The 72089-nt window shown below is 37.5% G+C and overlaps 2 protein-coding genes across 3 annotated transcripts; one reads left to right on the top strand and one right to left on the bottom strand.

Moving 5' to 3' along the window:
• The first annotated feature begins 8999 nt into the window (after positions 1-8999).
• Positions 9000-19677, top strand: pcgf1 (polycomb group ring finger 1). Of its 2 annotated transcripts, none has more exons than XM_041991221.1 (9): positions 9000-9106; positions 11948-12053; positions 12165-12317; positions 12434-12505; positions 13426-13528; positions 13710-13752; positions 17461-17547; positions 19176-19256; positions 19495-19677. In XM_041991221.1, exons 1-9 carry the CDS (start codon positions 9020-9022, stop codon positions 19543-19545), a joined length of 783 nt encoding a protein of 260 aa, XP_041847155.1. In that variant the 5' UTR covers positions 9000-9019; the 3' UTR covers positions 19546-19677. The 2 variants fall into 2 exon arrangements, with proteins under 2 accessions (XP_041847155.1, XP_041847157.1); XM_041991223.1 differs by having other exon boundaries at positions 17464-17547.
• A 4682-nt stretch (positions 19678-24359) lies between these two features.
• Positions 24360-26779, bottom strand: lbx2 (ladybird homeobox 2). The gene is made up of 2 exons (XM_041990613.1): positions 26309-26779; positions 24360-25551 (listed from the first exon to the last, which is right to left on the bottom strand). The coding sequence occupies exons 1-2, from the start codon at positions 26631-26633 to the stop codon at positions 25088-25090; spliced, it is 789 nt and encodes a 262-aa protein (XP_041846547.1). The 5' UTR covers positions 26634-26779; the 3' UTR covers positions 24360-25087.
• Positions 26780-72089: the final 45310 nt, after the last annotated feature.

Consider the following 72089-nt stretch of genomic DNA (forward strand, 5'->3'; position numbering starts at 1 on the left):
AAAATTTGTTGTCATGGGATGAGCGACTCCCGACTCCGCCATCTTTAAGCCTCAAAGTGACGACTGTGGATAACAACATTTACAGCAGCGGCAGCAGAGATGACGTTTCAAAAACAATTACCATGGACCAGCACAGAAGTGAATACCTTTTTGTGCTCATTGTCCATAAATCAAGAGCTCAACATCCTCATTGTTGTTCATTGTGTGTCACAAATAAGTGACTCCATAATACTTAGTAGCCTCCTTGCTAAGACAACCCCGCCCACACTGAACGTGGACCCAATTCCCCTCTATTGTAATAGGAACAATCAAAACGGGTGGTGTGGTGTCGGCTGAGTTAAAGTGGGGCTAAAAATGTACTAGTGGGAAAAGGCCATAATAATTCATTTTGTAGGGTTATAAGTGTTTGAATGTTTATGTTAATTTCTATGAATAAAGTGGTTCAATGTCAGTCTTCAACTCTGTGAGCTACAAAATAGTTACAATGCCATCCATCCATCCATCCATCCATCCATCCATCCATCCATCCATCCATCCGTCCATGTTGTATACTGCTTAAATCTCACTGTATACATAAAAAACACTTATTCAGTCCACTTCCAGTCTGATGAAGAAGATACATTTTGATCCAGTGTCTTTCGGTTTAGCGTTTGTCCCTTTGTAAAGCAATAACGCAATATATATATATATATATAAACTCACACAAAAAAAGGAAAAATAAACCTTTGTCTATATGCAGAACTGCTGTGAGTTTCCAGCTTCCTGCTTTGCATGTCATGCACCAAGCTTCTAATAAATCATCACCAAGACAACGTTTTGGATGAAAAAGTTGTATAGTGTGGTTTCTTAGCCTTGGATTGCTACTGGGCAATGACGGTTCCAGAACTGCGTATGATAGATGTCACTGTGCCATCAATCGTTTCCGGGACATAGAGCTTTAAGGTCAGAAGGTTATGTAATACATCTTTAATATAATCAAATAACTATATTTATGAATAAACATTTAAAATGTCCTTCTACATGTGGTCAGCAACAAACTGAACAATTATCAGCTTTATGACTATATTTTGAATTTTTAGCAACTTGCAAAAAGATAATTTTATTAGCAAAGTTAGCTTATTGCTAACCGTGCTGTCTTGGCTAAGTCAACTTTTCCATGTAAACAATGCTTAGATTGGTGTATATTTTAAGTTCAATCATAAGATAGTGTTGCATGACATGGCAATGTTAGTGTTGGAATATGTGTGTTATAAAAGTATGGTGTTAACACAGCACTCATGACCACATCCTGTGTGTGTCAGTGAGAGTGAACACTGAGCGTCATTAAGACGGCTTTTACAGATAAAGTGCTTCCTCCAGCAGTAAGAGGTGGTGGCCCACCGGGTTGACGATCTCAGTAGTCGCATGCTACGGAAGAAGATAGCTAAGATAGATGAAAGACCGCCTGCATGACTGGAAGAGAAGATGATGAGAGGAGGCTAAAGTTCCCAAAACAATTCCTTTATTGACACAGAGAGTGCAGGCAATAAGGGTCTTCTCTTCTTGGTCCTCATCAAAGTTCTTTACAGGAGCTCAAAAAAGAAATAATTCGTCAGAAAGCTTGAATGAAATCACTTTTGGGAATCAAAGGATTGCCATTATCTCGCATAAATACACATGCATGCACACATACATTCTCGTTGGAATCTCGGTATAGTATAATGCTTTGATGTGTATTTATCTGAATGCCACAACCTGCTGCTACAGGGCCGCCGTCCTTTAAAGTCAACCAAATGACAGATGTTACTAATACTGATATTTCCCTTGGTTTTAATTTCTCCCAATAACATAAAAGTGTAAATAAATATTTTGTGTGCTCCTGATGTTCTTAAACCTGTGGCTGCCCCTGTTAGTATTGGTCAAGTAACTGCAACATCCCTAATTTGACTTCACCTGTTATTTAATTCACCTTCACCTGAATCCCTTGTTTGATGTCATCCACCACTTCTTCTCTGTCACATCCTGCCAGCTTTCTTAAAACTACTAATTGCAAAAATGTTCAAAGAAATATTCAGAAACAAATAGGTATTAAGTCTGAACACCAAAGTAAAAACAGAAAAACCAAGACTGCATAAATTTGGTGATGCTCCATTTTTGCTAATTTTTGCTTTCCTTTCTGGCCAATTGATGAGCCCGTTTTCCATCCTTTTGCTTTTTTTCTTCTTGGTCAGTGGCTGTTTTGGGAAAATATCATCCCAAACAAGCAGTTGTAGCAACTCCATGACATTATCTAGCACTCCTGGCCAGTCCTGGCACCAGGTTAGAGCATCAGGGCAAGCAATTAATCGCTGTAGGCGGGCTCCATATATCAAATGAATTTTGACTTTAAAAGAGGACAAATTTCAAGTTTAATAATTCAATATTTGACCCATGTCTAAGACGATTAGCTATAGAATACAAAAAAAGAAAAAAAACATATAAACTTTTGCCGGCACATAAAATCAGATCCAGCAGATATCAGATAAACAGGACAGATTGAACAGAAAATAGAACATTTAATCTATAAATGTTACATAGCATAAATAAACATCTCAACCAATATTTCCCAATATTTCAAAACCAAATTTTGATAATTTAAGGAACGCATTATGTTCTTTATGTTATCGCAGGATTTGTTGATTACACACACACTTAGATTAAATATATATACACACACACACACAACTTGTAAATATCTCGAGATAAGTTTTCTCAATGCAAAAAATCACTTGTGGGAATTGATTCTACTTTTGATAATTTAGTACCACTATAAAAATAACTGTTAAATAATTCTACATGCAAATGTTATGGAAAAGTATATAAATTTAAATGAAAAGTCTGAATGGCAGGGCCTGAGTTGTGAATGGGTGGGCCTTGCCCACTGGGGCCCACCAGTATAACACCAGATCTGACTTGAGCAAAGTGCAATGTGACAGTAAACCAATTTAGATGAAGGTGCAACATTTCTCACCCCAACAGAAAGGAGTCACCCAGACTATCATGATGTAAATGTGTCTCAAATTTTATTTCTAAATAGAAACTACTTTTATGTTTATTACAGTGATGTGTGCAACCAATCCCGTCACCTTTTAACCATGCCATGCAGCCTTGTTTAAGCATATTAAAATGAAAGCATTTTTGATGCTTTTTAATTAATTAACTTTTAAAAATGTCAAATCAAATCAGCTGTGTTGTGTAATTTGTACAAACACAGTCATTTTTATGTTACCTTTTCTTTTTTTGCCATTAAATATTTGCGGCTATCAGGTTTTACACCAAGTGGGTTTAAAATTGTGGTTCTTGATACTTAAATCTGCTTATTATGTCTTATTCTGCTTTATATATCTACAGTACATTGCTGTAACTTTGCCATAAACAGTAAAGAGAACATGTGTGTGAATATATACACTATTTTAGAACAAAATAAATTCATATCAAAACCTTTTACCATATCCTCAAACATATATACACTATGCTGTATATCATATTTACTGTAAATATATAACAAATAAATCCAATATATCATTCTAAAACTGGGTAATAGTGACACTACCAAACCTGCATCCTTCTTTAGGATTTAGATGATGCTTCCTCTCTGCTGAGTTTGTTATCCCTTCACCCTTATTCTCTTAAATGCCCATGAAGATAAGATGGCTGTGTGATAAGTAAGCCTGCACCTCCCTGCACAAAGCAGATACAGTGGACGGCAAGAATCACAAGTGTGCCTAAGAGTTTTGTGGGTCTTAAATTTCAAAGAAAGATCAACATGGGCAGTGATAGTTGGGAATCTTGCATGAATGGACTCAGCTATCACTGTAACATTTTAATCATGCCACGTGAGAGATGAACGATCACAAAAATCAGAAGTCTTTACAAAAGCTACTGACATGCTTTGTTACGCAACATGCCCCCATCCATAAATAACACAATTTTCTTGTTATTATGAGTGTGTGGATTTTGAATACAGGCAGGAAATCACCTTATCTTACCATGACCATGTGGTGTGTGTGCAGATTTGTGTAAGAGTGTGTCAGAGAGAGGAAGAGAGAGTTCATTTTATTTTATACTTTAATGGGGCCATGAATCATCAAACCAAGGACAAATTAGTACAAGGTTTTAATCACTCTTCTTCACTGAATCTGTGAAATCTTTTGTTGGTTGCAAAATATTACATTATCAACATTTTTAAATATAGTTTTATATCACTTTTTTGTACTTTTTAAAAAATAAAGAGCTTCCTTTGGTGAAAAAAATAAAGTCTAATTCTGAAATAACCAAGGTGCTTTAAAGTCATCATGGCTCACTACAGTTTGTGTGTGCATCTGGGTGTGCCTGACACACACATGCCATACAAACCTAAGTGCACATACACAGTCCACAAAGCAGCAGACATGCACACACACACATACACACACAAGTAATGAAAATTCAACAGATGACAGACAAAGCTCTATTGTGCACATTAATAAGATTTATTACGGGGCTTTCTTTTCCTCTGACACTGGCAGGCTAACTTGTTCTTATTGGCAAACTAATCTTATGTCAGCATCTTCCAATCATGGCATTCATTAATTTGCCTCTGCAAAATGTCTTGACATTAACAAAAAGAAGGCCCTGTTTGTTTACTTTAGCGTAACAGAAGCATGAAACAACAGCTGATTATGAAATCTTGATAGCGATCATAGTATCACTGAAGTGCAGATTGCTTTTAAAGGCTGGGCTGCTAGATAAAACTGAAAAATACTCCTTATACCAATTTATTGCTATACCATGAACATCTAAATTAATTTAGCTCAGGCAAATCTACAGGGATGTTTTGTAGTGCCAAAAGAGGATTAAAAAATAACATTTGTATCTCCTCTGCAGACATTTAGCAGTTTTAACCGTGCTTCACTCACTTTAGTGCATTTCTGAGAAGTAATTGTTTGGTTTTTAAAGGAGTTACTGTTTGCAGGAGTTTTCCTTTATGGTCTGTATTACTTGCACGATTTTATATCTGATATATGTTCTCAGTTATTATTTATCTTCTTACAGCTTACTTGTAAAGGTAGATGAAATCTCCCTTAGTGAGTTTGAATAACAAATGTGAATCTTTTTAATACGTAGACTACCTTTTAAGCTTCATCTGTTACATTTAAATATTCACTCTTTATATGTGGACATTGCCTTATACTATGTAAACTGTTAACTAAAATAAAAATGAGTGAGAACATTTATGTAGTTTGTGATTTCGTTTAGCGTATTTACTAATCAAATGCAAAAAGTCCCTGCATAGAACGTTTGGATGCATCACAGCAGTTTTTTGTTACATTGGGTTTGTCAATGCATACTAAGCAGTCCTGCAATGTCTGTTAGCACATGTTGGCAATGCATTTTGCAGCATTTGAAGTAATTCAGAGTCCAATATTGGGGATTCTGTGCCAGGGGGAGGCCTAAAGGCTTGCCCTACATCATTCATTATGCCTGCCCATCAAGCAACACAAGCTGCACTGCTCTGGAGCCATTCCAAGAGGGCTCTCGTCATTAGCTTGCCACTTGGTGGCCAATTGCTGGAGACAAAAGCTGCAGCCCACCCTTGCATGCTCTGATTGCTCTGAGAGAGAGAGAAAGAGAAAGAGCGAGAGAGAGACAGGGAGAGGAAGGTTGGGGGCCTCCTTTTTGGCATGGCAGAATGTAGATTCCTATTGCAGGATAGTTTTTGCTTGAGGTATCCAGGACAGAGAGAAATGGGGTCTCTGTCAGTTTTGCGTGTTTTCTGTTGATCTATGGGTTGATGTAACTTTCTTTAGTGTGATGTTATTAGTTAGGGTAACAGTTAACATCTAACCCAGACACCAAGAATCTGTTTAAAATAAATTTCTAATATTTTTATATTTATTTTGTGTAATCCATTTTCTGATTGTCACATTCTTCGTGGTATTGTTGCATTTTATTCATGGCAGGTGTTCAGTCCCTCAGATAAAGTAATCATTTCAAATACTAGTGAAGGATGGGAGAAATAACTGTCAGCCCTGTAGACATTCCAATAAAATAGGGGATCCATTGTCCACAATTTTGACATGATGTAATGACAGTCATTGAAAGGCTTGGACTCGTCTTGATCGTTGCTTTGGCACTTTTCTCTCTCATTCATTCTCACTGTCTTTACTGGTGGATTTTGCCATGCTGTGATCCTCCTGCACCTCCAGGCCCTCCGGTTATTTGGATATTGCATAGAGTCAAAGCTCCAAAGCTCTGTCAATCAGATAAGCAGTGACCTCGTAGACCCAGCAGATAAGACGTTACATGGCAAGAGGAAATGGCAGACAGCAGGGGACACAAGGCCTGACTATGAAGGCTCAGTGAAGCGAGACTGATCACAATACCTCATACTCAAAAAAGGCTGCCAAGAATGAGAATATATTGCTTCTGCCTTTTCTATCTTCCAGTTTATATTGCTTAAGTGTGTGTTTGGACTTTGTTGATAAGTCTTTTAATCTAAAGAATAAAAATGTTATTGTGCAAGGTGTTACAATGATAAATATCTACAAGTTTTAAGAAGGTCTTTTTCAACAGAAAAGTCAGCTTCTGCAAATCCTCATTATGGGACACATAAAGTTTTTAATTTATTTTAGATGGTATTTCTCAGAAATGTTAATATTCAAAGAAAACATTGGTTGTGAGTCTCAATTATCACTGAGAAACACCCATGTACAAAGCATTCATGCCAGATTTAACAGTCTCAATAAATGTTTTGCACGTAGGCTGCTACAGAGTCGCTGTGATGGTAGGAATAAGACAAACTTGCCAGTCATTCCATTACACTGGGAAATTACAAAAGGATGAATGAGGGGGAGAGTCCTTGTTTAGGACGGCAGCTTTTGGGTGGTCCACAGGTTGGAAGCCCTCTGGGAGGGATCAAGGAGACCTCCACATGTAATACCAATAAGAAGACTTGTTGAAACAGGGTAGACACTAATTCAAATGAAACTCTGCCACAACCAAGAATACGGTTTCTTTACCATTTGAAAACATGTTTTTCCCGCAAAGCTCTGACTTTTCATTCTCCCTGTAAGTAAATGATTGTAAGTGATTTTTTTTTTTTTTTGGAAAAATAAACTGTTTCTAGCCATGTCTGAGTAATATAAACTTCAGTTATAATACACGTCTTACCACTTTTAAAGCCTATAAATCTAAAATATGCAGCAATACACAATATAAACTGTTGATTTTGAAAAATGTGTCCCAAATGCATAAACCACAGACTATGTAGGGAAATGTTTATTTTCACATCAACGCTCTGCTTTATATTCACACATATTTAGGTCTGGGAGCTGCCCAGGACGACCACAGTTTTCTACTGCTGGCCAGTGAGCTGATGGTTCAGTTCTTTTCACAAGAGATCCTTGGTGGTCATTGTTCAATGAGGGGAGAGAGGCACTCACTCAACCCCCCCTCCACCCTCCCAACACTTCAGTCACAAGTGCTGCTCTAAATGAAAGGGTTACCACTAGAGAGATCAGCCATGTAAAGCCCATTAAACTCAGTTCAGCTGTTGTTTTAATTCATGACAAAAAGTTGTCCATACTAATTGAACTCCAGTGTGGTTTATGTATGTCTCTACTATTTTGTATTTACAGATTCTATTTTGCTTTATTATGCATAGTAAATAACTTTTTTTTGTTAGTTTTGTTGCTGTTTACTGCAAGTGATATAACATAGTGCTGGAGTTTCTTGTTTGAGCATCTTTTGATTAAATCCTTTGCCCTTTCACTGCTTTTAAGATACTATTAATATATGTTTCAGTTATTTCACATAAATTACAAAATCTAATGGAATCGTGTGCAGTGACAGGATCAATCTGCCCTTGATGAAGCCTGAGTAATGACTTAGGTATCCTCTGACTACCTTATTAAACCTATCATGTTCTGTATGGTGTTGAGTATTGTAGTGTTTTCTCCACACTCCTCAACTTTTCTACAAAAACACTTTATATATTATATAATAAAGTCTTGGAACTCTTTACCTTGTATCAGTCTAGAGTAGTCATAACACATGTATGTACAATATAACAATTTTCTAATGTACCAGTTATTAGTAATACATTATAAAATACAAGGAATGGTGCAGTTAGATGTGAGTTACAGAATTAATACTTGGGGACTTTCTAGGTTCAGATTGAATAAAGACTATTCAACATCTCAATTTACAAAACATCAAGATATTAAAGAATTCACTCAATTTAATATCATATTCTCTTCAACGACTGCATTAAACCTTGAGAATAAGGATGGCACTTCTGAAAGGGATGTTAAGTAAATATCAACCTCAACGTGCCAACGAATTGTGTGCTTGCAGCGCCCTCTATTGTACAGAAAACAGGCTGACAGGGAGATTGATAATGAATTATTGAATTATTGGGAATTGCTGTATTATTTTTTTATTATTATTACCGCTTTTCTTATATATTCACTTTTGTTTGTTCTTGTTTTAGTGCTTCAACACATTTCCCATCTGCTTTGTTGATGCATGCCCCATTTTTCTTTCCACAGCAAAGCTATTTGACTAAATTTATAGAATGTGCTTTTGAGTAGGCATAATTTAATGGAACTGTTGTGAATCATATTATTAGTAGTAAGATTTAAACACCAGGTAAGTGACAAAAAAGTATAGTAAAATTTTTTTAAAAAAAACTTCAGTTGCTATAAACACACACACACACACACACACACACACACACACACACACACACACATATGGGTAAATAAATACTTTAGTCTTTCTATACTTTTTATAGTTTTGTTTTCGTCTTCTTGCATCACAAGATGCAAGCTCAGCTCATTGTTGCTGCTTTTATTAACTTTATCTGACCAATTTGGAATGCTCAAAATGCAAACTGCCGAAGTAACTCCAATTTAGGTTTCATGTTATTGATCTGTCACTCTTATTTTCTGTTTTACCCGCCTTGATTTGCTGAAAATGCCACTTCCGGTTTACCCGGAACTTAGCATAATTCCCAAAGATGGCGGAGCAAGGTCCGATGGCCATAGCGATGCGACTACGAAATCAGCTACAGTCCGTTTACAAACTAGACCCACTGAGAAACGAGGTGAGTGGCTGTGTTACTCAAGCTTGTCCGCATTGGAGAAAAACGTACCGAGAGTGAAAGTGATAAAGAGCCGAGTTTATTTCAAGTACCAACGAGAGATCGTTGTCGTCTCCGCGGAGCTGATGGTGAGGGACAGAGAGCGATGCTGAAGCGCTGCGAGGAGAGACGTGCTTGAGCATGCGTAGATGACAAGGTCCAGCCGTGTTGTTCCGCGGAGCAACGTGCATAAAACCCCTCAACCAACAGTTATTTCGCCTATTTCTGGCCATACGTCCACATCCTCTTCAATAAAACTGAGAGTTTACTTGTAATTCAAGCGTCATTAGAATAAAGTGGGGCGGTAGCGGCGGCGGCGGCTCTCCGCTGGTTCTCACTCGGCGTGTAAAATGAAGTAACGGCGGTCCGTTTGGAACTCCCGCTGTTTTGCGTTTAGTTTGATCATTTTGGGAGGTTAGAATTCGTAAAGTATTGAAAATTTTGCTGGTACAGAAACCTGATTGTAAGAACTACTCACAATAGTACAAAAATTTAATTAACCTCCACCTGCTCCTTGTTGAAAATGTCAATAACCTTTAACATTTAGCTTACTTTTTATATGCGAATGGACGTAATTTTGGGTTGTGTTAACTATATTTATTAAAGTTTATGTTGACTTCCCACTGGAGGTCAGAAGTCAGGGTCATCTCCCAGCAGCACCTTCTTAAGTGTCTGGTGCAAAGCCTGGTCTAAAGTAGTCTTTTCCTGGGGAATTTTATAGATGTGTTAATTTAACACTGTGACATGGAGGGACTTGTGATATTATGCAAAACTTTAGAGATATTTCTAGAATTTATTTATATAAATCAGAACCATTAAAGAAAGACAAACTTCCTGTGTAGCCTAATGCGATCAAGCACAACTTCACCCGCCTCAGTTATGTTTTGTATAATTATACATTTTTGTACGCTGTGAAGGGCTGTGACTTAAAAAACTCTATTATTTAACTGTACGTACTGTTGACATACACAGATTAGATATCTTGTCAGGATGTACAATATATGTTTTACATGCCTACTTTTTGCTTTTTTTAACATTTCAAATGTAAATGTGGTGTTCCTTGGTGGCACTGTGATGGCTCAACCTGTGGATGTGTGATCATACCGACATTGGAGGATTTTATACATCTGACTGATGCTTATGGCTTTCTGCTGCCCTTTGAACCAATCTTTGACAGAGTTTGTGTGTGTGGGTGGCAGAATGCTGCTTTCTGCTGGGTTAAGCCACTGCTTTCAAGAAGTGTCATTGTCATGAAGGAGTTTCTCTTTTCTCATGTTTATGTTGGTTTTGTTTGTTTAAAACAGGGATCTCCAACTCCGGTCCTCGTGAGCTACTGTCCTGCAGGTTTTGGATTCTACCCTGATGCAACACACCTGACTCAAATCACTGGGTCATTAACAGGTTTGTGCAAAGGTGTGTTGTAGTAGGATACACCTAAAACCTGCAGGAGAGTAGCTCACGAGGACTGGAGTTTGAGACCCCTAGTTTAAAAGTAGTATCCACATGAAGTACTATTGTGATAATAAATGCAATTGCCTTCTTCTTTCACTGGTTTTAATCTTCAAATGCACTGATACTGGTATCAGGTATCGGCGCGATACTATGTGCGTGCAGCTGTACTGATACTACAGAACCAGTACCTATGTGAAAAAAAGATAGGGCTGTCAAACTTAACACGTTGCAAAGAGAATAATCTCTGGAATTACCACGTTATTTGTTTTTAATGCATTAACGCATAAACAAAGTCATTACTCATGCCATCTTAAAAATCAGAATTTTGACATTATTTCAGTGAGAGATCCTTGATTTGGGCATGTAGGTGCTTTGTCACAGCAGTGAACCTAAATCCACCAAAACTTTATCCCCTGTATTTATTCATTTTCTGATAGTTTTTGAGTCTTACATTTACATTTTTATTATTGGGTGTTCAGAAACAAAGTTATTGCGGGTCCTATTTTAAACATTTCGAATTTGGCACTGTCTGTAGGAGAGAAGCTGATTTATAGGCTAGGTGTGTTACAACATAATCCACTTTTACCTCCATATTTTTGAAGATTCTGTCATTTTTTTAAAGTCTTATATTTAGACAGTGGTTGCAAGAGGGCCCATCTGATATACCACAAAATTAACCACTCATTCGCAGCATCTGGCTTTCTGGTCCACACTCCTGGAATGTGGTATTGGTGCATCCCTATTTTGATCTTGTTGCTAATGATTGTTTGTGTAATTAGAAATATGTTGTTGGTAAAGCAGATCATTAAAATAGACAGGGTAAAGATTAAATTAATTTCTGAGCTTGTTTCAAGTGTAAGTGCAGAACAAGTGTGGTAAAAGGTCCATACTTTTTAACTTTATCTAGGTTTTACAAAGCTCTTTAAAAGAGGTGTTGAATTTAATAATTTCTACAATGCATTGCGATACGGACATGGACGATTGACTCTGTTGATGCAGTAACAGAACATAATTGACTATAATGTATATGTTCTGCTGCTGCTAGCGTGTGTGGTGTGATCTAGCTGCTGGAACAGCATGGCAGATCAAAAGTTGAAACCTTCACTTAGTGATCAAGAACATTGAGGATGCAACATGTAGTGATGCAACGCTGAATCGATCGTTGACAGGATAATTGTAATCGAACTGTGAGACCAGTGAAGATGCACAGCCCTACTCTTTACAACATATCTGAAAAACTGCACAAAATTCACAATACATACTCAAGTGTTTACTTGAAGTTTACAAGAATGTCATTCTGTAAAATTTGCATGATTTTCTCTCTCTTATGATTATTATTTTTTTCTTTAACAGGAGGAAGTGAAGTTAAAGATCAAGGACCTGAATGAACACATTGTGTGCTACCTCTGCGCCGGCTACTTCATAGATGCCACAACAATTACAGAGTGTTTACACACCTGTAAGTCTGTGGATCTTATGCTTTGATCTCTTCACAAAAAAATAATTTGGCAACATACCTGACATGGTAGTAAAATCATATCTAACTTGAAAATTTCTTTATCCTCAACAGTCTGTAAAAGTTGTATTGTAAAATACCTGCAAACCAGCAAATATTGTCCAATGTGCAACATCAAAATCCATGAAACGCAGCCCTTACTCAACCTCAAACTGGACCGTGTAATGCAAGACATTGTCTACAAACTGGTGCCTGGACTACAAGAAAGTAAGTTCTCTTCTTGTTGATATGCTTAGTTGAATTTATTGTTACAAAAGTACATGATTGGGTTGTGTATTTTCAGACTTCTCATGTTTGTACTTTTTGTGGTCGTATTTGCTCAGGTGAAGACAAAAGAATAAAGGAATTTTATCAGTCACGAGGGTTGGAGCGAGTCATTCAGCCGGTAGGAGACGGTAAGCCTTCATCGCCTAATAAGATGTCTGAGTTTATTTTAAAATTGAGTTGAGTTTTGACCACTAGTAGTTAGACCTGAATGTTTTAGAAAAAAAAACTTTTTTTTTTTTTTGTCTTACAAATATTGTGATTGAGTTTGTGATTTAGTCTTTTCAATTTAGACATTCGCTCAGCATTCATGGAGAAATATTTTTATAACACATATTACCACATGAAATGACATCAAAGTATGAATACTTTCATTCAAGGAGCAAGGTTTGAGATATGAACGGCTTCACTTTTTACAGGACGCAACCAGTGGCAAGAATACTAAAGCCTAAAGCTTATATTTCCTCTAGAAAAGGTTTATACTTTGTCCTTGTATTAAAAACTTAACAGTCTGGTGTAATTTCTTATTTACTCTATAGCAGGGGTGCCCAGCTCCGGTCCTCAAGGGCCACAATCCGGCAGGTTTTTGATGTGTCCCTGCTCCAAAACCACCTGACTCAAATTGATGAGTCATTGTGCAAAACTTAATAGGCTGTTGGATCTATTTCAGGGAGTCAGGTGCGTTGAAGCAGGAAACATTGGAAAATCTGCAGGGCAGTGGCCCTCGAGGACAGACTTTGGGCACTCCTGCTCTAGAGTGTCATTTATCTCTATATTCTTTCTTTATTTAACTCGGCAGAGTTCTAAATGACTGTTTAACAAGAAAGAAGACAGAAATTATGACAGAATTGAGTGGATTTGTAAAACCATGGATGAAACCTGGTAAAAATAATCCGTGCTCCTTTGCAATTTTCTAATTGCAACATTTTGAACTGCAATCTCGATTTAAAAATAATGAATCGTTCAGCATTACTAGTGGTCAAGAGTTTCACTGCAACAGCGTGGTAATTGATTTCCTTTTAAAGTAAACCCTTTTCTATTTTCTGTCCAGATGTATCTGATGCTACAGGTTTACCTTATACAAGCTTTGACCATTCAAAAGCTCACTTCTACAGATACGATGAACAGGTCTCGCTGTGCTTAGAAAGGTTAAGGTAAGCTGTTGGTTTGTTTCTTTGTTTTTTTTAAGTGATTTATTTTCACTTTTTTAGAATTTTTAGATAAGATGCATGAAAGCGTAAACATAAGGAGGAATGCACTAGAATGTGTATTATGTTTCAAGATAAACTAAGCACTCTTTAAAGCTCCTCTGAGTTCTCTGATTTTTTTTTACAGTTCTTCACTTGCTGGAAAAGATAAAACAAAACTTACTCTTCAGGTAAGTCTAACCAATAATCTTTCTGGGGGTGTATGTCACTGAAATTGTGTGTGCTTAGTGAAATTGCAGTTCTTTTGTAAGCTTTTTGCAAAGAAGAAAAACCATGTCTTTAGGAGACATTTTGAAGGCCTATCAAGTCATTTCTACCCTTAACTGCTTGGTTTAAAAAAAAAAGACATGGCAGAGTTACAACTGCAGCAACAGCAAAATCCAGCTCTCAAGATCTGCTTAGTCTAGCTTATATTAAGGCCTACTTACAGAGTGACAAGGATAAGTGGGAGAAGCACACCACCGAGGCAGATAATCAGTCTTCACTTCCGACCCAGCTACTGCACTGTCACTGACTTTTTTTTTTTTCTTTTCTTTTTAAGATCCCTGTTTGTGTATCTTTTAGCAAACAAAAAGGTTTTTCCAGTGCATAGTAGCTTGATTTGCCACAGCTCTAGAAAATTTCAGCATTTTGTTTTTCGTTGTGGGTAATACAGTGTAACTAACTGTGTCCATTTTTCAATACTACCACAGCCAGTTCCAAGTGAACTGAGCCACCAGCATGAGGGTGCACAGCCTTGGGGGGGTATATAATAATTATAATATTAAATCCCCCCAAAAATAATTACTCTGTTCTGACTCTTTTAGTTTCATACGTGTAACTAACATACAGGCTTTATAGACAGGGTGTAGCCCTATATCTTATCAACCTTAACATGAGCTCTGCTGAACCAGGTGTTCATGAACTCTGCAGCTGTAACAGGTTTCCTACCCATTACAGCAATATAGTGTGACTATGACATGCATCGTAATGACAAACTAGCAAAATTTAAAGACAACTAGACTCAGCTGCGAAATCACGTTGTATTTTCAAACTTCACCACGGATCAATTTTCCATACATAACCTAAATGCTGTGATTAAAAAAACAAAACAAACAACAAAAAACACCAGTCAGGACAGAAAAAGTTCAACTTTTTAAATGTCCTGATGAAGACAGAATCAGAATATTGGATCCAGCTTGTTCAGCTTAAAATACCAGACTGATTCTCACAGATTCAAGACTTTTTCCATCTTTTCTTTTAAATATTTGTCTGATGTTCAGTTGGTTGACGTGTTTATCGACGCATGTCATGCTGTCATGTAAATCAGATAAATAACATCAGACTGTTTCGTATTTGTAATAAAAGGATGAAGTGTAAACCTGTTCTAGAGGAAAGGTGACTTTAACTATAAATTTGACATCTTGATGTGACTTGGCATTATACAGAAAACCAGATTAAAATAGATTAACTTGACCTTATAGGGGGGCGGTGGGTGTCTTCTCAGTATAATGGTAGGAGAAACACTGGGCCAGAGAGCATCCTCACAGCACTGTGCCCTGCTCTGTTTCAAAAATTGTTTGCAGGACTAAGGATACAGATACCTCGTTTTTTTCCACACAGATTACATAGTCTATGCATGAATCTTTAGTCAATGAGCATGTTTATTAATTGACTGCAAAGCACCCTGTCCGTGCTGGGGGGCTTTTTACCTCAACAACTTAAGTGGCTTCCTCACATACATACATAGAAGATACAGTTTCTGAAAGCAGCTGGCCAAGATTCGAAACCTAACCTAGGTTTTGTTGTGTCTCTGACCCAGGTGTCCTGTCAACCAGCTGTTTAATAATGAGCCCAGAGCCTAAAACTACTCTTGAGTGTTGCCAGTGAAAGTGGATGTAAGCTGTTTACTACACTGTGCAACATAGTAGTGGAAGACAAAAGTTGTCACTGACAAGCATTTTTTCTGAAATGTGCGAACAGATGTGGAAAATAACCATGATGAGTACAAATCATCCAAACCTGCTATAAATGCTGAAAGAATCAGAAAATAAGCTGTCTTGACTGACAACTGAAAAACAACATCAAAAACACATCTGTGTAGTTCTGCAGTAGCCCACATAGCTTTGCATCCCAGCATTTCAAAGGCAGTGTTTTGTTTACCCAGATATAACAGGTAAATTCAGTCAGGAATAATCCCATTCCCATCAGAATAATTTAAAGGTGCAGGTGAAATATTTTATCTTCCTGACTGAAAGAATCAGGATTTCTTTTACTTGAGTGGAACCTATTGACACTCATCAGTGGAAAAATAAGCCTGGAATAATATTGATTACTGAATTAAACAGGAATTATTTAGGAAAAAAAATCAGACTAAACTAACATTAACACACTTATAATAATTCTATCTTTCATGATCATCACCAGTTGCAATGATTTTTTCCTCCAACAGATGGCACCCTTGTTTAACCCATTATGACCTGGCCTCCCTCCAAGCAGGGCACAAGCATAATCATAAGTTGTCAGTTTGCTAACAGATGCCTGCACAGTGCTACTAGTCATCAGTCTTTCCTGTCCGTCCTTTTCCAAAATATCCAAAACAGAGATGTTTCAAAACAGGAGTGATCTGGTATTTAACAGAGTGCACATTTTGTTCAAAACAAGCTAGGGCTTTGTTGTTGTTTTTTTTTTTTTTCTGGTTTTATGGTGTTTTTAAGCATTTTCAAAACGCTCAGACCAGAGGGTGTTAACAGCATAGAGATCTGGTGACTCATAGAAGTGTTATTACACTGTCATTTACCCACGTCCTCTTTGATCACTATGCAAAGTTGAAATGTTGTTTTTATTATAATCCTGAATTGTGTAATAGGAACACGGCGCTCTGTAGGTTCCACTCCTTACCATTGTATATGCAGTTAGTTTTCACTCTAACCTCTTTCCAACCTTATAAATTGGATTAGTTGCTTATGAGAACCCTCATAAATACATAAAAACAAGCCGCACTCTTGGGTGTAATGTTGGATCAGTTTGCTAAGGCAAGCTGTGTCCTTGCAGTGTTCTGAGTTTGAATTTGACTCCTTTGTTGCCTGCCATCCTCTCTACACCACATGTCCAATTATACTCACAGTTTTTACTGAGGTGTAAATTCAGTAGAACAAATTTCTGCCCATGCATTGATAGAAATATTGCAGCCTTGCTGTGCAGGTTTTGGAGAAAAGGAACTTTAGCTCTTACGGCTTAAGAGTGTGTAATAAGTCAGTTGGGAGCAACAAAAAAAGCTGCAGTAAGCGGGCTTTTTCTTCACTGTAAATCTAATTTTAACAGGAAATTACCACACCCTGTACATACAGTTACCTCGTTGTTGGTTTGAGTTTCTTGTGCTGGAAATGTGTTTTGTCATAGAACTACGGGTTGCAGTTAACTTTGGATGGACATTAAAAACATTTTAATACTTTAATGTTGAGATTTAAGAAGACGTTCAAGACATGGCAGCATGTACTTCTAGTTTTACAGGGAAAACTGAAGAGACATTTATAACTTCTGGGCTTTGTTTTTTAAATGTATTTATTTATTTTTAAACTTTTTCTTTCCCTGGCTCTGCCATATTTTAACTGTACTTGATACTGTTAACACACCAGCTGCACGTCCAAAAGTTAAATGAGGGATATTCCTCAACGGTACAGTAACATGTTAAACAGCTGAGTAAATTAGACAGCTTATACGACACTATTAACATGAAACTTTCAGTGAAAACTCTCTAGTGAAATAAGTTGAGGCAATAAATTTAAACATGCAAGTACATAATTTATTTTAAATACTCTTCTCCCTGGAAAGTGTCAGCTTTGATCATATTTCTCGTCTAAAAATTTGCATCTCATTGTTTAATCTTGTCTCTGCAGCAGAAGTTTGTCCGCTGTTCTGTGCGAGCGGAGGTGCGACACCTGCGGAAAGTGCTTTGTCATCGGTTAAATGTGGAAAAACACCAGGTTAGTATCAATTATTTATTTATTTTTTTCTTCATGCTGCAAAATTCAGAATCTGTTACAGTCAATATTACTTCATACCAAAAAAATAGTGCAAAAAGAGTTTTTTATTGTGTAAAACTGTGTTTTAGGTCTTTTTAATTGCCATGCACAGGACTTTTATAAAGTTTTTATTAAAGTTCTAATAAACTATTATTAGTCCACTTTGCTCTCAGTGTTTCATACTGTTCATACAGGTTGGTTTAGTCACAATGCCAATGTCCGCTGGAAATAATTGTACTTATTCAACACACATTTTGGTAAATCATAGTTTAGTGTCTTATGCATTAACAGTGGCCTCAAATACCAAAATATTTTAACCATAGACATATCAACAGAAGGAAATGTACAGCAAATATGCCTCTGCCAGTCAGCACAGACTTGTTACTTTTAGTAATGACTGGGGGCATTGTTATCATCTACAGCGGTGGTTTTGAAGCTCACCAGATGGCAAGCCAGAACCTTACGACATACTTCTATTTAATCTGTGCAATCTGTGGTAGATTTTGTTATTGGAAAGAAAATAATAGCATGAATTATGTACTTGTCCAAGACAAGTCTGGATGGTTATACAACATTTGTAAGTAGTTGCACTTATTTTTATTTGAAGGGGAAATTTTCATCTCACTTGCAGCTTCTGTGTTGCTCTAGGTTGTTTCACATGCTCTTGTTTTGATTTGTCATGCAAAGGCACTTTAGATCGTGCGTTTGTGGCCCCTGACCTAAACATTACACTGGTCATTTTATTTTATTTTTTGCTGGTGCGTTTGATACATATCTCCACTATGTTATGTTTCCCCTACTGTGCTATAAGCCTTCATAAGATGTTTTTTCAATAACAGTTCAGCAATCAGTGTTATTGCTTGTAGTTTACACATTCAGCTCTTTTGGAAAAGGTAAATCCTTTCTCAGTTTAAAAGAAACCTTTGGTTTCCAGGTGCCTCTTCAGCTTGATAGGCGCCTTGTTAACAGTAGGCAGCTTTTCTCTCCAGCTGACTCTCAGACTCAAAGAGCTGTTTGCATCTCTTCTTCTGTTTTAAAATAAAATTGATTTAAAAAAAAAGCCTGTGGGCTGTTTTTGTTTGATTCCTGGTTTAGTTGTTTAGTGATCCATTTCCCAGTCACAGCCTTTGTTTACCTTCTAGTTGTCAGTAAGATCATGCTTTAAAAGCATACAGATTCTAAAAGGTTAAAGAATTTGCCTTTGTTTAACAAAGTCCTGATATAGTAAATAATGTAAGTCTTTCTACTTGGACTCATTTTGCGGCACATACGGGAACCACTGGACTACACAATGAAAATGAATCCTTTCCCAGATTGTGGATGTTCTGTTGGGATTTGATAACTTCCTGTTGAGTGTCTCACCCACAGTGGGGCTGTTTTTGTTAAAGTAGTTAGGATGACATCTAAATGATAAATATCTGAATGCAGAGTTTATAACTGTGACAGTGCCATCAACACAGAGATGCCAGAATCTTTTAGTTTAAGAAAAAGGGTCCTTTTGCTAACTTCCAACAAGTTTAACTTATTAACATATTCACAGATGTTCTGACAGATTGCCCTTTTCATCTGTTTGTGTGGTCTTTGTATAGGTCCAGATGTTGTTCAATAACGAGTCTCTGCCTGATCACATGACCATGAAACGGTTATGGCTCTCACACTGGTTTGGCAAGGTACAGTACAGCTACTGCCAGCTAAAGTGCCTATAAATGTCATATATTTTTTCACACTTGAGCAAACTTTTTGTAATGTAACTTAATTTGACAATCAGATAAATATTCACCAAGAACAGTCATGTGGAGTTGTAAAGAATTCAAATAAATAAATAGTGATCTGTGTGTAAGAAACCAGTTGTCACATGTGTGAGTATTATCATCGCATGTAATATTTTAAATCTGTTTCTTTCCTCAGGCCCAACCATTAGTTCTTCACTACACCATCAAGGATAAAAGGAGCAGATAGGACTTATTTTCACTTGAATGGAAGCTGTACATATTTTGTACAATACATATTCTATTTTAATAGTGTTTGTGTACATATACTTATTTTCCTTGTTTTGTATTTTTGAAAATAAATTTTAAATTGGAAAAACAAGTTTGTTGTACGTGAGTGTGCTTTCATCCTTTTTTTTGTGATAATGTCACCGGGTCACCTGATGGATGCTGTATGGTGTCTTTGTTCTCTTCTGGCTGTATGAAAGAAATACTGATGATCTCGTCTTATTCTAATTCTGTTTTAATTTCACTTTCCCCAGACTTTAGTATTTCAATTTGGTATTCGACATAATATTAACTAGAATTACAAGATAGTTTTCTTAAGAACATAGTTAAGTGTTTTTATTTGAGGGTGAAGAGAAACCATGCATGTGAGCCGTGGTCGTAAGAAGTTACCAAAACAGTTTGGTATTAATAGAGAAGTTTAGAGCAGGTGTGAAATGTTGCAACAAAACTGAGAATACTTTTACTGCCAGTTGATATATTTCTGCTGTAAAATGATATTTAACCTGATGGTGGTGTCAGTGTATGGTTGAATATTTTTTTTCAGTTATTAAAATTATCACATTTTCTCACTACCTACTCTAAGAAGAATCAGTTTAGCTGTTTATTGATTAATCAATAAAAGGAAACTTGACCTTCTTGTACTGATCACAAATCTGAAACACAAATGATTGCAACCGGATTTCATCCCTGCCTAAAATTCTGTAGAAGATCGCAGCCATGATGCTCTACAGAAATGTCTATCAGTTTACCATCTGGAAACTAAGTAGGTCCCCAATTCTTCACAAAACTGCTCTGGTTTCATGAGGACGTGGTGAACAGTCTTTTTAAGATCCTGCCATAGATTCTGGACTCCAACCCGGCCAGTCGCTCTGGTTTTTATTTTAGAAAGTTTGAGGTGTCTCGTGTTGGGGACAGATTCCCTGTTGAAATTAGACTTCTTCTAATTTGCAAATCATGGACTGCAGCAGGTTTACTTTTGGATTTTTAAGTCTTGCTGTAGTAATTTTGGTTCCAGCTTTTTTTTTTTGTTTTTTTTTGTTTTTTAAATGCCAGATCAGGTTTTGATAAACCCCCTAATGGTCTTATATGTATGTATGCATATGTACTTATTTATAAAGAACTGATGACAAGCTTTTACTGATCAACCTTGGCAGCAATAATTTTACAACCCTCCTTTCTCAAACATGTCGTTGCTTCTGGTCCACACAGATCTCTTGGTTTCCTCCCTCACTGACCACATCCATGCTGAGCTGGATTTACAGCTTTAGTCCTTTCAGTTTTTGTAATTGACCTTACTGTATTCCGAGGGGTATTCTGTAGCACATAAAAGTCTTGTACTCCACTTTGGCAGAGCTCAGTGAATATTTAACATGATCAGAATCCACTTTTCAAACCTCAAGTTTATTTAATGCTACTTAAAAACCAGGTGATCAAGCTAAAGCTCGCATCGCAACATGTAATTACTCGTCAAAGTGGAAGATCTCAAGACAAAGTTTGATTTGTTTTACTTTTGTACTGAATTAAGTGAGTTTTTCCAACTATTAAAAGAAAAAAAAATGTGAATAGTATGAGTTTAATAGCATCTAATCTAAACTTTTTTGACACAGTAGTTTATTAAGTATATTTTCAAAAACAGGTCATAATTGATGCTGCAGACGGTGAGGTTTCCTGACTTTAGTCCTTTAACTTGGCAAAGCAAACAAAATATATTGTATTTTTATTTATTGCAGCTGGATCTTTCTCTGTTTTATTTCAAAGTTTCTGTCAGAGCTCCAGAGCACATGCAGGTGTTATCAGTGTTAAGAAGCCAGGCTGACCTCTAATCAGTGGTCTTAATCAGACAGAATGTCAAATCTGCATAGTGTTTTATTTCACTCTGTCTGTGCTGTGAAGACTGGCCAAGCATTGTTTCATTCAGAGCTGCTGTCTATCCAGGCCCACAACCTCTTTGTTTTTGCAGAATTTCAGTAATTTGTCCTCTCAACCTCTTGCAGGAACAGTTCTTCTGGACGAGCACTAGGTGGCAGACTTTGTGCTGTTCAGGCATCACACAATCTTTGATGTTTGTGATCTTTTCCAGAGTTTTCAGAGTGAATGGAAAAGCTCTGATAACCTGACTGATAATATATCCAAGTCTTGTGTCTTATTCTGTCTTTACTCTAATTACATTGCAGCGCCAGAACCACTCTGGTTTAGCAGTACTTCACTGGACTGAATCTGGGATTTCTTAAATATGCTGAGGAAACATTAAATGTGTTAAAGATTTTTTTAGCATTTATATTGTGCTTTATTACAATGATTTATTAAGACAATAACAAGAGGGGTTGGATGCTTAAAACGCCAGATGATAAATAGAATTTGGGTTCATATTAAAGAAAACTTGAGAAAGGGAAAGGTCAGGAGTAATGCCGATGTGGAAGAAACTCTAGCTTTTTTTCATGATTCAGAGACTATACAAACAAATGGAGGCTGTTGATATAATGCTTCTTATTCTAAATTTTGTGCTGTTTGGAAAATAATTTTGCCACTGTGTCATCCACAGTGCAGAATAGCTTAATTCCACAGGGAAGTAGCACTGCCACACTTCCAAATCCTGAGCATGTCTTTTTGGGCTGCTCAAGTTGAAGTAAAAATTTAAAAATTACAACAATCTTCTGATGCTGTTACCCTTAGACCGAAATAAATGTTTCCTGGTTGCAGCCCTTGATTAAATGCAGCTTGTATGATGAAACTTAAGAGGTTTCTTTTCTCACGACTGAATGCTAAAAATCTAAATGTGGCTCTCAGGAATAGAGGAGGAGGATTTGGGAAAGCAGTGACTGGTGTGTCTGTAATTCATTTGCATCTTTTTTCAAGTTGGACCTTAAGGAAATGCGGCAAACACAGTAGTGAAAAATGAGCAGGTATTGATATGGCAATTTAATACAGCAAATATAAATAAATCATCTTTTTTTTTGTGAAACAAATTTTGATTGTTAAAAATTATTTGTTTAATCGTTTAACTAAAAAAAAAATGTGAATAATAAAACAAACACTTGATTTATTGTGGGAGTAAAAAGATGGCTGTTAGCCTACAATTTAATCGTTCAAATTAAATTGTTTCCAGGCGGGGGTGTTTTTATTTTTATTTTTATTTATTTATTTATTTGTTTTTATTTATTTCAGAATAAGGCATTGAGGATATCAAGGGGAGGACTTTTCCTCTTTTACTTGATGATTCTCTGCGTGGTTCCTCCTGCCAGTCCAGAGGGCCTCCAGAGGAAAAAAAAGAAAAAAAAGCCCTACTTGACTTTTCAACCTCCACCATTCCAGTCGATTGATTACATTGTATATGCCAACCTGCTCTGTTCCTACCATGTAAAAATAGAAATATAGAAGATCACACCCACAACAAGCCCTTTAGTTTTCTTTTAGTATTGTTTTCTATTTTCTTTTCTTTTCCCATCTTCTTTAGACCTGGTTTAATTTGAGTGCCTTAACAATCCACAATATTTTTTTTATTTGTTTGTTTTGAAGAAAAAAAAAACTTATTGATTCGTTTTCTGAATCAAATTTCTTTAAAGTCACAAATATTTCAATGGCTATTTTTAGTGAGAAGGCAGCACAACTCGTGATTGTGCAGGTCGCTCTTGGAAAAGAGATTTCTAATTTCAATGAGGTTTTTATTTGGTTAAATAAAGGAGAAATGAAATTAAGGGGGAGGGAGATAAGATCAAAAGTAGATAAAACTAAAAATAGATAGCATTTTTCCCCTCAAGATTTGAGGTAAATCAACCTAAATTAAAAAATGAAAAAATAATAATTTTAAAATAAATAAGATCGCTGACATGATAAATACAAATTGCGCAAAGCAGCACAGAGATCCATGTTACACTGTTTTTAGCAGCGTTATAGCGTTAAAAATACTTTTGTATAAATAACCTTCTGTCGCTATAAACTACAATAACACCTCGCCCTCACACACCGGCACACACACACACACACACACATAAACTAAACTTTTGATCCCGTTACAAAACTGTTGCAAATGGTGAGCCAGGAGCAGCGCGTCGCATTTCCACTTGCCTCCCATTGAGGTTTATTCATTAGGATCCTCACACTCACCCATTTGCCATTCATGAGTGACTTTTTTTTCTCTCTTTCTAAACAAACCCGAGTCAAGAGTGGCAGATGCGTGCCATTATTACCCACACGGCTAGATGGAACCTGTTTTATGTGAGGCAAAGGCGGGTTAACCTAATCAATCATGTCGACTAGTTTGTGTTAAAGACGATTCATAGAAGGAGGAAGAAAACATATGGCGCATGGGTGGAGGAGAGCTTTTCTTAACACCGCAGCCAGACCGGGACCTTCTTGTGACAAGATGTATTCAAAGCCAAGCGAAAGAATGGGAATAAAGGCCGTCGACGGCTGCTAATTGAAGCCATGGCACTTAAAGACTGAAAGCAGAGGTCAATGATTTAAAAAGTCGCTTTTTTTAACCAAGCAAGGCTGATTTTAGATTGAATACTTAATGCGTTTCCTTTATCTTTCAGGGTAAATATCTTATTACATCTGGTGTATTTATCTAATGCAGCATCGTCGTAGTGCTTTGAGTAAATTTTGAAATAAAAAGAATGAAAAAAAATTTTGTAATGTCTAAAAACAAGTACCTTGGTCTTAGTCCAATGATACTCCAGTGTTTCCTCCCTCTTCTGCATTTTTAAAATGAAATTTAACAATCACACATCCATCGCGTCGAGAGCTTCTTGAAATATTATATAACCTTTATTTACATAGATGCTGATTAAATAGAATGTTACAATAAAATTATCGCATAGGATGTTTGATCTATATACAGAACTCAGAGCCTGGAAAAGGTTGCAGTTGATGCTGTAACAGTGATGCCTCATTTGCGCTGGGAATAGGCCTGCATGCTTGCAGAGACATCTTCCTCTTAGGACCAAAAAAAAAAAAAAAGGCTACTCTTGAGGTGGGATGACCCCACACATCGACCTCGTGTAAAAAGAAAAAAAAGTGTAGGGAAAATGCAAAAGGAAGTGGAGGTGTAATTTAAATATTTGTCTAATCTGAGACCTTTAGCAGGATAATCTGAATAAATGTCGAAAAGAACACTTAAAATTGCAGCTACTCTCCCCCTAGCCTTGATCACGAGGTGAAAGTTTATAATCTATACTGAAATGTTTACATAATCTTTCAGTCTTCCTGTACCATAACAGTGAGTAATGCCTGCCTGTAAGAAAACCAAATGATCCTGGAAAAAAAGAAAAAAAAAAACTTTGTTGAAAACTTAACACAGACTTGAACAGTTTTACCAGTCAGAATAATAAATAAAAAACGGAGTTTGAAAAAAAAAGAGGAGGAAAACTTTGCCAAATGTTCATATGTGTGAATATTCTCCTTTTTCATCAATATCCGTGCAAAAGTTTGGGAAGAAAAAAATGTCCCTCTTTAATATTCTTTTGTTGTTGCTTATGAAAAATCACAGACCGCCCCCCTTGCCGTTAATCGTCCACCTCAATTTCCTCATCATCCTCCGAGAATTCATCCGTGGTTTGGTCTCTTGACGAGGAGGGGGACTGTGGGAAGGCTTGGTGTCCTTGAGAGGTCGGGGAGATACTGGGCGATCTGGCCCCGGGGCCCCCACCCTGCGGGTCGTCAATGTTGTCCATGGTGACCAGCTTCTGTAGGGTCTGTGGGGTGATTTTCTTTAGCGATTCAACATCCGCTTTCATCTCCTCCAGGTCCCGCTTGAGTTTGGCCCTGCGGTTCTGAAACCAGGTGATGACCTGCGCGTTGGAAAGTCCCAGCTGTTGCGCGATTTGGTCACGGTCGGCCGGAGAAAGGTACTTCTGGTACAAAAACCTCTTCTCCAACTCATAAATCTGGTGGTTCGTGAAGGCCGTCCGCGACTTTCTCCTCTTTTTCGACGTCTGCCTCTGTCCAAAGGCGTTTAGATGCTCTCGACCTTGGGAAGGGTGTAGGAGAAGGAAACATGTGAGAGGGATGAAACAGCTGCAAGGGTCACTTTCCCCCCAAACTACAGCAGCAACAGAGGGCACTGTAAAACAGGACTGCCCTCGGTTTATAACCAGGGTTTTGTCCTTCCCTTTAAAGCTAAATATTGTATATATTATTTAACTTCATTTCACAACATATATAATAAACGTTTATCAATCAAGAGGACTCAGGATGAGTGAGCTGATGATCTTGAAGCGAAGCGAAAAATGAATGTTTGCACTCAAGAACATTAAACATACTAGAAATCCCCCATTATATGGAAACCAAATACTCATAACATAAAAATGCTGGCTGTTACATTATTATAATGCATTTAGAAAAACAATAGAATATTGTTATTTAGAAATACTAAACGTGCCTAAAATGATGTCAGTCAACTTTCACCCAGCCTTGAGCTGCATAGGCCACAATGAAGTGACTTTTTGACAGCACATTGTCTTCGGTTTCAGTCATTTTTATCTGTAATATTTCTACTATGCACTCGCGTTTTCGGGCCTACATGATTCGTTTCGCTTTTCTTATATATTTACTTCTACAAACATTTCCATACAGCTGTCCTAGCATGTCCTCATTTACAGTCAAAACAAAACGCAGCTAGCATAGATGCCATCGTCTCACTACTTGTACACTAGAAATAAGTTTGATACTTTTTCGACCCTTCAGAAATTTTTTTAAAAAATCATAAATTGGTCAGAAGCTTGTACCTTCTGCTGCTTGGATAACGCTGACTTCCAGACCCTTGAATGTTTTGCTGGCCAGCTCCTCCAGCGCGCACAGCGGCGAGGACGGAGTCGTGATCCCGTTTCTCGCTGAGTTCGAGCCCGTCACTTTCTCTAGCACTCTCGGCGGACAGATACTGGCGACCGACTTCTTCACGGAGGGTTTGTTCAAGATATCCTCAATGCTGAACGGCGTTAACGGCTTGTTGGAGTTAGCCGGCGGGGGCAGCTGGTCCAACGGAGCCCGTCTCCTCTCCTCGCCGCTGGACTGCAACACAGACCCTGCCTTCATGTCTTTACTGGAGGTCATCGCAGTCCCGAAGATTAGCTGCTTTCGGAAAAGTTGATTATTTCATTCAAATGGTATGTTTAAGCGTCCACAACTTTTTCCTCTGGTGTTTGGCGCCCTGGCGGACCCCTACTATAATTTTGACACTTAAAGCGCCGAATGTTGCAACTTAGGTCGCCTAAGAGCCTCCTTCCAAAATAACCATGCTTCGGGCGTGTAGTGTGTAGAAGCAGCCGGACTGTAGTTCCCCTCAGAAACTCCCAGTTCCTCTGCCAAGCTCCATGTAGATCTTTAGAAAGTGACAGACTGAAGGGGGTGAATCCCTGCAAGGAGAAAAAGCTTTCTCAACCTCTGAGAAAAAGAAAGCGACTGCTAACGAGTTATTGTTGATTGGGCGAAGTTCAATTAGAGAAACACTACACCACTTGGTGACCCGCTGCTGCGTCTTAAAGGGCCGGACCATAATAACTAATTGGACGTGGGGAATAGGAGGAGTCTGTTGCTGCCGAGGAGAAAGATGCCCTGAAATGTTTATGCATCTGTTTCCCTCTGCTGGTGTATTTCTTTAGAAAGGAAGAGCCAATGGGCAGTAAAGTACTACCACCTCTTTGCATTAATGGAAAAAATGTCGTGCTGTGATATTCATTTAGTCACTTTCCTGCGTAACTATGCGCACTTTATTGGCACCTTGTTGCAGTGGATTTAGCCTCACCTCATCCATAATGTGTGGACCTGATTTTTAAGTTAACTGCCTATAAATAAACACGAGAAACGACGGATATTTGTTCATGATGTCATAAAACGACCAAAAAAACAAGTTAACCGAAAACAAACACCCCTCTAATAAGTAGATTAGCTCCTATAAAGCCTCGCTAAATTCATTTATCAAGCTGAAGCCATGTGTGAAATAAAAGGAAACAGAGAAAAAAAAACATTCAGGATTAATTGCCTTATGCTATTTATGCATTTTTATGTGGTTACTGTTTTTAAATGTTTTATTATTGTATCATTTGCATGTCAGACAGGTTGCAGTATGTCCCTGCAGGTACAATCCAGACGTCCAGTGTAATATAAGGCGGTAGCGTGAAACAAGCCAGTAATAAAGTTGACGCCGTGTTATGGCTCACAGTCTGACGACGGAGAATGCGATTTTTCTTCAAGGATAGTTTAATGCATAAAGAGAGAAAGAGAGGGAGAGAGAAAAATGGATTAGAGACAGAAAACAAGTTGGACGCGACGTGTTGGACACGAGAGAGAAAGCAGCAGGTACGTCTGTTCTGAGGAGACATCTTGTTTTATTTAAGCCACAATAATACAATTCTTTTCTTTAATTTGTTTTTCTTTATAATGGCGCTTTGGCTATAAATTCGTTTTGATAAATTTCATGTATGTTTTATATTGATAAAGGGTTTTGGCAAATTGAAATGTGTGTCATGCAGAAGAATAATGGTTTGGCTGAGATTGATAAATTACACCTTGAAAAAAGAAATTTCTAAAACTCCGTGTTTTCTCTGTTTTAGCCGCTAAATCATAATCTGAGGAAACACGGAGGAAAATGCAACAATTGAATATGTATATATATATATATATATATATATATATATATATATATATATATATATACATATACATACATACATACATACACAGAGAGACGGTTTTCTGACCCTGCTGGGTAAAAGCCTGCCGCTCCACCGTGGAGAGTCTTGTGCCAACAGAAGCATATGGTGACATTGGTTTAGGGACAGAGTTGTAAAACAGCAGGAAATTCTATTATCTGCCGTGGAGGTCCACCCTTTGTGGCTGCTTTGAATACATATTTCTCCATAACAAGCAGGAGCTGGTAGGGCTAAATTCAGTTAGGGGATTTGGACAGAAACACGCATAGGTTTTGGAAAAAATTCATGAAGATGAAATTATATTAATATCACAGTCAAGGTAATTTAAGTTGACAATTTTAGACTTAAATTCAAAATTGGGTGGACATTTGTAGCAGTTATGTTTATTTTCTGCTCTCGGTAAAGTAATAAACTAGTAATTTGAAAAAAAAAATATTTATTTGATTTTACACAAATGTGCAAATTTGAATGCATTTTCTGGTTTTCTGGATATTCGACTACATGTTTCATATTTCTTTTAAAACGTATGTAATCCTTGCAGGCCCACAAGATGAAAGAAAAGCTGACACTATTTTAAGATATATGAGCTTAAAAAAACTACCTGCGGATGTGCAGATCGACCGAACCCGCACTGCTGATAACAACTAACCCTAAATTTGTTTCAAGCGTGAAAAGTACTTAAATCTGAAATAAAACGCATCAACGGGTTTTAAAATCTCATGTAAAGGTAGTCAGAACTTTTCCTTCTGCTTAAATGAAACCTTAATTAGAAGCAGAAAGGCTGACATCATCCATCACCAGCTCTTGGTTGGTTTTATTGGATGATTCGTTTTGCTTTTACCTCCAATCACAGCGGCCTCCTCATTCAAAAACACGCTGCGTGACATCCACTCACTTCCAAAGGCGAGTTAACAAAGAGCAATGCAAGTTTACAGTAATAATAATATGTTTAAACAACACAAGCCGAATGTGCAATCTTTGTGATATTTGTTTAAGAAAATCGCTAAAGGGAAAACTCCCATAGGTTAAATCAATCGTCCTGTCATTAGTTAGCAAATGTATTAACTGCGCTGCAGAGTAAATGCTCTAAGTATCAAGTTTAGTCTCTGTTGGAGACTCGGGGGAAGTGATGACAAAATGCAACAACACCAATAAAACTCCTGAAATCTGGGGCCTCATTTGTTAACGCTGTACAGCAAAATAATTTTTTCTCAAGTGTCTAGTGGGGTCTTTTGTGTTTAATTTGTGCAAAAACAAATGAGAAAAAACGGTCTTTTTTCACGAGGCCGTTCAATGTCAATTAAGCAGAAATATTTCTAAATAATACAATAAAATTCTATTTGAAATAAACAGTTTGAAATACAAACCCTCTTCCATCGATAATGCATTCAAAAGTCATTTCTCTATAGTAATTTATCTAAATGAAAGGCTATAATAAAGATTTTTAAATGAGGGATGCTGGTTTTTAAAGTCTTTTGGATCATTGGAGATATTGTATTTTCTTTATATTTGTAATTAAACTCATAAAAGCAACCAGCCATTTTTGTATAAGGCCGTGGACGCAAGGTTTTGACTCATCTGCTGTTGTAAAGAGGTAGCTCCCACAGCGCAGCGTGCCGTACTGTATTATGAAAGAAAACAGCTGTAAACGCCTCTCTGTATAACATGATACAGGAGAAGGCTGCTCGGGGCGCTGTGGGTGTGTGTTTGTTTCCATTCTTAAGCGGCCTGTTTCTACTGTAAAACACACTGTGCGGCTGTCTGAGAAGCTTGATGAAGGAGCGCGTTGATGAGGCTCCACGGTGCGTCTGATGATGCCACATTAACTGAATTATAAATGACAGTTCGCAGTTTATTCTTTTTTTTCCCGTCATTTTATTTATTTTCTTTTGCAGCATGGCTAAATATTACAGATCAAAATGTCAACTATTACAGATTTATAGACCGAAAAACTAAACTAAAATAAAAAAAAATTATATAACAATACATCAAAATGAATAAATTAAAAAAGGGGGCATAATAGTGAGAGGACGACTTATTGTGCTGCATTCTTTTAATCGACTCATCGCACCTGCCCACTTGTGTGTTAATGCGCACGCTTCCCCGCGTCTTCCATCAGTCCAATCTCAAATGAGGAGCGTCAGTGGTCGCACGAGGTGTGTTCTTTCTCTCTCTCTTTCTTTCTTTCTTTCTTTCTTTCTTTCTTTCTTTCTTTCTTTCTTTCTTTCTTTCTTTCTTTCTAAAAGCACTTTGACGTCGCGTATTCGGCGGAGACGCGCAGGTGTTCATTACAGCGGCAGCTTAGCGAGCTGATGCGTCGTGCACTCGTGCCACGTCGTCAGATCTTATTGGTCATTACGACACTCTTCATCTGAGTAATAGCATTACAGAAATTCTGCTCAGGCTTCTGTTGTGTCACAATCACACTTCTGTTTTTATATACTGAGTCAAAACCTGACGTTGATTGGATGTCAGACAGCAGCAGCGATTGCAATTTTCTCCTTAGTGTCACTTTATGGAAGAAAATCTAAGCAGTCACAGAGCGCTGCAGATTTTAGACAATGCTTCCTTTTTGTTAGTCTGCCCCCCCCCCCTCTTTTTTTCCCCCGACATTTTAAATGATCCATTTTGGACTCTCAAGCTTTTGCAATCAAACACCACAAACGTCAGTGAGACAGGATCTAACAATTATTTTTCTGTTTGACAACTTTTAAATTTTTTTTGCTTGATATCAGAAAATGTCTCCAAATACCCATAATTTCCAAGATCCAAGACATTTTCAAAACACTTGTTATGCCTAAAGCCTACATAACATAATTTTCCATCAGTACATAGAAAATAAAGTTACAATAGTAACTATATATATATATATATATATATATATACTAGAATCCTATAATGTAATATTTGAAAGAGTATTTCAATAATGATTATTATTGATAAGCAAACTGCATCTATTTCTGTTAAACACAAACTATAGCAGTTCATTGTTTTGTAACTGACAGCATCAGAGGCTGCTTACAGTGTTAATAACTGGGTCACAGACAGAGTAAGCAAGGTGCTGCAGCTATGATTGATGAGGAGCTCAGAGCCAGTGCACCATGAATGTAACACCCCTGTTTTATCACAAATGGATGAAGGGAACGAGCCGAGTTTCTGTTGATCCATCATCACTCAGTCATCTCCTCTGACTGATGTAACTGTATCATCATTTGCACTCAGGACTGTGAAGATTCCCAAACAGACCTAAAACCCCACCAACACTGAAAACAAAGTGGCTTCATTTTATTCCACCCCCTCAGTCTCTGAGCCCCTCTCCTGGGGCTGGACTGTGGTCGTCCTTGTTGCTCTCTAATGGCCCACTGGGGCCCATTTAAGATCATAAAGAAGGATGTGTGGGGGTTTTAAGCAGGATTACAGCATTACGGGTGAATGTTTCTCCTGTTTAACTCCTGACTGGCTTCATTATTGTCTAATTAGCCAACTGACCAGCAATATAGAACATGGAATATGATACTAGACATTAGATTTATAATGCTGATGTGTGTTTGTGGCCCATAGCCAACTTGTTAAGAGAAGAGCAATTAATATGACTACTGACACCAGAGTATTACAACAATAACACTATTATAATGACTAGAAATGTAAAAATTACTTTATGATTATACAAAAAATAATTATACATTGCTGATGTGTCTTTTATAGCTGCATATTAGAGAGGAATCCTGGCTACCAAATTATGTCTGCAAATATTACAAATCAAACCTTATTATATTTTAAAAAATAACAACAACAACAAAAATATATATAGCTCAAACTATCAAGCATAACAGTTGTAACCAACAACATCAGGAAGAATGAACAACCTTTTTAACCAAGTCCAGCTATTTTTACAGTAATTAGGAAAAAATCGCAGGGCCTTTAGTGAGATTAAAATCCATCAGCAGCCTTAAATTCAGTAGCCTATTTCGTCAGCTAACTTGCACACATATGCAGAGCAGTTGGCCAGACCTATTTATAGGCGCTGATGGGACCCGGCTTCTGAGTTGCTCTGTGATCTGGAACAACCACAACATGAACGCTCGGCAGACTGAAGCCGAGACGAGAGCAATGTGTGAACTTCCTTAAGTTTTGAGAAGAAACACTATTAAATCAAAGCTTGTCATAATCAAAAAGAAAAAGAAAATTAGAGAATAATTTCAGAAATGCAGAGCTTCCTGGGCCATAAATTTATTTAATCTAAAAAAAGTTCCTCAGGATGATTTTGATCTGCTCTGTGTGTGACTTGATAAGATATTTAAAATAGACTTGACTTCATTCTACACCTCATTCAGTTCTCAGTTGAGAAGTGTAATATTCTTTATTTGATTTAACTTTTACTCATTCAAGTAGGGTTCAAAACTACTGGAACCTTTTATGCTGGTGCTGTTGGTAAATTCACTCTTCTGTCCCACCAGACCTTCCATATCAAGCCAACATTCAAGTTTGACTTGTAATCATTTAACTTTAAGTATTTTTGCATTTAAAATAATAATCCCTTTGTTATTTTACTTAGTAGACTTGCATTAAAAGTGGTAACAAAACACACAGTTGTACATGCTTATCTTATCTTATCTTATCTTATCTTATCTTATCTTATCTTATCTTATCTTATCTTATCTTATCTTATCTTATCCTAGATGAAGGCACATAAAGACACAATCACACTCAGTATTAACCAGAATGACACAAATACAAACTCATTTATTTTCTGTTTTTCTGTGTCACCAACAGACTGGAAATTGTTTGTTGCAATTACAGAAGGGAAACACCACCCTGACATTTTATCTGGAGAAAACAAAACATAATATGTGTACTAGTATTCTTGGCATTTGTTATTTAGTCATCAGTTCCATGATGTTAGCTGTTAAATGGGAAACATAAATGTTTTGTTTTTCAGAAGCATGTAAATGGTAGTTATTGAAACAATGTACAAACAACTAAACCCAACCAACATGTAGTTTTTTCCCCTGAACTTTAATTTTGTACCATGAGAGAGAGAAAAAGGAATTGTATTCAAGACTCTGAAGGCCTATCTTTTCATGTCTCAGTACATATCTTGGCAAATTAAGACAAATTCTTGTGTGAGCACACCAAGTTCCAAGGGAACGTTCAACCAATTAATCTCTTGCAATTCTATCCTTGTCCACTTGGGCGCCTGGCTGGGTCCCTGATGCAGCATCCACTACATAATGAGGGCACATCGTCGGACGCTCTTTACGAGCCAGCGCTGCTCCTCGAAACAAGAGAAAATAAATGAGCAAGTGAAGCCACCTCTCTGGAGGCACGTCATTTTCTCGAGATGGTGTGGCGCCTCGACCTCCAAGATCACCCCTCTACCCCTCCACCAAGTCTTCCTCTCCCTCCTCACATCAGGATTTCATTAAGTGGTGAGACACCCCCCCTTCACCCCCTTCCCCAATTCACTTCACTCCATCACCACCACCACAACCCCCTTTCTTCCCCCTTTGCTCTCTCCTGCACCACTTTGCTCCCAAACCAAATGAGGAAATGACTCGTCTGGCTGCTGACAGACCCCGGGTTTGGCCGTAAAGATAAATGACCCAAAGTATTAAAGTTTAACACGTTGACAAAACCCACCTGATCTGTGGGATTAATGCAACAAAAAATACATCTGTGGAAAAATAAAAGTGGAAAGGAGGGCGATGGGGTTTGCTGGGAGCGGTGATGAGGACTCACAGGAGACGACTACCCGGGCCCTGGAAAGGTCAAACTATATTTTGGATAAGTGCATATCCAGTGCTGTGAGGCAAAAAAATTTGCAGGGATGTTAGCCAGGTCAATTTTTCTAGTGGTTAGGAAAGAGAGTGATTCCATACAAAAATAAATTAAAATGTAAATGCACACAACAATAACACATACACAGTTAATATGTCTGATACTTTATTGGGTCACATTAAACATATAAAGAGTACCTTCAGTTAAAACCACATCAATATTCTGACGCCATCCAGAGCTGGAGTCCAAGCACAACAAAGAGGGGAGTAGAAACCTGCACAGGCGTGCTGAAAATAAGAATATCAGTCAAAATACTGATACACACAAATCTTTTTTATTTGCGGCCATTATCAAGCATTTATTTTCATGCAAATTATCAGTGATGAACGTGCCTTCCTCACAGCAGTTGCAGGAGAACCAACAATTTGCACCATTATATGTTTTGGTGAAGCCCAGAAGTATTAGAACACTTTTCACTGCCAAACATTGCATATAGGATAAATCTGTATTTCTGGCATTGACTCAACAAAAACAAAACTTTACTGTCTACAATTTACCACTGCTTGTCAGAGTCAGTGGTTTAACTGTTTGCAGATTAAGGCTTGTCATCCAGGAAAATCAGGATTCAGATATGTATTAAGATGCAAATAATCTTATTTGCCCCTTAAAGACGACATGAGATCATTTCCTAAGTGCATAATAGATGTGAATGTGATCATTGCCTCACCATCTTCTCTCTGATTAAAGTCGAACAATCCTCAAGAGAGGCCTGCGTGATTGAGCTTGTGTTATCTCATGTTAAAGTTAGTGTTAAAGGTGAAAGCACTAATTTACCGACTTACTATTCATCGCAGAGGACAGGAATATGGTGGGAAAGTTCCAAAACTGGGATGAAAATGAATTTTGGTCTACTTTTAGAATACTGGCAGGTGTGTTTACAGAGTTTTGAGTGAAGATTTGGAGTGAAGATGGTTAAATAAAGGCTCTTATGGTTAATTCTAAGATACTTCAAATACTTCCAGTGCATCTTTAGCCTGAAATTCTGTCCCTTGTAACTTATTGTTTTTCTGTTTTTGACAGTCAACAATGCACTTCGTGTGTGAAAATACCATCCTTTACCATCAATGCCTGTCTGGTGTGAATGCATTTTTTTTTTGTCGCTTATAATACATTTCCCTATTGTGTATCAAAAATATTCACATGGTCTATTTTCAGGTCACTGTTGCAAAAAATCTAAATATAGAATATGCATTAATGTTCGCATGTGCTGATGTGCAATTGCTGATAAATACAGCAGTTTTAGAAGGTGCAGTGGTAAGTTACAAATGATTTATAAAGTGTTTGTATATGGAAGTCCTGTCAATGCTAAACAGGGATAAAGGACGGTCTGACATATCTAAACAGCATGCCCATGTATGACTGATTTGTTGCATCTACTGCGTGATGGAGGCTATTAATATAATAGTTGAAAACTCTTTATTATTTATCTTTCATTCCAGAGGGAAAATACACTGACCTCAGATTACACTTCCAGCAGAGAGCAACAGGTGTAAAAATGATTTGTTGTAATTCTTGGTCTTTGCTTTGCCTCTCTCTGGACACCCACAGGGATGGGGATATTCACACAGGATAATCTGGCTGCCAGAAGCTGTAGTCATTTTACAAGTAAATGTAAATGTATGCATTCTTGTGATTAGGAACTGGTGTAAAATATGGAGATTCTCGATGCAGAAACCACCACTCAAAGCAGCAGGTTAAAACAAACAGAAAGAAATGTTGGCAAACACGTTGCTGTCTGGCTCAATAGTTGAGTGCTTTGTGGAATTATGAATGCGTCCACATTAGTGAAATATAATCCATTAAACTGTACAGAGGAGCACTGGAGCATGTTTAGATGTTTCTAGCCAGCTGTTAAATCATTATTATTGGTTCCTATTTTTCATAGAAGTTTGAAATTGAAGTTCCTCCTCCTGGGTGACCCCCTCCTCCTTTTTTTTTTCTTTGTCTCTGAAATATTCAACTCATAATAAGAAGTTCAAATTAAACCAGAAGTTTAAGAACTTTTTGACATTAGTAGATTTGTGGAAACCGATGCTTGCACTGATAACTTATTTAAACATAGATAAATGCTGAATGATAAGAAGATAAAAAAAAACAAACAAAAAAAAAAAAACCAAAAAAAAAAAACCAAAAAAAAAACCAAAAAAAAAAAACCAACAGGCCACTGGAAAACACCTTCATATTTGACACAATGACTTCATTATTTTTGCTTCTGGGCTTCTTTATTTCTCTGATGACGGTTAGTGGACAAGAAAACAGGAAAAAGAGGCACAAAAAAAAAAAAAAGAAGAAAAGTCAGGATGCATAAATATTAAGGGAGTGAAAAAGCTAAGCGCGGTCTTGGCTCAATCTGTGTCCATAACTTACTTTGTTGCAGAGGTCCATGAATATTAAGAAAAAAGCTCACACTTCATCACAGCCATGAGCAATGATTCCATGGAGAAAACCTCTGCAGTCCCTAATGTGTCTAAGCTTTTGGGTCTGCATTTAATTTTTCTTTCCCAAATCAGAATAAGATGGATGTTAACCGCTAAAAAGCCAAACTGTTGTCTGTTATAATTCAGGCCATGAACAAGAACCTCAGTGTCGGCCAGTGGGTGTCCTTCCTATGGGTAACATAAACTGCTGAAGAAATCTGTGCCTACGTGGAAAACAGAGCAATTGCCATAGAAAAACTGACGCTTTTAAGAAGATATCTTTGCTATTTGAACCACCATCCTTTTAAATTTTTACATTGCACAAGAATTCACTGTCCTTTCTGTTCTTTAACAATCTGTCTTACATTATCTGTATAAACTGCAAGGAGACTTGCTTCCTCATTGATTTTATTTGCTGCAAAAGGCCCATTTCAGTTGAAATGTCTGTTTAACCAACTTCATTTTAACCTTGTGTTTATATTTGCAACCTATTTTTATTTTCAGTGTTGTATATTGCTAATGAAATTTTCATCCCTGGTTCTGGAGTTACACTTAATGTTAGCTTTGCTGCTGTTATGGACTCCTTCTTTCTTATAATGAATGATTATTTGATTTGTTTAGAATAATTTAAGCACAGTTTTTATGTTTTTCAACTTCTAAGTACCATTAATGTGTAATTAATCAATACAATGTAAATAAAATTTTAATCAACACGTCAAATATCTTAAAAAAATCCTCCTGATATTTTTTTTTATAATAGAACAATTAAAAAGAAGCTCCAATAAAATTTAGAAGTCCTTGTGCCCATTATATATATATTTTCTTCTTTACTTTTTTATGTTTATTTGATTTTTATTTAGTAGGACTGAAACTTACAGGCAAACATGTGTCTGGACGTGACACTTCTAACAGGATTTGGGAGGAGTATGGCGGATTACCTAATTTAAATCCCTTTCTGTGATTTCAGACATGCAAGTTCTCCTTGGAGGGAACCTCAAATAACATACTGTCACAGGGAATTATGTGTTGTATCACAATGAAAAATGCATGGGTGAAAATGATGGGGAGAATGTCATGATATAGCTATTTTATTGTTTTCATGCATATTAAGTGCATCTTTCACATATTTGTATTAATTTTTTCTTTGATCAGATCAGTTTGGAAACATTTTTGTCTTAAAAGTGGAGAAGGCCCCTGAAATGTTTGAACCAGTTTCCACAGACCCTCAGACAACAAAGGAAAAAAAAAAAAAAAGCACTTGAACACATCAGTCAACTTGGTGTCCCATTTTTTGCTTCCAGAGGATCAACAGTCTGTGTGCAGCATCCATGACACACCTTTCGGTGACCACATCCGCCATAAGCAGCCACAGATGAAGCGATATGGAGATTATCGGGACAAAAAGCCTCCCAGCTTGTCACGGGATGCAGAGTGTATTGTACATCCACATGTATTGAACACAAACCTGTCACCGTCTGTGACAGCCCCATTCATCACACACAAAGCCAATCCTGTCAGCAGCACAATGCGTTCTATCTGTCCCTCCTCCCTCCCCCACTTCTAAGTGACAGCATTGAAATGAACATTAAGACACCCGGGTATATATTGAAATGATTTGTTTTTCCACCTCCCACTGAAGCCAATTTCCAGGGGCTAATAAACCTGGGAATTATTTTGTCTGAGGATGGCTTTTCTCTCTGCAGAACATCATGAGGTCTCAGCATGGGTAGCTGTCACTGAGGTTGGTCAATGTGTTACAAATCTATATGAATGAATTTACAATTTCCAAAAAATAAAAATCTTTCCCAGGTAGAACTGGTGAGGAGTTCAAACAGATGTTATTATCTAAAATAAATGCTAATAAGTGAATTTGCACAAAAGCCTTTTCAAGCATGTCAACTTTGCTCTTATAGATTAGTTGTTTTTTGGGCAGTTATTTACTTATTTATTGTACCTTGTCCTGTCCAGCATCACGGCGAGCAGAATAATAGTCTGGCTGCTGTCTTGTGGCAAAGGAGAGCTTAATGGATAGAAAGGAAATGAAGATTAGTGGATGTAGGGCTCCCCTTGAAACTCCAGTATTGTTCTTAATTTGATTATTGCTGAGTTACATGTTAATGCTGGAGCTGACAGGGGCAGAGTCAGGAGAAGATAGAAGGAGGGTGTGAAAGGAGAAGGAAGAAAGGAAGGAAGGAAGAAACAAAACAATAGCAACAACTGTACAACCAAAACATGAAAAAAAAAAAACAAAAAAAACAAAACAAAAAAAAAGAAAACCAGAAACTTAACAGAAAACATCTTACGGCCTCTGTAGGAAAATAAAGTAGAGAATTATCAGGAGCACCTACAAGAAGATAAACTGAGTAAAACTTGAACAAAAACAGCAACAAGTCTATGAAAACACACTGATCATCAAACTACAGGAAAATATCTACAGTATAACCATGTGTGTCGTAATAAACTGGCACTACTGATACCAACTAATCAACTGTTTATTTTTGTGAACATGGTCATTTATGCTCCACAACTTTCTGGTTAAATGTCAATCAAATGGGCTGTTGGGCCTCATCTTTGTACTTAAAATGATCATGAAATTGCTCAACAACAATAAAACAGAGTGCATACTGTTGTTGTTGCTTGACTTTTACTACCTTTATGTATAGTTTTCTTCCTACCATAATCATGCATTTTCATTTTGATGATTAGACAAATAAAAAAAAAAAAACGGAATAAATAAATAAATAAATATTTGGCATGTTAGTGGCACTTTTTTTTTTTTTACCCACAAATGCCACAAGTCAGTACATTCTTACAGCATTGTTTATAATCATGACCCCACTTTTGTCAAATTTTGCCATTTCTATCTATGAAAAGTGTTTGGTGTTTCTTTTAATAAATAAAAATGACATGCAAAAATTAGTCAATGATAGCGAAATTTGTTTCAGTTTTATTCCTGTTTTTTATATGTTTGTTTTGTCAAAATGGAATCATATAAAATAGGATATAAATTAAGATATTATTCATAAATTCCAAAATAAATAGCCTATCTGTTCTCATTTATATTTCAGATTTCCTCAGTTTGAAGCATGATAATAGCAAGCAGATTGTGATCTTTACCTATGTTTAAAAAATCAATGTAAAAAATGTAATCTTGACTTTTTAAAAAAACATTTTTCCACCACCCAGTGCAAACTTTAAATTTGTGTATTTCAATCAAACATTTGATTCATGTGTCAAACATGCTTTGTGTGATTTATTTTTTAGCAAGTATCCCAGGAAAAGGATGTTTTGTGATCATATTGTATGCTTCAGTGACAGCTGTAATGTTTTTCTAACATGCAGCTTGTTTTCAGTAACTTGCCTTTTCTACTTCATTTAAAGCAAGTACTTCCTGATACCAAACCTTACAGAGGCAGGTTGTAACGTGTTAAACAGCAACAAAACAGTGAGTAAAGGTCTAAGGAAACAGTGACTGGATGTAAAAGTTATATAAAGCTAATTGAAAAGACTAAAGAAATGGATGAGATCATGTGACTTCTCTCTCACTTTAATCAGTTTGAATGGATACAGACACTCCCATTGTTATTGTCGTAAAATAACACAGCTAATTAGACACAACAGTGAACGCAACTGTAAAAAATATCATTTTAATGCAGGTAAAGGGGAATATCATTTCCCTGGCTCTGCAGTGAAGTGGGCTCCACACTGCCTCTAGCCTAATAAGTCACTGGGATAAGCTCCAAAACACTGTGACCCTTCATCAGAAAAAGCAGGTAAAGAAAATCGTTAGATGAATACCTGAGGTGAGAAAGATGAGAAAAGGAAATCATTTTTGGTTGTATCAGTTCTAAAATCTGCACCAGATCAATAAATCATGACTGATTGATAAAATTAATCAATCAATCAACCTATGAAATCACGAATGATCAATGAACAGAAAGTGATCAGCTCACTTCAGTGCAAAGGATTGTGTACAAGCAAAAAGGGAAATGATGGGATACTAAACAAAAAGTGAACCTACATCAGCATCAGCGTAAAGGAGGAACAGCAACATCAGCCTAATCCACAGCAGGCGAACGTAGCGCTCGTACAGCATACAGCCTTACGTGGAGATGATCAAAAACGAGAGACAAATGTACATATGTGCCTGTTTGCTTGTTTTCTTTTTCTTTTTAAGCCTCAAGAAACCTAAATAAATATGAGACACTTGTGCTATTAATTACACCTCCCAATACTTATTCTCTTTTTAACGATTCCATTAGCAAGACTTCATAAATGTAATAGTTGCACTAGAACTTTCAACTAAATAATGTTTATTAAAACAGAAAAAAAAAAAACTTATGAGAAAGTAAATTGAAAAAATGTCACTAGTTTACATCATTATAAAAAAAATGTGAAATGATGTCACCTTTTTATTCAACTTCATATTATGGTTGAGTAGTGTGTGAGCATGTATAATTTAGGTATCTGGCCTCAGTTTGTTTTTTAAATCAGTTTAAGAATTCAAAGCTTAGATTAACTTCTATTTAAAACAATTTATGCTCCTTAGTTGTGTCTACAAGATTTAATATCTGGATGAAGTTTTGCTTAAAATAAACGGCTAGTAGAACAAATTTCTCAGTCTTTACCTGTGGTGGCAGTAAAGGTGTCTTGTGTGTGTGAGATATAAGCTGGCCCCTAGTGTAGGAGTTTGAGTCCTGATATGAGCTTGTGTGTGTCTCCTGAGTCAGCAGTGCCTCAGTAATTACCCATAGATCCAGAGGCAGAGGGGCTTTGTAGAGCTGACAGGGGGAGCATCATTTCCCGAGTGTTCCCGGGAACTGAAGACTGCAATAACACCACTCAACAGGCCTATCAAGTTGATCCACATCACATTTTCACACAATTGCAAACACCTAACCTCTTTAGTCTGTAAACAACAGCAGCGAGCTAATAAAACAACTCATTGCTGTGTGTGGATGTAATCCAATGAAGTGCCTTCTTAAATAATGCCTCTTGTACTGTACACAATATTGGGTAAAGAAACAATGGTCTCAATATGTCTTTGATGAACATAATGAGACTTTTCAATAACAAATTCATAAAGAATGTATGAATTCACCCAAACTTGGGCCATTGCTGTCGACGAGTTCTGCCAAAATGTTCAGTTCACTTTGTGTCACTTTTCCATGGAGCTGAAATGCTCCAAAAACGTCTTAACAGCAATAGCATTGATGGTGATTCTCAAACCTCATCACATGAGCTGATTTGACAGCTTATTGACATCTGAGCATCAGCCATTATTTGGCCTGAAGCTGTCACACCTACAGGGAACTGACAGATACTAGAGGCCTCTCCACTGAGTGGCATTTCATTGGATAAAGTCTGTCTGCTGACAGTTATTGCTTGTATTTTGAAGATATAGCATATAAAAAAATATTAAGGTAATCTTGTTTTGTGTATTGTGTAGTCTAATTTGTAATCTGAGCACTAGTTACAAAACTTCCCAAAAAGACTTCATACTTTGATACTTGGCAGACATCTTTGCTAAAACAAAAGCAGGTATAATATTACTTTAGTCAACAACTTTTCCTCTTTTGTGTCTCTCTCTTTTCTTTATCTCAGCTGTGACAAAAACAAACAAAAAGCGAACAAACAAACAACAAAAACATTAAGACGCACCTAATTGGGTCATCTTACAGAGACATTTGAGAGTTTTGTTTCATGTTAATTCAGGGTTATAAAACATTAGGCCAGAAATATATTTTTTTTGTTTTCTCTGTACCGCTTAGTTCATTACGGGTCACGGGTAAGCTGAAGCCTATCCGAGCATTAACAGGTGAGAGGCCGCGTACACCCTGGACAGTTCACCAGTCCATCACAGGGGCAACACATAGGGGACAAACAACCATTCACACTCGCACTCACTCCTAGGGAGAATTTAGAGTAATCAATTAACCTAACATGCATGTCTTTGGATGGTGGGAGGAAGCTGGAGTACCCGGAGAGAACCCACGCATACATGGGAAGAACATGCAAACTCCACACAGAAAGGCCACTGCCCCCAAGGTTCGAACCTCCCCCCAACCGCTATTTGAACCAGCGACCTTCTTGCTGTGAGGCTGCGGTGCTAACCACCACACCACCGGTCCGGCCAGAAATATATTAACTTTTAATTATGTGTATGTGTGGTTATCATGGCTGCCAGTCTATTTTGTGTTTGTTTGCGTGTTGTTTGTATTCATTCTCAAAAATTATTGCTACGCATTTGCAATCTGTAATATGCAAGTAACCACAAGGGGCAGTGTCAGGACCATTTTCAACTCAACTTTATTTATAAAGCCCTTTAAAAAACAACCACCATTGAAACAGAGCGCTGTACATAAATGGAGAAAGCGAAACAGAAAATACAATTAATCAGAGAAAAACATAATATAATAACATAATTTTTAATTGCTTTTAAAACAGTTTAAAAACAATAAACAAATAAAAAAAAAATAAACATATTAAAAACAAATAAAACCAATAAAACCAATAACTAAAACAAACCACAGCACACTAAAACAGAAACAGAGTCTCATACTGGGCTGAAAGCCAAAGAAATAAAATGGGTTTTAAGATGAGTCTTAACAATGAACAATGAAGAAGTTTGTCTAACAAAAAACTTCCAGTTCATACTTACAGTTAAAAAATTGACTTCAATTAACTTCAGCAGTAAAAATGAGGGAAGATTTGACAAGATGACGCACCGCGCTGGCTTTAAATGCCTTACATACCATCTACAATAGTGCTGCTGTAGGTTTTTTCTGCTGTGAAAAATTAACAAACGCTCACCACGTCTAAAGTCCTAATGCTTATCCTTTTGTTTGCACCCTACAATTTTAGCATTTATATCTGGTCTGAATTCTCTAATGTGCTCCCTAGTGGAATCGTCCAGTAACAAGCATTGGACACAAGCAAGTATGTGAACAATTACGCTCATAATGGAGCTGGTTGTCTATGCAAATGCAAGGTTTAAAGGCAAGTATATTCTTTTATTTTCATAGTTTTGTTCATCATATCTATCTTGGCAAAAAGGCTTTAGTAGCCACCCACAAAATGATGCATAAGCCACAAGATGATCAGGAAACCATTCTAGCCAATTCATTTTAGAATAAAACGAATGTAAACCTTAAAATTATAAATGCCCGACATAAAAATCCTTGATATACAGAATTACTTCTTCCATTTAGCCAAGATTTACCTGGCTAAAGTGCTTACTTATAACCCTTTATGTTCCAAACAGATGTCCTAAAACAGTGGAGTTGAAAAGCCCCATGCTGAATTTCTACAATGCCAGAAAACAAATAGTACTTGAATGAACAGCAAGAATCATGGTTTTATTCAGATTGTCTGTGCATTCAGCCCCTCACTTTCTAGTCTTCACTTGGAAATGGAGGCAAACATGCTCCTCATGCATTTCAGTCTATGTCTGTAGATTATTAGTCACCCAAGTATTGATCCTGTTAGGTATTTGAAGTAAAGAAATGAGAAAGACTTTCAGATTAGAGATGAGGCATTTTGAAAGCAGAAAAATTTCCAGTTGCATTTTTTTGTATAAAAACACCATAACATTTCAGGCTCTACTTGTGGTGGTGCTTCATAACTGTGTAGGCACATTTTCTCAGTTACTTGTCATAGACAAAAGGTGAAAGGTTACATAGATACCAAATCTAAGGAGATGCAAAGTTTTCTGTTTTTAAAGAACACGTAATTGACATCTATCTATTGAGACTGATACATATTAATGTTTACTGAGACTAAATGAATAAGATAGAGTTCTTGATAATTTCTCAAGTGTTTCATCTAAAGCAGAAAACAGAGACATATTGTTTCAAGGCTGAGATGTCTAGGGAGTATTATTTGCTCACCAGGCATCTTGGTGGGCAATAAAATTCTTAATGAGCTACAAATGCTAGTTGATTAAAATGCTTATAGATAATATGATGGGAAATAAATAGCCAAACATTTTGCAACTAAGAATGGTTAAAACTAACTCATGTTTTACAATCAATTCTTGCAAATCTACCAATTTATGCTCACAATTTTCCATTTCTGTTTTCTTTGACTGCAAGATAAAACTTTAATAGTTTTCACCTGGACTCACCTGGTTGTTGTGTTTAAAAAAAAAGAAAAAACAGAAGAAAAAAAAAAAAAGAAAGCAGCTACTCCTTTTTATTGTATGCTGACCACAGACATCCTCAGTGGAGTGAGCTCATTTTGAAGTCAGTGCACTTTTCCCTGGTGAATACACCTTCTGCCCTTCCCCCTTGTGCTTTTATTTTTAATTAACCTCTCAAAGATACTCTGTTGTTGCTTCCTGTTTCTGTGCCAGCGAGGTTAATGATTTCACCAGTCCAGGGAGACTCTGCAGAGGACAGATCAATGCACCTCAATTCCCTGTGCCTCGTGTTCAGTCTCACTTGCTGGACCACAGTGAAAAGGAGAAGGGGCCGATACTGATTGTGCAGCAGTGATTGCCTTCCTTCTGACACATGCAGCACTCTGCATGCCAATAAACAGGCAGGCACATAAACATATATAAAACTTATTCAAGACAAGTACAAATAATCCACACTTAAACCTATTACATGTGTACAGAGACACAAATTCGGTTTGGCATCTATACATCAGCATTGGTGGGATTTAATTGCAACAAAGCATTATTCAGATTTAAATTAGCAAAAGAAACTCTCCAAAAATTTAACAAAATTTAGATTAATGTAAATGCATATAATATAGTTGTGGGTAACAATACAACGCATAGGATATTTGAGTCACTTACATGATGAATGAAATGTTTATATAATATGTTTAAAATAACATGGGGGGAAGCTGTTAGTACAGGGCTACTTAATTCATCTTAAGAGGGCTGCAATCCTGCAGGTTTTCTATATGTCCCTACTCCAACACACCTGACTCAAATTAAATGGATCCATCAGCTTAGGCTATCAGCACAATGACTCATTAGTTTCAGTCAGGTGTGTTGGAGCAGGGATACAATGAAAACCTGCAGGACTGAAGCTCTTGCAAGACCAAACTGAGTAGCCCTGTGCATTCATCTTCTATATGGAACAAAACAATATTAATGTACAATGTTGAAGATCCAATCCACTCTTATTCCAAAGATGTCAAATTTGTTCATTTTATCAAAGTCTTTGGGATCTCTAAGATGCTTACAAGAAGTTCTTGGGCAGTGGTGCGCTCATGCAACAGCTGTGGCAATGTGGATTGCAAACAAAGAAAAAGTCAGTTTGAAGTATTTACTCATGGACAAGGTAGGGATGCTGCACTGATTAACATCTGGTAATCGGGAGATTAGAGCAGTTGATGTGAGCCCTTCAAAACCCAATTAATGCCCATGATTAGAGCCAAAATTTCTAAGGTGAAGAGATGTCAGGGATGTAAGTGAGAAGCAAAACAGAGAGGAAGGAGGAGGATTTTTAATGTTTTTTATTTGACCATAAGGAGGAGTAAAATGGACAAGCTTTGAGCATTGACTGGGGCAATGCAGTGTATTTCACTGACAAATGCCTAAAAGAACATTTACAAACTCCAGTGCCTTTCTAAGAGGCTTTCAGACTTTATGGGTAGACAGAAATTGCTGACAGATGGGTAAAAGAAAAGTAGAAAGAATTTCAGTGCTTATTAAAAACAGAAGAAGTTATGCTGGACTTATTAGAGAAGTAGATAATCTATGTCTCGTACCATCAACTGTTAGCTGTGAGTTTCCATCCATATCATCTACCAAGAGAGTTCACCTTTTACTGTTTATATACTTCCTAATATCTCACCATCTGCCATTGCCAGTGATGCACATTATTGGATCAAGAACAATCATTTTCAGTCTACAGGAGCAAAGGTCCTTTTCATTTTTGATGACTTTCTCCACTGCCTCAGCATCTCTGCTAGAATCCCAATTTTCCAACAGATTTCCAATTGCTCCACCAAGGACTTTTAAAAGTTCTTTGCACATTTTGGAAATGCATACAGCTCCTTTCCTTGTCTTCCATTGAGCGAGGCAAATAATACTTTAGCACTTTCTCTTACACTCCCATTATTCAGTGGCTTCCTTGGTCCGCACCTGTGAAGGACCGAGCTGGTGAAAGACAAGAACACAGTTGGTTTTAAAAAAGAAACAGGTTTTATTTACCCCCCAAAATACTCACAAAACAGTTTTGGGCCCTTAAAAGAAGTCAAATGAACAAAACTAAACAAAGGTATAACAATAACTCAGAAAACTTTAAACTAACTGTTTAACATGTAACTCAAAAGAAACCAAACTAACACAAGAACCAAACTGACCTAATAAACATGAAACAAAGGGGCACTTAAATACTGGCTGATCAGACCAGTCTAAAACACATAATCACCAAAAATGAAACAAACAATCAAACTAATCAAAATCCAAACAGCAAATCTAAATGTTTAAAGATATGAAGGCAACTGATCTCCCCTCTGGAAGGAGCTGGCTTGGTCTAGGCCCATGGCACTTCCTGCTCCTTGGCTTCTACCAATTGAGCTCCCTTCTGCCCCTAAGTGTTACTAAGGCTCCCCCAGCACCATTAAAAGAAAAGACTATATGTTAAATACACAGAACTTAAACAGAATTGAAAATACAATGGTGCTCTAATGTGCGTGCTAACAAAAGAGAAGTAAAGCATTTCAACCTAATTCAAACCAAATATAAACAATAGTGTTAACTCAAACTAACATAACTGAAATGTGTTGGTGCAGTGGGGGTTACCGCCTTTAAATGTGTGGCTATAGGTACGGCCATCACAGCACCAAAGTGCAAATGTGCATTCACACTACTCAAAATGAACCTCTAAATGTACTATCCAAATCAGTATATTTAGTAAATATCTGATTATACAGTGATATGGATAATGGTAATGATATGGATGCAAGTCTCCTTTATGACTTTAATTTGTAAATGTTGCCGACACACCCTCCAGCCCAGATATTCTTGGCAACTGAAAAACTATTTGTGACTGTTTTGATGCTGTGAGACTGAACTCTATGTTGTTAGTTTTGTGTAGACTTGCCCCTAAAATAATAGGAATGGCCAAAATTGAAAGCACTTTGAGTTGTAAATATGCAGCACGTAAAGCCTTAAAGCCTATCTAATCCTGTAATGTAGGTAAACATAGAACAGGGTCTAATTAATTGAGATTCCATCAATATGGAGCTGAAAAGCATGATGTTGTGTTTACTCATTTACACATTCAGTGAGGGGTCATCGACTTTGTGTCAGTGGGGATGTTTATTTTTAAATGATATTGATCCAGAGGTAATAATGAGAGCCTCTGGGAAACAAGCTATTAAAAAGTCACATTGATGAGGAGGTCGGCTACTATTTATGTTTTATCCAAAAAATGACATTAATCCTTCACATAATACTGTATTTTGCACTTTGTGTGACCTTACTTTAAAAGTTTAAGTTTTTTAATAATAAAATATACATTCATGTTCAAGAACTAAGAATTGATTTACCTTTGTTTGGACAAAAGCAACTCTGTGATGTTATGAAATGGTGTATGATAGAGCCATTAAACCCCAAGAGCTAACTTAGCTTGCTGACAGGAGCACAGAGGCTCCCTGCTGAGATAATCTCAGCATGTCTCTATGACTATCTGTGAAACACTTACTCTTCGACTTGCAATAACCCCTTTCATTTCTCCTCTCTCTCCTTTTTTCCTTCAGCCTTGATATGTAACAGAACTCTGAGGGAAGATGGAGTAGACATATATAATCAGAGCCGGGCCTTATCCCCTATTGTGTCTCCATCAAATCAGGAGCAAGCCCATCAGCACCCATTCCTGCTTGTGAACACCTTTAAAACATCAAAACTGACTGACTGTAGGGAGCCGCAACATTAAAACCAGCACATTCACAGTGCTTCAGGTATGCAACGTATTGGCCTGAGCTCTGAACCAACCCCTTGCTGGGCTCTTTTCGCATTTGGATGTCTCTATCTGTGGAAAATTTACCCCTTCTCCACCTCAACCGGCTAGCCCTGCTCCCCTGGCTCCAACTAGCGAGGAGCTGGCAGCCAGAATGCATCAATCACTGCACGCCAGGGGGATGACATCATGGTGAATTGGCAAGGCTATCTAAGCGGGGACAGGGAGTTTTTTTGGAGGACTAAAAGAGATAAATAGAACTCCTTTAGGTTCCATCCTTCTCTTTAAAAACATTGTGTTTATCAGGGCTTGAGGATAATGAGACTGGCTCCAGTTCTCAACTTTTTGCCCTGCTCTTTCCGTTTCTTATCCATATAAAGTGTCTGTCATTTGTTTTCATCACTGACAACATTGTTGCTTCACTTGCCCTGCAGCTCATGTTTGCGTCATCAGTCTTAACTAAACTTAACAGTGCAAACGTGCTGCTTTACTTGTGCCTTAAGCAACATGAATTCAGAGTAAAAAGAATACCTCTTTAAAATATAACCATCGTCCCCCATTGACATATATCTTCTGCATGACATTATGGTTCACTTGGAAGTTTTACCATTTACTGAAGTAGAGTTATTGTAGAGTTTCTTTGGCTTAGATGTAAACTGGCTATATACGTAGGCTGAAATGTGCAATGAAGAAGCACATTATCGGTAAACTATCACCAGAGTGTTATCTTCAGGTACATAATAAAGAAAGCATTTGCTGTGATCTATGAAGCTATGCTTTCTAAACAAAATGTTCATTGTTTTGTAAGTGCTAGACTATGCCTACACTGCAGAATCTCTGTAAATGATATAAGAACATATGTAAAAACACATTTTAATTTAGTTCATTAACTGTAATTGTATAGCTCACCTGTCTTTGGAAGCACTGACGAGAACTTCACTGAAAGAAGAGAAACTGATATGGGAGAGGAAATCTGGTTTTGCTTTCACCCCTCGTCTCTCTTTTGGCCCGCGAGAGCCAATAAATCCCCCATCCAGAGCAATTAGATTGACAGAGCCGAGCACCTTTTGATGTTAAGATGTCTGAGAACTGGCTCTGTACATTCCAAGGGCCAAATGCAGTTTGGCTGTCATCGGCAGACCAACTTTTGGACGTCATGGCATGCATGTCAATTATCCGTGCCTTTGACAATTAAGTGTCCAAGATAATGCTTATCTTTTCACCTTTTCACCTGTGCTCAAACACTGCAAGGCTGCACTATCAACATGGTTTAGATGCCACACAAGATACCCCGACTTTGTATCTTTGCCCCCACCCCAGCAAATAAGATGTGTGAAAAAGAATGTTATGGAAAGGCAAAAATGATCAAGTTAAAATTAAATAACATGAAGTTTTGTTAATTGAAAATAAAAAATAACCAGCCAAATTTAAACTTTGGTCATCAAAGTACAAATCAAGTCAAAGCTCTTAGGTAGATAAAAGCAAGAAACTCTCTATGTCCTCAGAAGTGGGAAACTTAATTTTGTGCACACAACTTCTTGTCCAAGCTGGACAACATTCAGGATAATAAATTACCCTCTCAAGTACACCGCAGAGGTTTTAAGCACAAGGATGAGGCCAAGGGAAAAGGGAAAATTGCATGACCCTTCGACCTACAAACTCTCAACCCCTGGCCCGAGTCCTGGGCGCCTCCCCTGGAGCTCTCAAAAAGCCTGAGTCAAACATCACATTTGGACTTTGTCTCTGTGACCCTTACACGTGCTGTCACTCCAGGTGCTCGCTGTTACCCTTCATTTCAGTACACCTAGAGGAAAGAGAGAGAGAGAGAAGAGGGAGTGAAGCGGGGGAGAGATGAGAGCTACTGAGGATGGATAGTCTTGGTGATTAAAATTAAACACACCCCCCAGGAATTTCTTGCTGATTCTCATTATTTCCGCATTATTTTCGTTCCTCCTGCCCTCCTCCCCACTTTGCTCTGCACACACTGAAGACTGGGGAAGTAGTGAACGAGTGAGAGACATGTTGACAAGAGGGTGCTAAGTGGATTTGAGTTATGGGCAGTTGGGCGATGTGTTTGTTTAACCATCTGGTAGCAACTCCCTCTTTTTTTGTGATGGAGTGCCTGTGGAGGGAAGGAGTCCAGTCCCAATATGGATGCATACGTACACATACACTTGATTTGACAAGGTCAAGTTAAAGCAAAGTAGCTAATCTGACTGATGCACCTCTGATGAGATCATTTTTAGCACTATGCAGTATTGTGTTTACTGTACTGAAGCGGCCATACTGTTTTCAAACAATTTCTCTGAAGAACAAGACCCTGTGTCTCAATGAGATTCCCTTTATTAATTAAAATAAAATAAATAAAATTCAAATAAATACTTATATTTTAGGGCTGTTCCCTTATCCTAAGACCTTTATTTACTTTTGGTTTTTACGTGTTAAAGGTCTGAGTTACAAAGCAAAAAGGGAGTTACTCTCCCACAGAAAAACTCCTCTACTGCCTAACGGACTTTGTTGGCAGGTCAGTCAATTTTCCCATTACTTATCTTGACTACCATGTGAGACATTCACATAATGCCTTCCAAGTGGTGAGTTCGGCTTGCATTCAAATATAGCTATGAGGAGAGGCAGGGAAGTGTTTGGCTACTGGTACTGCCACTGTGAAAAGATTTCTTCTGTGTAAACTCATTTTATGCTTTAATGGACCTCTTAAAGAAGATGAAGTGAAGAATCCATGACTCATAAACTCATATTTTGTTCTCTATGCACAGAACTTTCACCTCAAACTAGGTCTTATGGAGGTTCCTATTCCCTAATCAGCAAAATTTCACAAGGTGCAAGTACAGTAAATATTAGCAAGATATTTGACCTTAGACTGGCTCCAATGCTAATTTTGTTGTCTGTTGGTTACTTTCTGTTTGGCTTTGTACACTCAGCATCTTATTTTACCAATCTTAGTAATGTTGCATATGTTTTCCACCATAACTTGAATTAAGATGCACCACAGAAGTTTTGCCATTTATAATTTCAACATTGGGGGCTGCACGGTGGTGTGGTGGTTAGCACCGCAGCCTCACAGCAAGAAGGTCGCCGGTTCGAATCTCAGTTGGGGGGAGGTTCGAACCTTGAGGGTGGTGGCCTTTCTGTGTGGAGTTTGCATGTTCTCCCCGTGTATGCGTGGATTTTCTCTAGGTTCTCCGGCTTCCTCCCACCGTCCAAAGACATGCATGTTAGGTTAATTGGACACTCTAAAATTCTCCCTAGGAGTGAGTGTGCGTGTGAATGGTTGTTTGTCTCTATCTGTGTTGGCCCTGCGACAGACTGGTGACCTGTCCAGGGTGTACCCTGCCTCTCACCTGTTAAAATGCTGGGATAGGCTCCAGTTCACCCGCGACCCGAAATGGAATAAGCGGTCAAGATAATGGATGAATGGAATTTCAACATTGTGTTGTGATTGGACAGTCTATACATTAAATGAAGAGAATTACAGGTGAATTTGAGAACAAAGCTGTGAATAAGAGACACAAATCTTTCTGATACTTTTACAGTGGTTATATTCTGATCTCATTTCAATGTACATATTTTAAATACTTGGTACATGGGCTACGGGTCCCTAGTGTTCATCAAAAGAAAATGCATATTTTTATTTAGATGGATGAACTTTACTTCAGTAATGGGAGAGGTTTATATTACTATTTTTCCCTTCTAATTTTATAGAATATAAAAAAGGAATCACCATTATAGACCAACACTCACAGTGTAAGAGGAAAGGTAACTTAAGACTGTGGACTGCCTGCTAGACATTTTCAGTGAAAGATGTGAAACAATGTTTGAACAATCATACAGGCATTCTATGTCACATAGCTTCCTATTCTTTAAAGCAACACTACTGAACCTTGGCAGATTTGCACACTATTGGCCCTTTCCCACTAGTACCCACTTAGCCCAGCCTGACACCACTGCTCCCGATTTGCAGGTGTTCCCATCAGGATATTCCGAGTAGATACATATTTAGCACCTACTACTTCAGAGTTCTGAAGGTGTGGAGCCGGGCCGAAATTCATGACGTTTCAAGATAGCAGGCCACTATTTGGCAGAATTTGACGTCATGGGATGAATCACGAGACCGACTCACGACACCACCATCTTTAAAACCCAGAAGCCGCGACTGTGGATAACATCATTGGCAGCAGAGGTGAAGACCTTTTTACACTTGTTGGCTGAGGAAAAAAAATCACATAGCGGCATACATAGTGCAGTGTCTTCGAGAGATTGTGGAAGGAAACTAAGAAATTATCCATCTGTTGAACATTTTACAGCACAAACAAATGAGAAGAAGAAGGAGACGTCGTGCAGCAGTCTTTCAGCAAGAAGATACAAAAATCCAGAAATACATAATCACAAACCTACCAATCTCAATGGATTACTTCCAAGATGCTGCATTTGTGTAGCTGGACTGCACAATTGGTTGGGAGAAGGGACGCGTTGAGCTTCTGCGTACTTAAGCATATCATACAGCGGTGAAGTTGTAACCAACTTGATGTAGACGCTGTACAAGTATAACTGAGCCTTAAGTAGCTACTAGTGGGAAAGGGCAATATGCTAATTCTGCATCCAACTTTCATCCTCTTTTTTGAGCCCTCTAAAAGTCAGTCCAATTTTGACTTGTCTTATCTCATGGTGTCACTTTCTCTCTTTCTTTTTCTTGCTTTGTCCAGTAATGTCTTTTATAATTTTTTGCAGAATCCTCCATGATGCATATTCGAAAAGACCAATATGTTGATATCCAGTTGCTGGCATGTGACACCGGGCTGTAAACAAAACATAAAACAGCTGTGATGCTCCAGGCCAGACAAAAAAAAAAAAAAAAAAACTGTAAAGAGAGGTTTGTCAGCCTTGGGACGCTGCAAGGAAACAAAAGTAACAGGATTCATATATTGTCACTGTGCCATCAAAATGATTCAGAAGCTCATAGATTTACGGCTGTAAACTTATGTAGTTTTACTTTGAACGCTAAAGCTGGCTAAAATGATTATGTTCAAGATATTCTGATTTGTTTGACTGCAGCTGGTAGGCTGTTGCTCTCATCACTTCTTTATTAAATAAGCTGCTTGGAATACTCCTTAAAAACTGTAGCATTGCCAAACGCTGTTATGGCAGCACAACTACGTCCATATTTTCACTTTGCTTCATTGTCTGAGATCTCTGACACAAATATGGATACTGAGAGAGCAAAGGGACTGGACTTTAGAGGTCTTTGAGAGACGGCAGAAATGGAACATTTCAGGCAGTTTTGAAGTTTTAAGAATGTAAAAAACAAACAACAACAACAAAAAAAAACAAAACAAAAATAAATTGTGTTCTTCTAACTTACTTCATGCATCAGAATGAAATCAACAGTGTTCTAATGAAAACAAAAAATTCCCTTCATTTTAAACTCCATTGTTGTTACAGGCATACGAAGGCCGTTTTTCCATATACAAATATACACTCCAGCAGTGTGATCTGATCATGCATGCACGAGCATATTATTGTCTTTAACACTGTGAGAAAAAAACATGCCTGATCTTAGTTATCAGTTTGAAAGTATCCTCTTATTGAATCTGTTGTACCGCCCTTTGTGAGGAAGCTATTGTTCATTTTCAGCAATTACACATGAGGTGGCAGTAACCAAATTAGGCGCCTCTTATTGAAGCGGTGACATGCAGTTCTGGAGTAATTACTCTGCCTTTTAATAACACGCCCAGCAAATTCACTTTTTAATCTCAGCCTCCTGAATTATTAAGCACCTGTTTCTCCTTTGTGGATGCTAAATCACTTCCTCTCTTATGCTAGCAAACAGACATAAAATGTTGTGACAGAAGTCTCCCACATAAAATAAATGAATAAATAAATAACACAACACTTAAAGATTTTTCTAAATCTAATATCTTGTCTAAAAACCAACACAAATGTTAAGAAAATATTGTAAATGTTCTGTAATACCAACAGTTATTGTACCATATTTCTTCATTTTTATGTTCTAGTTTTAACATTTAAAAAAAGGTAAATTAACCCCAGACAGTGATTTACTTACTGTTAAGAATAAATTAAAATAAGGCTTATTATCTTATATCAGCCTTATATATATATATATATATATATATATATATATATATATATATCCACCTCAGCGACCTCAGTCCCAGAAATGGGAGAGCCAACACCAGGGTCCCCAGACTCTGCTTCCTCGTCGGAAGACTTGTTGGTGGGATTGAGAAGGTCTTCGAAGTATTCCTTCCACCGCCTCACAACGACCCGAGTTGAGGTCAGCAGCCCCCCATCTCCACTGTACACAGTGGTGACGGAGCACTGCTTTCCCCTCCTGAGCCGCTGGATGGTGGACCAGAATCTCCTCGAAGCCGTCCGGAAGTCATTCTCCATGGCCTCTCCAAACTCCTCCCATGCCCAAGTTTTTTCCTTAGTGACCGCCGAAGCTGCATTCCGCTTAGCCTGCCAATACCCATCAGCTGAGTCCTTCTTCAGCTTGACGGCATCCCTCACTGCTGGTGTCCACCAACGAGTTTGGGGGTTACCGCCACAACAGGCACTGACAACCTTGTGGCCACAGCTGCAGCTGGCCGCCTCAACAAAAGAGGCACAGAACACAGCCCACTCGTACTCAATGTCCCTCGCCTCACCCGGGACATAGTTGAAGCTCTGCCGGAGTTGAAACTCTTTCTGACAGGGGATTCCGCCAGACGTTCTCAGCAGACCCAAGCTGTTGTGAGGGTCTGCTGGGAACGTCTGGCGGAGTCTCATGACCAGCATCCTCTCCCACCATCTGAGCCAACTCAGTTGACAGCTCCGCCCCTCTCTTCACCCAAGTGTCCAAGACATGCGGCCATAGTCCGTCGATACGACCACAAAGTCGATCATCAAACTGCGGCCTAGAGTGTCCTGGTGCCAAGTGCACATGTGGACACTCTTATGCCTGAACAAGGTGTTCGTTATGGACAATCCATGATGAGCACAGAAGTCCAACAACAAAACAGCACTCGGATTTAGATCGGGGATATCTATCTATCTATCTATCTATCTATCTATCTATCTATCTATCTATCTATCTATCTATCTATCTATCTATCTATCTATCTATCTATCTATCTATAAATATATATACTGTAATTTGAATCCAGTGGGACAGTGAAGCTTTAGATTCCTCTCAAAAGATATTAGCCGGTGCTTCGAGGAAATACTTCCCGAATTACTCATGCATTACGTTCCATCACTAACCAAAAGATGACAATTTTTTTTTTTTTTTGTGGGATTCCTATTTCTGTCAGTCAAAGACATGCTGACTTTAGGCATCAGAATATATTGTTTTCTTTTGTTTTGCTTGCTCATGTTATCCAGTGTTGGTTATTTTTATTGCCTTATTACTGTTAATGAATGCGGTCAGAGGCGAGTCGAGCCACTTTGGTGGCTAAAGCAAAATTTTATTTTTGGCTCCTTCTCCTCTATTTCCTCCAAGGTGCACTTTTATATTGGATGGGAAACAAAGAGATATATAGTATTTTTTTAACTAAATGCTTTTTTTTATCCCTGTGGATATAAGTTTTGGATGCAAGCACAATATTTCTGACTATGTTTTACAAACATTAAGCATAAATTCAGCCTTCTTTTGCTTCTGGTTTGGTCATAGTGAGATGAAACTTAAAGTTTTGGAATCTGTTAGATGTGTGCTTTCAGTAGAGTTGTTACAGCTTGTCATTTAATTGTTAATTGTCTTAACTGTGTTTGGTGGTCATAATTTTTAGCTAAGATTCTGGACTTTATGCGGATACCACACGTCTATAGTTACACTATAGGCCTGACATTACATCTGTGAAACAGGATGTTAATTTGCTTAAGAACCACATTTTTATCAATATTTTTAGGTTTTAAAATAAAGAAAAACATCAAACCTTTGCAAAAAGAGGATAGAAAGACTTACTTCTATGGGAAGTGACGTACCAACAAAAAAAAATAAATACGAAAAAAATATATTACTGGTACTTTAGTGTCATTATGATGTTGAAATTCAATCCAATTTTTCCATGCAAAAAAAAAAAAAAAAAAAAAAAACTGCTAAAAACCTGCATTTGTTTATCCCATATCTATATTTATATTATATCTATATATTTAAATACATAATAGTATTTTAACCATGTATTAAGAGACACTGTGGAACGTCAAGAGAGACACTTCTGACTCCAGAGCTGCAGGTTGTAGACCCCTGGTCTAGCATGAACCTTTGGTATTTTACAGAGCTGGGATGGAGAACTCAAGTCCTCATGGGGCCACTGTCCTACAAGTTGTAGATGTTTCCCTTTCTCATCACATTTTATTCAAATTAATGGTTCATTGTGAAGAATTTGACAACAAGGTGTGTTAGAGCAGAATATCCTGAAATATTTTAGCATCTCTTAGTATCACCAGCAATGCACTGCAGTATTTCTCAACAGTTAAAGCACTATTTTTGAAAAAGGCTCTCATTTTCTCACATCTTTGAACATTAAACCCAAACTGCTTTGACAGAACTTCTGACAATTGCTGCAAAAGTGTACTTTAACCCCAATACAGTTTAATCTGTGCCCAAAACCAAACACTGTTGTCAATTCAGTAGCCTATGTCAAAATGCAAAACACTAGTGAGCAGCCAGTACACTACTGAAAAAAATGCAAACCAGAATGCTCGGAAGTTGTAGAAATAAGTTTTAATGTTCACAGTATAGGCTGAACGCCTTATATCCTTTGCCATTAGCAAATCAAAAATCTGCCCATTTTGAGGTTATAGTGTCATAGTCTAAAAACAAATACTCAGTAAAAGAACATCAAATAAAAATTTTGAGAAGTTCTTCATATACAGTATATACAGTACACACACACATATAATTATATATATATATATATATATATATATATATATATATATATATATATATATATTCAGACAAATCATCCTATCTTCTCTCTGGACCAGGTCACATCGTCCTCCTCCACGTCTTCCTCTTACCCAGAGTCTCCCTCTCAGATTGCCTCTGTCCATTGTAAAATCCTCACATACCTGCGCTTCCAGAACTGGTTTAAATTTGTTACCTCATCAACCAATGGTGAAATCAATTTTGAGTCATTGGATTCAGCCGTTGACACTTGTGCTTATATTGTGATCAAGTTGTGTTGCATATGTTTACCATTTTGTACTACAAGTGCATTACAATGCAAATGTGTCCGTAAGCAGTGTTTAATGAGGTGAAATGTGCTTAAGGTTTTGACCACAGGGGGTCTGATTTGATACCAGAGTTTAGGCTTCTGACAATTTAGCTTAGAGAATGGAGTTTAGTGTTTTGGCAATTGAGAAATACTTAATGAAATAGTTGCATTTATGATCATTAACCTAGTTGCATTGCAGTGCAGTGGTTGGCACTGTTGCCTCAGAGTAAGAAGGTTCCTGTTTCAAACCTCGGCAGGGGCCTCTCTGTATGGAGTTTGCATGTTCTCTTTGTGCATGTGTGGCCTCTCTCCAGTTACTCCGACTTCCTCCCACACTCCAAAGACACGCTTGAAAGATTAACTGATATCTAAATATCCCATTGCAAGTAGTGTGAATTGTTTGTTTCTCCATGTTGGCCTTATATTGAACTGGCAACCTGTCCAGGGTGTACCCTGCCTATTGCCTAGCTGTTGTTGAGATAGTTCCCACAAAAGGCAGTTAAACATTTTGATGGTATATTACAACTTTTAACCACAATGTTTTCCTAACTAACTACTTAACCAAACATATAATTTTCAACGAAAAAAAATTGATTTACAAAACAGTAGAGTTAACAATGAACTTGAGCAAGAATTGCTTGTTTGTTGGCAGTCGATGCATCACTTACTACTTCAGAAGATCAAACTGGCAACACACAGCTTTACAGCTGTTCCCTGTGCATTAACTGATGCTAATAGACATTGCAAACTAATACTGAGAGCTCTCAGCCAAGGACCCATGTGTAACACCTTGAAATAAGAATGCATTTTTCTAGCAATGCACCCAAAAACAAAATGGTCAAATTAATGTTAATTAATCAGTATCAAACTGAGATCGCCAGGATCCCTCAAGAAAGATATAAACATAAGTTGACATGGACTCGTTATAACAAAAGAGGTATATATATTTTTTATATATTCAAAATATCACCCACAAATGGACTGTGATCTCATCACACTGATCTGTGAAAGATCTTTAAAGCTTTTTCATTAACATGTTTTCTTTTGCTCTACCATAAAGTCAAGGTCAGGATATATGAAACACAGTGAGCCAGTAGCTAGTTTGAAGTTCCCAGTTTTGTTCAAAAGAAAAAGTAAACAGCCCAGTGGGCAAAACCTTTTTCCTCCCCTTTCCTTTTCCAGTAACACTAAAAGTGACACAAAAGCTAATAAAAACTGTCACGTCCACAAAAAGAGCAGCCACGAGTTAGTTAGTGTTGGCAATCACAGTGCATCGACCCTTTGTGAAGTCTGAGAGCTTGGATCGATGGAATCTCTAACGTTGGATGGGTGGAGGATGGGGGTTGGAAGTTGAAACTCCTGATTTCTGCTTTAGCACCTCATTCAGTTTTTCACCCCTTTCATCTTGGAAAAATGTCAGGAGAACAATAAATGTATAAAAGGTCAGCGGCATACTAACAGACCCTTCCAAGCTTTCATTACATTTGCTGTTGGCTATAGCAGAGGCGCTTGGGCAACAGTGCTGACATTTGGTTTGTTTTTACACCGTGTTGAGTCTCACACAGTTGTAGCTCCTAATAATGTCAGAGGGAAAGATCCTGGGGCAGCTTGGTTGTGTTTATTGCTACTGTGCAGGGGCAAGAATAGCGTTGTGATTCATATCGCAAGACTACCATTGACAACACAATCAATACGGAGGGTAATACTTTAAAAGTCAGGAGAAATGCCTTTTTGGGTTTACATTAACAGCTTTTCTGTCTCGTGTACGATGACTCGTGCACCTTTGCTGAAGTTCTCTGATGCTCTAACTCCTTGCTTTTTTCTTCTTTTACATTGGGTTGCTGCAGAACATCTAAAAATCAGACGCATGCCTATGCATAAAGACACTCATGTGGTGAGCAAAAAAAAAAAAAAAAAAATCACCTACTGTGACCATATGAAGACATCAAACCTTACTAAGGCTGAAAACAGTGGGTCAGCAGCTATGTGATGCTTAAAAACTATGACAGCCGAAAACCATAATGACAGATGAGATGATCAACATATCCATCCCTTTGAGAACATTACATCACAAATTAAATTTGGCTGCGTCTTCTCATGCAATCTTTTAACTTCCACCACCGTTTCCACACATGAAGTCAGCACAATATCCCCTCTTGAACACATGTAATTTAGATCTGAGATGATCTTTGCGCCTCATTTTATCAGCTGTTCAAGCGACTGCTTCAAACCACGGCACGGGTTAATAAAGTTTAAACTGTAGTGTGTAAATTGTCAATTTGCCTTGACTGAGCGCTCAGGAGGTGTATGGGGGAAAACACAGTTGTCTTACTCAATTGACACTGCTTTCAGGTCAGAGGTTAATGAATGATTATTTCTTTCTCCCAGCAGGGGTTACCCACTCTCCTGTGGCCAGGAAGGTGAAAGAAACTCAATTTAGGTAAGATAAATCTCAAGGAGATAATGTGCTGTGATTTAATCAGCAATGAACTGATTGCTGTAGACAAGGAAAACATAACCAAGAGGAATTGGTTTATTGATCCTCTAAAAAGAAAAAGAAAAAAACAAACAAAAAACAATGACTTGCAGAGGGTTCAGTAGGTGTTAATGCACTGCAAGCAGTTTAATGGGCAGTGATTAAAGCTCATTATTGGTGAAGGTCTTTTTAGCTGTAAGCAATTGAAAAGGTGCTCTGCATAAATAGAGGATTAACAAGAGAGAGCCTTTATTTGCTCAAGAAGGCAACGTTTTTGAAAAATACAACTGTAAAATGGTTCCCTTTTATCCTCGTGATGCAACAGCTTTGAAACACATTATTGTGTGAAGCTGTCCGTGTGTTTGACCTGAACTCAAATCACTCCTCCTAACTCCTGACCCAGAACCTTGCTCACGTAAACTGCTGAAGCAAAATGAGAGGAGAGACAGAGTTCAGGATAGATTTGATTTCACTTCAGGACCAGGTGTGGGCTTTGTACTTGCCACGAACCGTACAGGCGCTCCAACTTTCCCATCCGGTGCTGTATTATTTATACCCACCTTTGGAGGCTGCGTGACAATGTAACTGCTAATGTCTAAATCAGGAGTGCAAGAGATGTCTACCTTACCAGTTTCTGCAAAACTTGATGTCCATAGCCAACTATTTTATAATTCTGTTGTATTTTTGTAATTTCCCACATATACTACAAAATACAGGAAAGTGAATAAATTATGCATGAGTAAACCAAACTTACAAGGCTGCAGGAGTCTAAAAATATATATAATAATTTATCTCCGTGTGAAGTGAGATCATGATTTTCTCACACGAATGTCATTTTTTTAATGACATTTATTGCACTCAAAATAGAAAATGTTGTATTAACAAGACTTTTATCTATAAAATCACAAAAATCTCCATTTCTAAACTATTTTAAAAGCTATTAAACATAAATAATAGAAAGTTTATGATAACAGTTGTTGCTGCAGAGATTTAAATTTTTTATTTTTTATTTTTTAATTTTTCACTGTCACTGTCATTCATTACTGGGTGTAGAGATCAGACTAAGCAACACTTAACCAATAGCTGCAAGAGGGCAGAGGAGTTGTACTTACCTTTCCCCTTTTATCAATGACTTAAATTCCTTATTTTTAATTTATGCTGTTTGGAGCCACATTTTAGCCAAGTGATAAGTGTTAGCATTTGTTATAACTTTCGGAAATTAAAGGTACAGCAATGCACCATGTAACATCTGAGTTGTGGATGTTTTTGTGGCTTTCCACTTGATGTTTTCAGATATACTTTTGATGGTGATGGTTTTCTTTGTTTGCACTAAATAAGTTTTCGTCTTATAACTAATTCCTACAAATACCAACTTCACCAAGACACCTGTCTGTTTCCTTGTTATAGGTCATATGTTAGACACCATTATGTAATTAAAAAAAAAAAAGTTATTAAGTTGTATGGCAGAATAATTCTTTAATCTCTGGACTGATTGGATAATAGGTGATTGAGGTTTTACACTATGAGACTTAACCAATGAATATGACTGCTTTACCATCTGAGACTATTGCCAAGTATGTGAGTGTGTAAATGCTGTATGTTCCAAATGCTGGGAAATCCCAATCAGAAATTAGATTACATGTACAGTGTTAAAATAGTTCTTTTTTAAGATTTTGATGGTGTGATCTGTGAAAATTAGAGCGAGCCATGTTGGAGATTTCCTTTTGTTCACTAAAATCTGAAGACAATTCATCTTCCTGAAAACATCTGCAATGCACTTGTTTAGTATTTGATTTATTTTATGTCCACCCGGTCGAGCTGACAATTATGACGTTTTAATGAGACTTAACTAATGTTGAATGAGCGAGTTATCCTTGTTGTCTTTTAAAGTCATCTTATACTTACATATTCTAGTTTTGCAGTTTTTGAAAAACTGGGAATTTATATAATTTCTTTATCTTTATACTTTGGGCCCTTGATGGAGTGACATATTTATTAAGTGCATTTGGCAAAACTGTACTTCAGATTGTAAATTAAAACTCCAAAGTGCAAGATGTCAAGTTTTCAATACAAACATCTTCTGCATCTGCCAACAGAACCACTGATGAGTACATTTCTGAACACAACCGCATGACTCCGTGTCTTCATCCACTCCAAAGTTTTTGCAGTCTGAACTGACTCAGGGGAGCTTCATTTCTCACATTGGTGGTAGACAGTTGTCCTTTGGGTTAATGGCTCACTGAAGACCTGAATCAAACCCAGATGAAAGCGACCTTAAGGGCCCTCATTTTTCCCCATTAATCTTCCTTGTTTTCCTTACGGTGATCTTTTCACCCTGTTTTTAAGTACCTGTCGGTTTTGTAGAAAGGGGCTCGTCCAAGGTCCATGGGGCCAACTGGAGGCCTGTCCGATCCCCATCCCCTCCTCCCAAAGCAGTCCCAGGAGCTCCAAATCAGGCCCCCAGGTTTAATGGCTTTTGTAATGGCAAATTATAAGCCGCTACAAGGGTAAGATTAATTGAAGAGTGGTCTCAGGCCAATGCTTGGCTCAGGCTACAGTGTAACTTGAGACATTAGCGTCGCACTTAAAAAATGTGGGCGTCTGCCCTGTCTACCAAAGGCATCACATACTCATGAACTTTTGTGACATAGCATTTTAGAGAGGCCTGTATTATGATTGCCTGGAGGGGGCCATGCGACTTAAAAAAAAAATCATTATCATTTGTAAAATTAACGAATTGTTTTGTCAGATTTTCAGCACTGCCATCATTCCTTTGCTAATAGACTTGCCATGAGTCAGTAACCACTCACTTCACTCCCAGGATATGCAGTTACAGTGCTCACTGTTATAATTTGGGCCCGGAAAGCACAAAACTAAAGATCCAAATCATCTCTGTTTCAGTAAGAGTAGTGATTTAAATTGCAATATATGGGAGAGTAAAAAGGAAAAACAACTACAGGCTCAATTTGTCAAAATAACCGCAACTGGTCCCAAGACTGTTCTCATTAGTCTCAATGGGATATGAAACACAGCTCATGCTCCGAGTAAAGCAACAAAGAGACCAAGGCCAGAGCATTTAAGTAGATAATGATTCCCAAAACTATGCTCAGAGCAGTCCAGGACTCTTTTATTTTTGTTCTCTTTTTTCTTCTCAAATGTTTTTCTTGGACAGAGATTTTGTGAAGTCCATGAGACCGCAAGTTAATGAGTTTATGATTATCTTTAATAAAGCCCTAATCAGGAAATAAAATGTCAAAATAGTTACAGCTGCACTGTTTAATTTAAGCTACAACAGTATGCAGTGTTTAATAGAAAGCTACCAAGTATGATTAGTTCTCCTGGTGTTTTTAGCAGGATTATAGTCCTGCCAGGACACATTTTATTACAGTCGTTTTGTTATGGTCTAGAGAGCCTTTAACCCCCCTCAAAATACTTATCATGTCACTTGCATTTCAATTGTAGTGTTTCTGTTTCTAAGCATATCTCTATGTAATTTAGTTTTGATTAGAATTTATATTTAAGTACATTTTATTTATATTTTCATTAGGGGATTCAAATTCCTCACTAATAGATACATATGTAATTTTTAATCTGTATAATCCTGTAAATAATATCAAGCCAGAAATCTTCAGCATGTCAGTCATATATTTAGTGGAGCTAATGAATCGTCTCAAGCTGCACATGAAACAAAAACAGCTCTGCATGATGGCCACTAAAACAGTGTGAGCTTCACCTTTTTAACACCTCTCCACCAAACTTAAACTAGCATTAGCAGGGTGCAAAGAACACAACTACAGTAAACTGAACCAACATTTCGGACAAGTTGACTTTTATCTGGTCGAATCTGTCCACACGATTGAAATTTTCATACTGCTCTTTGATAAAAAAAAAACAACTGGATTCCTGGCAGTGTTTACTCCGAACAGCATTTGACCTCTTTCAAGAATGCAATGGAACAGAAGGATGAAAAAAAAAGACAGAAAGAAATGCAAACGAAATGGGAGGCCCAAGCACCCCGCTCATATCTCATCTCTATTAACGGGTTTACGGTTGACCCCAGGGATCCTCGTAAAAGTTTACGTGGAGGTTTCAGTTAAAGTTCCCTTTAAAAGAATGAAAGAAATTGGTTAGTTTATGGTTAGCCTTCAGAATTTTATGGCATGTTTTACTTAAGTTCCCATTTTTACAGATCCTGGTTCCAATTAGCGGAGTAACAGTGCAGCCTTCTAAACTGAGCTCCTCTCTACTCTCAGAGTAAAACAACAACAACAAAAAAAAGAAATTAATTGACTGTTGATCTCTGAGGACACATTCAGGTCAAGTGCTGAGGCATGGAGATGGGGTTTAAAGATCTATGCGACCAAGGCGCTGCTGCCACTGCTGAGACGTCAGAGAAAACTGATCAGCTTAACTTTAAAAAAAGGTTTTACATTAAGTTTCTTTGTTCAATGTTCAAATATGTAGAACTAGGCTATATTTACTCTATCCTGTAATTTACACACAAATTTCTTTCTAATAAAAATCCAACCAAATACCCATAATCTGTACCCTTTTCTCCTCTGCAGGGTTACAGAATGCTGATAAAATGCTAGCAAGTCCTTCAATTAAAATGTACTTTTTGACACTGTGAATAAAAACCAGAGCACAATGGCACAATGGCAAAAGGACAAGAACTGCAGACAATAATGCACCCAGTAAATTACTGCATAATTAAGACTGAAAAGTGAAAGTGAACCCATCTAACAAAGTGTAGTCTCTTCTCAGTAATTAGTTTTTTTCTTTTGGTATTTATGTTAATCTGAGTGGGATTATATAATGCACCATAATACTGTAAGGGAAACAGTCAATAGATGATGTCACACATTATGTTAAATTGCTGTTATTTAAAAATAACAACTGTGAAAGGAGAATATATAATTTACTTTGACTCCTTTCCCCACATGTCTTAAGCTCACCTCCTTACTGAAAAATGAGGAGGTTGTTTTTCTTTTACTCTCCAATAATCTGCCTGCTTGTTTTAAAACTACTCTCTAAGAAAAGTTTGAAAACTAGGGCCATATGTGCCATAAATATTTTAAAAAATTTTATGTTTTCACTTTTTACAGTATTTTTACATGTATTTTTATTTATATACTTTTTCATTTGTGCATTGCATCTTGGGAATAAGAACTTCTTCTCAAACAGTTCTACAGTCATGTTGGATTACTTTTTCTACTCTCAAAGTTCTACAATAAATTTTAACATGGCTTTAATATCATAATGATGCATACTTCTTTTAGAGTAACAGATCCACAATACCAATTGTGTAAAGATGCCTGGGAAATCCATATTCAGCAGGAATTTAACCCTTTACCCTTCAAATTTGAGTTATAATCTTTACTGCCCGTTATGTGCAAATTTAGACAATGTTGTTGGGATGTTTAGCTCTGTTTTTATGTTAATGTTGGCACTATGAATGTAGTGGACAATACAGGACACCCACCACCTCCTCTAATTAATGTGTTCAACATTAAATGGTAAACAGCAGCAATACACTCTATCCATATCTTGACTGCCAAACCCAAAGAAGAATCTGTGTTTTACTGGGAGTTAAAATGATCTTACTACGTGATCTTGGATAAAATAAAGTCCGACATTTTGGGTAAAATATTCTCTTTTTTGTTCAGCGTGGTATCATTTAATGAATGTAATAGAGCTAAGAAAAGAATTTTCTGTTTTTAGATTAATGGAAGTGTGCATACAATTAACTGTAAAATGTCCTGGTAATTTTCTGCCACGACATTCTCTGTTTCTTTTTTGTTTTTTTTTTGTTTTGTTTTTTCATTGGTTGGGTTTGTGTCCAAACTGCACTTCACTCAAATGGACCAAACCCCCCGGACAATGTCACATAGCTAAAACAAATACTTGCATGGGGGAGATTTTCCCCAAAACAACCACTGATCAATAACTAAATAAAAAAGCAGGAAGAAGAAGAAAACCGGGTTGTTTGATTGGCCAGGACCTATCTTTCTGCTTCCACCAGCTCCTTCACCACAAGTAAAGAGTAAACAATGGAGCCAGTCAATGCAGTCTTGGTCTTGGGCAGAGTCCTGCAATGGGCCGGGTTTTGTGGGTAAAAATTACATAGATTAAATGTCATGGGTACAGGTGAATATTTATTTTTTTGTGGGCGGGTTGCAGATAACAATAGGATTTCTTTTTCTTTCTCCTACTTGTCTTTCTTATATTTGTGGACAGAAGTGTTTCACTTATCACACGCCTGTGTCACTTTTGCTGCGAAACCTTGCAAGAGTATTTCCAAACCTTGTGCTTATTGTGAAAAATGTTCTCGCCATCCTGGCATCCAGTGCAGCCCATCAGAGATTTTTTTTTACTGCTGGCTATGTGATTCAGGAACAGAAAACATACACGTGGACAAAAATGTTGGTACCCTTAACTTAATATTTTGTTGCACAACCTTTTGAGGCAATCACTGCAATCAAACGATTCCTGTAACTGTCAATGAGACTTCTGCACCTCTCAGCAGGTATTTTGGCCCACTCCTCATAAGCAAACTGCTCCAGTTGTCAGGTTTGAAGGGTGCCTTTTCCAGACGGTATGTTTCAACTCCTTCCAAAGATGCTTAATGGGATTTAGGTCAGGGCTCATAGAAAGCCACTTTAGAATAGTCCAATGTTTTCCTCTTAGCCATTCTTGGGTGCTTTTAGCTGTGTTTCGGGTCATTGTCCTGTTGCAAGACCCATGACCTGCGACTGGCCAGCACATTTCTCTCTAGAATCCCTCGATAGTCTTGAGATTTCATTGTCCCTGCACAGATTCAAGACACCCTGTGCCAGATGCAGTAAAGCAGCCCCAGAACATAGCAGAGCCTCCTCCATGTTTCACAGTAGGGAGAGTGTTCTTTTCCTGATATGCTTCATTTTTCCGTCTGTAAACATAGAGCTGATGTGCCTTGGCAAAAAGTTCCATTTTTGTCTCATCTGTCCAGAAGCGTTGTGGCTTGTAAACATGTAGTTTGGCAAATTCCACTCTGGCTTTTTTATGATTTGTTTTCAACAATGGTGTCCTCCTTGGTCGTCTCCCATTAAGTCCACTTTGGCTCTAACAACAACGGATGGTGCGATCTGACACTGATGTTCCTTGAGCTTGAAGTTCACCTTTAATCGCTTTAGAAGTTTTTCTGGGCTCTTTTGTTATCGTTCGTATTATCCGTCTCTTTGATTTGTCATCAATTTTCCTCCTGCGGCCACGTCCAGGGAGGTTGGCTACAGTCCCATGGATCTTAAATTTCTGAATGATATGTGCAACTGTAGTCACAGGAACATCAAACTGCTTGGAGACGGTCTTATAGCCTTTACCTTTAACATGCTTGTCTATAATTTACTTTCTAATCTCCTGAGACAACTCTTTCCTTTGCTTCCTCTGGTCCATGTTGAGTATGGTACACACCATGCCACCAAACGGCACAGTGACTGCCTGTAGCCCCATATACAGGACCACTGACTGATTACAAGATTGTGGATGCCGGTGATGCTAATTAGTGGACACACCTTGGATTAACATGTCTCTTTGGTCACATTATTTTCAGTCTTTTCTAGGGGTACCATCATTTTTGTCCAGGCCTGTTTCATGAGTTTATTTTTTTAAATAATTCTGTTGAAGCATGGTTGAAAAGCAATGTCTGACTTTCATTGGTTAAATTTAATAGAAATTTTATTTATTATTACTTTTGTCAGATTAAAGTTACTTTAATCTGACTGTGACCATTGTGACTTTTTCTTTCATTAACCGAAGGGTACCAACAATTTTGTCCACATGTGTGGCTGAAACTCATAGATGACATCTTGTTTATGCAGCAATCTCCCAATCAAATAAATAAAGCACCCAAGTGCCAAAATAACAAAGACTATGGGGAGGAAGCCTTGTGGTTTAGTGCAATGTGCAAGTTGAAAAAAAAAAAATACTAACGACAAGTTCTGCTTAAAACAAACCTTTAAATATATTTACTGTGTTGTTTCCTTTTTTCATTGTACACGAAAACAATAACAAAAAAACACTATTACATTAAATATGTGAAAAAATAAAGGAAAAATAATGTTATGAAGGGAGGGACGGGAGTGACAATTACTTAATATGTTAATATGTTGGTTGGGTTGTGGGTTATAAATGGGTTGAGTCCAGATTTCAATGGCATATATCAATGGGTTGGGTATGGTCATTCTAACAGCTTTGCGTGGGTGTGGGTAGGTAAAACTGGACCATCCAGGACTCTGGTCTTGATGCTTTATCGCTGTTTCGCTGTTGGCATATACCACTTTCTTTTTGGTCTACTGGATTGTCCGTTTACAAGTGAACCAAGACTTCGGCTTTCAAGTGGACCAGAGTCGGCTGCTTGGGTCTGCATCAGACTGAGGTTGGTGTTCATCCTATGCCAAACAAATCATACCATCCGTGGAAGTGGACCAAACAGCGGCAGAGTGACCGCGTCCTTGGAATCTAGTTTTAGACATGTTGTTCTACAAGAGCTGGATGACTTTCTACAGTACAGTTTTATCACATTGTCACAGGTTTCTACAAAAAACCTATGTGTCAACCTTAATTTTGAGACATCTGGTTCCTCAGCCATTTCACTTAGAAAGTTTGCATTAGTGTCTTTATTATTTGTATTAATGCTCTACTGGGATTATTTTCAATTCAAATGGAGGCAAATAACCGATTAAGCACTGTTTTTAAAATGTTTGTACCTAATTTACCCAAAAGCAGGTTATTAATTCTGAGAGCAGTTTTATAATGTCACAAAGGATGATGATACAGAGGATCTCCAATAAAGGATTGAAGTCTTTCAAGAAGTTAAGATGAGGGATGTGGAGGATGTTTTTGGACAGAGAGTGAAAAAAAAAAGCCTGGAGAAAACAAGCAATGACTGATGGAACATCACACACTTTTTTAGGTCTTAATGAAATGGGCTTCCAGAGAAGCAGTCACTGCTGACAGCTTAAAAACCACCAGCACACCACTGCCACCGCAGTGTGTTTACAACTTCCCAAATAAACTGTCACACAGTGGTGCAGGTCACACTAAACGGCCATTCAACAATCCAACACGCATAGGGTGATCTGAAAAACATTTATAATATTTCACACATTAGAAGATAAGTCATCTGGTTCTGAGCAAGGATTAAAATGAGCATAAATACAATTTCAGATAAACAACTACATACAACATATTGCAGTCATTTACTAAACAAAAACTCAAAATCCAGAAGCATTGTGTGAAAAACTAATGACTTAAGTAGCAAAGAGTCATTTTTTTCAGTATGATAGTCAATCTTGCATTGTTGAGGAGAAATTTTGGCCCACTCTTCTTTACACCAGTGCTTCACTTGTTTGAGATCTGCAGGCATTCGTTTAAAGTGACAGTAGATTAAGGCGTGGACCATTAAAACATGTTATTTTTTTAAATTAAATTTAAGCTACGCTTGGGATCATTGCCCTGTTGCTTGACCCAATTTGGACCAGAATTTAGCTATTTCATGGCATTTCTCCATCACTCGTCCCCTGGACAGTTGGCAGAGAGATAGGGAAATTAATTAGCCCTCTGGAAATGACATTCAAAGTTGCCCATTTCAACAAGTGCTGAAATTATGATGACGGAGTTAAATTATTTTAGACACAAAGCTGTGTGGAAGTTGCCATGACCAGACTATGCCCCTGCTGAGTTCTTGACGCAATAACATAAATTCTAAATGTTTGAATAGCACAGCAACACACTGTTTCCAATTCCCCTTTCTATGAGATAATTTGCAGCTCTATTTAAATATCTATTCAGGTCCCTCATACTCACTCTTTAGGTCAGTATTGAATCAACAAATAATTTGCTTTTTTTTAAACTATCCCTGCTCCATGGATTGATTCAGACAGGATATGATTTATTTTACAGTTTTACTTTCTTACAGTACACAATAGAATAACCCAAGAGAACTTTTAAAGCACATAGAGAAATTTGACAAAATGGTAATGTAGAAAAAGGATCTAATTCTTAATTTACTCCTTAAAAACTTATCTGGGCTCTCTTCACCTGAAATATTACCATGCTCTCTTCTGTGCCTGAGAGTAGCTGGTATATGCTTGACCTTTTCTGTCTTTGCTTTTCTGTCTCTGCTGTCCTTACTAATGGGCAGTTTTACATTTATATTTTTTATTATAGCTATTTATCCATAATAGAAGCCCACATTTTTTAGCATCAGACTTCCTATTGAATCCTTCAGACTCACCTTCTCAGCAGACGTCTTTGACAAGTATATACTTGTCATAGATTTTAACATGTCACATGTTAACTGAAGCCTGTAGAGTCCTTCTTGTAGAAGGATGGACTCCAAACAGTTTTGTAAATGGCCTTATAACCCTTGCTGCACAGCAACAATAGCTTCTCTAACATAATTACCTCTGAGGTTATGTTTTTGGCAGCGTACATCTGTCTGTCTGTCTGTCTGCTTGTTAGCAACATAACTAAAAAACTAATTGACAGATTCTGATATAATTTTCAGGAAATCTCCGAAATGGAATGGAACAAGGGATTAGATTTTGGGGGTAGTAAGGATCACTGCCTGGATCCAGGAATTTTTTTAAAGGACACTTTAAAGGCACAGGGCAGGTACAAACATTCGGGAACATTTCTTGAAGTTTGTCACATTCTGGTCTTTTGCCGATAAAAAAAACAAGAGGTTGCTAACATAACACGATTTTCTGCATTGTTTCTCATGGATTTTTCTTTTTATTTCATAGATTTTCTTTTAAAAATGATGAAAAGTTATGTTGTGGTTGGTTTAGTTGCTCCACAAACAACAAGAAATGGCTTACATTAAGAACAATAATGTTGTGAATGTTTCTTGCAGCTTCTCCACAATGTGAGACATACGAGCATTCGTTCAGTCCAACTGCCACTAGCTTCGCCTCATATCTCTTTCTAGCCTTGACAATGAGGGTATCAATATAACTGTATTACATTATGTAGAATTTTCTATCAAAAACTATTGGCAATAACCTAAAACTATAAGAGCAAGTTGCACACTTCAACACAGGTGCTGGTATGATGGAGGGTTTATTTTCACTACACTACATTAAACTGTCTTCCTTCTCAAACAAAGGGATATTATTTTATAATTCAAAACACGAAAAGTAAGATGATATACTATTGCAGAAATAAACATAGACAACAGATGCTCTTATTTTGTTTTTTAAGGCAACTCCATGATTTCTTTTTCTTCTTAGATTTCCTATAAGCTCTTTTGGAAGAATGTGTGTAAAATGATTGGTATAAGTGTTTTTCCATCATTTTCTCATACACACTCACAGTTGCCAAGTATGTGCAGCTAAACTTTACATAAGCAGTTGCAAGTTAAAAGACCTGCAGCCCACTAAAATGTAGATTGGAAAATGTTTGATAAAGGGTATTAGTATGATGTTAATGTGAATATTACAAGAAAGTCTTGGTGTGTACGAGAGTTGGACTGAGCCTGTCTTTAGGTAGGCAACATAATCCTATGCATTGTTTCACAAAAAAATAAGCATAATTGACTTTTCAGTTTTAAAATGCTAAACATTATAATTTTAGAGGATGTTTTAAAATGTGAAAAAAAAAAAAAATATATTAAAAATTTCTCAAGATACATTGAAAGCAAAATTTTTAATTGGTAACTGAAAAAAGTTTAATTGCTCAATAATCTCTTCTTTTCTTAGATCTCAGCTTTTCTCTGGAAAATGAGAGGAATGCCTTCTGATGATCTGGCCAATCCACCCTACACAATATCAATAAAAGGAGATCATTCTGTCCCATGATCCTCTGTGGTGATGCATATAAACAGTACAGTGTGTTTAGCAGGTAACTGTGTCCATTGATTGGACAGTGGTGTGAAAGTGACCAGCCTGTGAAAGCAACATGTTTCACTTTTGTGCCCTTTGTTTTTTA

Source organism: Melanotaenia boesemani, chromosome 7, assembly GCF_017639745.1.
Source record: "Melanotaenia boesemani isolate fMelBoe1 chromosome 7, fMelBoe1.pri, whole genome shotgun sequence".
Lineage (NCBI taxonomy): Eukaryota > Metazoa > Chordata > Actinopteri > Atheriniformes > Melanotaeniidae > Melanotaenia > Melanotaenia boesemani.

Bases quoted from the DNA above. Each gene is read 5' to 3' on its own strand.
- lbx2 (XM_041990613.1), bottom strand. From the start codon at position 26,633: ATGACCTCCAGTAAAGACATGAAGGCAGGGTCTGTGTTGCAGTCCAGC. The intron at 25,552-26,308 runs GTACAAGCTTCT...ACCCTTCCCAAG, and splicing joins CGTTATCCAAGCAGCAGAAG to GTCGAGAGCATCTAAACGCC.
- pcgf1 (XM_041991221.1), top strand. From the start codon at position 9,020: ATGGCGGAGCAAGGTCCGATGGCCATAGCGATGCGACTACGAAATCAG. The intron at 12,506-13,425 runs GTAAGCCTTCAT...TTTTCTGTCCAG, and splicing joins CATTCAGCCGGTAGGAGACG to ATGTATCTGATGCTACAGGT. The intron at 17,548-19,175 runs GTTAGTATCAAT...GTCTTTGTATAG, and splicing joins TAAATGTGGAAAAACACCAG to GTCCAGATGTTGTTCAATAA.